The sequence below is a fragment of the Nycticebus coucang genome, chromosome Y (assembly GCF_027406575.1).
Source record: "Nycticebus coucang isolate mNycCou1 chromosome Y, mNycCou1.pri, whole genome shotgun sequence".
NCBI lineage: Eukaryota > Metazoa > Chordata > Mammalia > Primates > Lorisidae > Nycticebus > Nycticebus coucang.
The window spans coordinates 33,668,910-33,740,998 of record NC_069805.1 but is presented as its reverse complement, the minus strand read 5'-3'; the positions used below and the strand labels follow the sequence as shown (position 1 = coordinate 33,740,998).

At 34.8% G+C, this 72,089-nt stretch overlaps 1 long non-coding RNA gene across 1 annotated transcript; it reads left to right on the top strand.

Moving 5' to 3' along the window:
• The first annotated feature begins 30,831 nt into the window (after positions 1-30,831).
• On the top strand, positions 30,832-64,959 carry LOC128579134 (uncharacterized). The gene is made up of 3 exons (XR_008378056.1): positions 30,832-30,895; positions 50,343-50,556; positions 64,370-64,959. It is a non-coding gene; the product is annotated as an uncharacterized LOC128579134 (long non-coding RNA).
• Positions 64,960-72,089: the final 7,130 nt, after the last annotated feature.

The following is a 72,089-nucleotide window of genomic DNA, read 5'->3' as shown; positions in this document are numbered from 1 at the left end:
TATGCCCACACATGCGCAAACACACACACACCCTCTGATGTAAGCACTGGAGCAGTTACTCTAAGGCCAGAAGTAGCCAAGTGTAATGAACTTGCAGTCAGTGGGGCTGCCTTAGACAAGGAAGTGGAGTAGTGAGACACAACGCAGCATAGTACTGTTATCAACTTACATCCCTGGAAGAAAACTATTTCTCTGTGGGAGAGATGTCTGTGACATACTCTGTTCAGGGAGCCAAAAAATTCAAGTATATATGTTTAAGACTTATTTACTACAAAGCCTTCCCACCACCAGGTTGGAAAGAAACAGTAATTTCAGAGAGGACTTGGACTATCTAAGTCAAAATAGCAGTGCCAGATGGATTCATTATAGAAATGCTCGCTGGGAATTCTTTAGAGTGTTAGAGAATTTAAATAGCAATTGAGGGTGAAGGTTATTGAAATTTAAATTATATCATAGAGTAGTAAAATATCAACCTCATCCTCCTCCCGAAATCTTTTCTCCTCTGAACAGTCTGAAATGCGTAATATTACCGTTCCCGTAATCCTGTGTCTCTGAAATGTAAGTAGGCATTCTGCAATAAAGTACAGCGAGGTGAGAAGGGAAAGGTGAGGCAGAATCTGTCCAGTAATGAACACAACAGCAGTGCTCTCATTTTTCTGAACGAGCTCAGTATTTGCTATTATTCCAGGCACAGCAGTGATATTTCTATCTTTGGTGGTCTGCTTTCTGTGAGCTCACTCTTGAATCTGCATCTCCATCTTTATTATGATACCGTCATCCAATTAATAACTTTTTGCTTAAACTATCTACACAGGAATTAATTATTGGAAACTGATCCCTGATTAATGTATACAGGAAATTTGACTTCTTCACAATTTACAAGTCAAGGGAGAGGGAAAATCAGCTTATGTGTAGGGCACAGCTATCACAGTGAAGAGAGCATTCAAATAAATAACAAGAAATCAAATGAGGTATGGACACATTTACATAGGGAGTTTGCATATACAGACCAAATTCTTCAGTTTTCTGAATGGAATATTGTCCACAGCTATCTGGAGCATACAAGTATTTCTCCCAGCCTCACTTGGGCAAAGGCATTGAAATCCCCCTCATTCTGGGCTGGCACAGTGTGGTCTCTCCCTGGTATGAAACTCCTCAGTCTCCTTGACTTCAATGACACCTCCCCTCTCTCCATCAGATAGTTATGTCACAACCAGCTCTCATAACCTATCAAACACGTCAATTGAAATCCTAAAATTTCTCCCCCATATTTGTTTTTCACAATAGACTTTTAGATGAATTGAGCCTTTGACAACATTCTGGTTTAATTTTAGTTTTTTTTTTTTTTTTTTAATTTTTTTATTAAATCATAACTGTATACAATGATATGATTATGGGGCATCATACACTCACTTCATAAACCATTTGACACATTTTTTATCACAGTGGTTAACATAGCCTTTCCGGCATTATCTCAGTTACTGTGCCAAAACATTTACATTCTACATTTACCAAGTTTCGCAAATACCCCTGTAAGATGCACCACAGGTGTGATCCCACCGATTCCCCTCCCTCTACCCACAAACCCCCCTTTCCCACTTCCCCCTATTGTTAAGTTGTAGCTGGGTTATAGCTTTCATGTGAGAGTCCCAAATTAGTTTCATAGTAGGGCTGTGTACATTGGGTATTTTTTCTTCCATTCTTGGGATACTTTACTAAGAAGAATATGTTCCAGCTCCATCCATGTAAACATGAAAGAGGTAAAGTCTCCATCTTTCTTTAAGGCTGCATAGTATTCCATGGTATACATATACCACAATTTATTAATCCATTCGTGGATCGATGGGCACTTGGGCTTTTTCCATGACTTAGCTATTATGAATTGGGCTGCAATAAACATTCTGGTACAAATATCTTTGTTATGTTGTGATTTTTGGTCTTCTGGGTATATGCCCAGCAGAGGAATTACAGGATTGAATGGCAGATCTATTTTTAGATCTCTGAGTGTTCTCCATATATCTTTCCAAAAGGAATGTATTAATTTGCATTCCCACCAGCAGTGCAGAAGTGTTCCCTTTTCTCCGCATCCACGCCAACATCTCTGGTCTTGAGATTTTGTGATATAGGCTAGTCTCATTGGCGTTAGATGATATCTCAAAGTAGTTTTGATTTGCATTTCTCTGATGATTAAAGATGATGAGCATTTTTTCATATGTCTGAAGGCCGTGCGCCTGTCTTCTTCAGAGAAGTTTCTCTTCAAATCCCTTGCCCAGCCTGCGATGGGATCCTTTGTTTTTTTCTTGCTGATGCGTTTGAGTTCTCTGTGGATTCTGGTTATTAAACCTTTGTCAGAGTTGTACCCTGCAAATATCTTCTCCCATTCTGAGGGCTGTCTGCTTGCTCTGCTTACTGTGTTCTTAGCTGTGCAGAAGCTTTTTAGTTTGATCAAGTCCCAGTAGTGTATTTTTGAAGCTGCTTCAATTGCCCGGGGGGATCTCCTCATGAAATACTCACCCAGACCAATTTCTTCAAGGGTTTTCCCTGCATTCTCCTCTAGTATTTTTATAGTTTCATGTCTTAAGTTTAAATCTTTAATCCAATGAGAGTCTATCTTAGTTAATGGTGAAAGGTGTGGGTCCAATTTCAGTCTTCTGCAGGTTGCCAGCCAGTTCACCCAGCACCATTTGTTAAATAGGGAATCTTTTCCCCACTGGATGTTTTTAATTGGCTTGTCAAAAATCAAATAGCGGTAAGTAGCTGGATTCATCTCTTGGTTCTCTATTCTGTTCCAGATATCTACTTCTCTGTTTTTGTGCCAATACCATGCTGTTTTGATCACTATCGATTTGTAGTAAAGTCTGAGGTCTGGTAGTGTGATTCCTCCTGTTTTGTTTTTATTTCTGAGTAATGTCTTGGCTATTCGAGGTTTTTTCTGATTCCATATAAAACGAAGTAATGTTTTTTCAAGATCTTTAAAATATGACAGTGGAGCTTTAATAGGGAGTGCGTTGAAATTATATATTGCTTTGGGTAGTATGGACATTTTGATAATGTTGATTCTTCCTAGCCATGAGCATGGTATGTTTTTCCATTTCTTAACATTTTCAGCTATTTCTTTTCTTAGAGTTTCATAGTTCTCTTTATAGAGATCTTTCACGTCTTTTGTTAGGTAAATTCCCAAATATTTCATCTTCTTTGGCGCAACTGTGAATGGGATAGAGTCCTTAACTGCTTTTTCAATTTGACTGTTGTTGGTGTATATAAAGGCTACCGATTTATGAATGTTGATTTTGTAATCTGAGACACTGCTGTATTCCTTGATCACTTCTAGGAGTTTTGTAGTAGAGTCCCTAGTGTTTTCCAGATACACAATCATATCATCTGCGAAGAGCGAGAGTTTGATCTCTTCTGACCCTATATGGATACCCTTGATCGCCTTTTCTTCCCTAATTGCGGTTGCTAAAACTTCCATTACAATGTTGAAAAGCAATGGAGACAATGGGCAGCCTTGTCTGGTTCCTGATCTGAGTGGAAATGATTCCAATTTAACTCCATTCAATATGCTATTGGCTGTGGGTTTGCTGTAGATAGCCTCTATCAGTTTAAGAAAAGTCCCTTCTAGACCAATTTTCTTGAGTGTTCTGATCATGAAGGGATGCTGGATATTATCAAAAGCTTTTTCTGCATCAATTGAGAGAATCATATGGTCTTTGTTTTTTAATTTGTTTATGTGTTGAATTACATTTATAGATTTACGTATATTGAACCAGCCTTGAGACCCTGGGATAAAATCAACTTGGTCATGATGTATAATTTGTTTGATGTGTTGTTGGATTCTGTTTGTTAGGATCTTGTTGAATATTTTTGCATCTATATTCATTAGTGATATTGGTCTATAATTTTCTTTTCTTGTTGGGTCTTTTCCTGGTTTGGGGATCAGGGTGATATTTGCTTCATAGAACGTGTTGGGTAGTCTTCCTTCTTTTTCTACATTTTGGAACAGGTTGAGTAATATAGGTACTAATTCCTCTTTAAAGGTTTGGTAGAATTCTGACGTGAAACCATCTGGTCCCGGGCTTTTCTTTTTAGGGAGGTTTTGTATAGTTGATGCTATTTCTGAACTTGATATGGGTCTGTTCAACATTTCCACTTGATTCTGGTTAAGTCTTGGAAGGTGGCGTGCTTCCAAGTATCGGTCTATTTCCTTCAGATTTTCATATTTCTGAGAATAAAGTTTCTTGTAATATTCATTAAGGATTTTTTGAATTTCTGATGAGTCTGTGGTTATTTCGTCTTTGTTGTTTCTGATTGATGATATTAGAGATTTTACTCTTTTTTTCCTGATTAGGTTGGCCAGAGGTTTATCTATTTTATTAACCTTTTCAAAAAACGAGCTTTTTGATTTTTGATCTGTTGTATTATTCTTTTGTTTTCAATTTCATTTAATTCTGCTCTAATTTTGGTTATTTCTTTTCTTCTACTGGGTTTGGGGTTGGAATGTTCTTCCTTTTCCAGTTGCGTGAGATGTCCCATTAAGTTGTTAACTTCCTCTCTTTCCGTTCTCTTGAGGAAGGCTTGCAGTGCTATAAATTTCCCTCTTAGAACTGCCTTTGCAGTGTCCCAGAGGTTCTGATAGCTTGTGTCTTCATTGTCATTTTGTTCCAAAAAATTGGTGATTTCTTTCTTAATCTCATCTCTGACCCAGCTATCATTCAGCATAAGGTTATTTAACTTCCATGTTTTTGTATGGGTATGCAGATTCCTGTTGTTACTCAATTCAAGTTTTATTCCATGATGGTCCGAGAAGATGCATGGAATAATTTCTATTCCTTTAAATTTACTGAGGTTAGACTTGTGATCTAAGATGTGATCAATTTTGGAGTAAGTTCCTTGGGCTGATGAGAAGTATGTGTATTCAGTTTTGTTGGGATGAAATGTTCTGTAGATGTCTACTAAATCTAAATATTGGATGGTTAGGTTTAAATCTAAGATTTCTTTGCTCAGCTTCTTTCTGGAGGATCGATCCAACACTGCCAAGGGAATGTTGAAATCTCCAACGATTATGGAGCTGGAGGAAATCAAGTTACTCATGTCTGTTAGAGTTTCTCTTATAAATTGAGGTGCATTCTGGTTGGGTGCATAGATATTAATAATTGAGATCTCGTCATATTGAGTATTACCCTTAACAAATATGAAGTGACCATTCTTGTCCTTCCTTACTTTTGATGGTTTAAAGCCTACTGTATCTGCAAATAAAATTGCAACACCTGCTTTTTTCTGATTACCATTTGCCTGAAATATGGATGACCATCCTTTCACCCTGAGTCTGTATTTGTCTTTTAAGTTGAGATGTGACTCTTGTATGCAACAAATATCTGGCTTGAGTTTTTGTATCCAGTCAGCTAACCTATGCCTCTTTAGAGGACAGTTTAAGCCATTCACATTGATGGAGAGTATTGATAAGTCTGGTGGAATTTTAGGTATCGAGTTTTTCAAAGGTCCAGTGGACATTTTCAATCCTTTCACCAGTGTGGAAGTTGGAGTTTGATCCGAAGTTTCTGAGTGAGTTTACTTTTGTGGTATAGGATTGGGTTGGTCATTGTGGAGGATAGGTCTGAGAACATCCTGAAGAGCTGGTTTACTTATGGCAAATTTTTTCAACATATGAATGTCATTGAAGTATTTAATTTCTCCATCATAGATGAAACTCAGTTTAGCTGGATACAAGATCCTGGGTTGAAAGTTTTTTTGCTTTAGGAGATTAAAAGTTGATGACCAGCCTCTTCTTGCTTGAAAAGTTTCAGCAGAGAGATCTGCAGTTATTCTAATATTCTTACCTTTGTATGTTATAGTTTTCTTTCGCCGGGCTGCTTTGAGAATCTTCTCTTTCATGTTAACTTTAGTGAAGCTAATTATGATATGTCTGGGAGATGGCTTATTGGGATTGAATCGTGCTGGGGTTCTGAAGCTGTCTGCTATCTGAATTTCAGATTCTCTAGGCATGTCTGGAAAATTTTCTTTCATAATTTCATGTAGAAGGGCCTCTGTGTCCTTGGCAGCCACTTCATCATTCTCCGAAATTCCTATAACCCTTATGTTGTTTTTTTTCGAATTATCTGAGAGTTCTCTGAGTGAGTGATCCGTTTTTGCTCTCCATTTCTCTTCCTCTTTGAGAGATTGGGAGCGTTCGAAGACTTTATCTTCAATGTCAGAAATCCTTTCTTCTGCTTGCTCCATTCTGTTACTGAGGGATTCTACTGTATTTTTCATATCTTTGAGGGCTGTAAGTTCTTGTTTCAGTGTGTCTAAGTCTTTGGTGGTTTTGTCTTTAAATTCGTTAAACTCTTGAGACAATTTTTGAATTTCTCCTCGAATTCCTAATTCCATTTTATTAATCTTGTCTGCAAACCAAATTCTGAATTCGACTTCTGACATCTCAGCCAGTTGTTTATGAATGGGATCTTCAATCACATCTGCCGTATCTTTTCTTGGGGGGGTTGATCTATTCTGGTTATTCATGTTACCAGAGTTTTTCCGCTGATTCCGCCCCATGGTTTACTCCCTTTGGTTTTTCCCCTGGGGTTTTATCGAGGGCCCGTACAGTGTTGTGGCCTGAGAAACTGGGGCCCTGTCTGGTGTGGTGGAGCAAAGTGGTTCTGTCTTGTTTTCAGCTGGTTTCTGTTCGATCCTATTGCAACTTCTACTCTGGCTTGAAGTCTCAGCTGTGTGGAAAAATCAGCAATTAAGTCACCCCGCCTGCCCACCTCTGGCCCCAGTTGGAAAAGGAGAATCAAACCTTCCTACAATTGCACACCCAGGGCACCGCCTGAAGAGTCCTCAGTCTATTAGCCCAGTTCAAAAGGTCCGAATCAACTGTCTCAATCGGCACTTGTCTCGGGTGGAAGGGTTCAAGAGGTCTCTGGGAACTGGATCACAGGGGCCTGGTGACTCCTCTGTCACAGCTCACCCCAGTGCAGCGTGGAGTCAGGAGGAGCCACCCAGCAAACAGAGCAGTCTGGGAAGGTTGACGTCTCCTTCCCCACTTTGCCCCTCCATCGGACCCAGTCACTGGTATCTCTGCAGATGGCTAACCCAGTTGCCTGCAGTGAACAGACACTCCAGGGGTTTGCACCTGCCTGAATCGCAAGGAAGTCTGCCAGGCCCCCGCAGACTGCCGCTATCTAGCAGGAGGAGATGGGGCCTGACATCTTTGAGTGTTTGATGCAGGTGATGGGAAGGAGGTGTTCACTCAGGCTTAGCCCCGTCCCTGATGGATGCTGCTAACAGAACAGAACAGAACAGACAACTTTGTGAGGTTCTGTCTCTGTTCCTGTCGTCGCCTACAGGAGACGGGCTGTTTTAAGTTCAAACGTCTTTGCTGCTGGAGAATTGCGTCTGAACACCTCTCTGGGTCGGCCCCGCCCTGGAGGCTTCCGGGTTTGTGAGCCGTGTCACCGGTGGCCTCCTCTGGTTGCCCAGGAAGACAGGGGGTGTGGCCTCAGAATATCCAGAAGTGAGCGTTCTGCCGTTAAAGAAAAAACGGCTGTTGATCTACCTCCAGGGAACTGCTGCTCTGGTGTGGGCACTCAGGCGACCCTTTTCTCCTCTGTCCCGCGCCCCAGAGTCAGCACTGAGCGGCATTCTGGTTTAATTTTAGTTTTTTGTTTTTATTTTTCTTTTTTTAACCATTCCTCCTAAAATGTATAGGCTACTCTTCTTCCCTTTCCTCAACTTTCTCTTACTTTTTGGTGTGTATCAGATAATCAGCTGTTTTGACTGCTACATTTCCTGTAGGGAGGACATAATCTCTTTGTTCAGGAAAAACTGGCCAATGAAACATGGAAGGAGTATTCATTGCATCTTGACAATAATTTTATTAATCGACGATGTAGAACAATTAACTTTGAAACTCATCTGAGAAAATATTTTACGTATGTCATGGCCGAATATTACTATGGTCACCTTCAAAGTATTCCCTTTGTCGATTTTGTGACCATAGCGATAGTCTGCAATGAGTTATGTAGCACTTTTTCTAGGATGTGTTTGTCAACTTAATTTTCAGACCACGTATGATGACAGCTCTGAAGGGTGGACTAGGTGCTGGCATTGGTTCATTCAAATCACTCCAAGATGACCATAGTGATAATCAGCAATAATCAGCAATGATGTATATAGCACCTTTTCTAGGATGAGTTGCAAACTTAATTTTCCTGCCTTATCTGTGTGTATCTGACACTAAATACACTCCAATGATCCATTTTATTTTTTGCTATTCAAGAAAAGTCTATCAGTATTCACTCCTAAGAGAACATCTGTCTTTCTAGCTCCTTAAGAAGATAAAAAATATTATATGTGACCTTCTCTTTCTAAGTGAAAGTCGATACCACATATTAACTCCTACCTAAAACTAATTTTACATCAGAGTGCACATTTTATTCTTACTAATCTTCCAGGATCATCTTTCACTAATTACCACTTACCAATATTCTTATGTGTATTTTCAATTATTTGAATTATATTGGGTTTTCCTCCCTTAATATATTTGAACAAGTATAAACTCTAAAAAAAAAGAAAAAAGTGAGAAAAATGAAAGAATATTTGCTACTCTCAGCTTTCTAATAAGAAGATGGTCCTGGGGTGGCGCCAGTGGCTCACTGAGTAGGGCGCCGGCCCCATATGCCGAGGGTGGTGGGTTCAAACCCAGCCCCGGCCAAACTGCAACAACAACAACAACAACAACAACAACAAAAAAGAAGACAGTCCTGAAGGATTACTCTGTAAGTAGCCGACAGAGTGAATAAAAGAGCCCTGTCAGTGAGACTGCAAAGGTATTCAGGACTCCAGCAAGGGGGAGTTGAAATAGGAGCAAGAGTTGGACTGTGTGGAGAAGTGTGCATGGAAAAAAAAGAAAAAAACAAGAGTAATTAAAAAAAAAAAAGTACAGGACAGAGGCAGCCAGACAGTAGAATTACAGTGTCCAGAGGGACTTCATTTGATGCTATGTGGTTTAATATTTTGGAGGGAAAGAAAGTTAAAAAATTATTCAGAAATTCTGGTATTGTACTTGGGAGATAATTTCAGGACGCTTGAACACTCACATGAAGCCACAGTAATTATCTACATATATCTTTCCTATTGTAAATAATATTCCTTCAGCCTGGATATATGTTTTGGTAGACGTGAGTTTCAAATACATTATATTTAATATCAACACAAGGGGTTCTTACACAATAAAGTTTACAGAGACTGGGTTGATAACATTTTAGAAACTACACTAATTCTAACAATAGTAAGAGAAATTACTATTCCGATTAAATAAATAACACATTTCTATAAAAATAAGTAACAAACATTTAGAAATTACAAGTGTCATAATTTAGATGAGGATAAGAATATGGATGACAGATGCCTCTTTTCTAAACCACTTGATTATTAGATAGTATAGTTTTACATTAATTATCATAAAATTATTTAGGCAAAGCTGCTATATGCAGGTATCTGTTTTGTATCCCAATTTATCAATTATATTATTTATTAGTAAATCTATAAAACTCCAGAGTAGTAACAAGGCTGATCCTTAATAAAGTTTAATGTTCTAAAAAAAAAGTGGCATAATATATGTCATGAAACTGGAGCTATAGTGAGTAAGCCATTTTAATTGAAAGGACAATTTGCATAGTCAAATAGTAATTATTCAACATGAAAATTAGGTCAGTAAGGTCAGCTGAAAGTGCTGACCTTAATATATATTGAAAAACCAAAGTAGCAGCTGACTAATTTAATAGCCCAAATACATGCGGCATATGTAAATTAACATTTTGTATCAATAATGTGTGACAGATTAGGTATTTGGGTGACTCTATTTCTTAGAAAGTATCCCATTTTAAATATTACATAGGATTTCCTTGAGAACTTCACTGTTACTAAAAAATAAATCCTGGTAACAGGCATTGTTACAAAATCACTTTGATGAGATGAGATCTTGTGGAAATAGAAGAGATGGGAAGTAAAGGTGCAAAATTTCCTCTTGTTTATGTCTTGCTACATCAAGTAATGAAAATTATATTCCCTTGAAAGAAAGGATTAATATAGCATCTGAAAACTGATATTATCACGAGACATTGCAAAGCCTTAAAACTGTTTTATTTACTTATTTTTCTTTGTATAAAGTGATATCAATGAGATTAAAATGATTACACACACCAGGATTGGGTAAGGTAGAAGATAGGTTAATGGAGGTTAGACAGCAAAACTCAGATTTAATTTTATGCAAGTAAACAAAGGTTTTCTTCTTCTAAAGCCCTTTTACTTTAGAATAATGAACACAGCCGCGGAGATGGGTTATGAATGAAAATGTAATCAGCCTGCATTTGAGTTCAGGATATAATTATCTTACTTGTATAAACATGTTATGATGGTCCAATGTAAACCAGGCTCTGGCTGGACAGGTAGTTTATCCAAAAGGAAATTTGGGATGATAATGTCATAACAATTATAACAATTTTTATGAGAACTGACTTCTTGTAAAGAAAAATTTTCTAGAATATTATTTGAACTTATGATTGAATTCAAACATGGCATTTTGTTAAATTATTGATAATGAAAATGTATGTTCAATCTAAATGGGCTGCCTATAGCCATCTGGAATGGTACACCAGTAGAGTGCGGCAGCATCAATAAAAAAGTAATCTTCCGCCTTATACCTGTCATGAGTAGTACTTGTTTCAAGTCAGAGATAGAAAGTATCTATTTTATGCAAAATTTTAAGCATACTTGAAAGAAATAAATTTCTAGAAATGGTAATGTTAAAATGATTATTAATTGCTAATTAAGAACGTCTTCACCCTTTCATAAGTTATTGAGCAACCACTTTAAATCAATCCATGAGCTAATAGAAAGATACATAAGGTTAGGTAAAAGATTTAAGATTCAATCTCAAGGAATATATATTGTATAGTTTAGACAACTAAATCACAAATGAAAAATGCTTCCCTGAGTTAAAAACATCTGTAACACTAACGTGACTATTTTCACATCAAATCCTTTATTTTGATCATCTTCATTGTCAAGTAACATTTCTGCCCAGGACATATAATAAAATTTTAACATAAATTATTAAAATTTATAATTGAAACAATACACATATTCATGTGGCACTCTGTGATACTTCAGTGTATGTATATATTTGTATAATGATTAGATCAGGATAATTACCATATCCATAACTTTAAACATTTACCCTTTGTTGCTTGTAACATTCAAAATCATCTCTCCTTGCGATCTGGAAATATATACTACTTTGTTATTAGTTATGATAACCCTACTATGTAATAGAAGTCAAGAATTTATATTTTTTCCTGTTTAACTGTAACTTTGTACACATTTACCAACCTCTCCTGGAACCTCCTTCGTCTTATTCTGCCCAGCCTCTGGTAATCACTGTTTTACTATCTACTTCCATGAATCGACTTCTTTGATTCCATATGTGGGCAAGATTATGTGGTGTCTGTCTTTCCAGGCACAGCTTATTTAATTATTATATTCTCCTTAGCATTTCATTCAGTTTTATGGCCAAATGTATTGTGTATGTGTTTGTATAAAAGCATTTTCTTTATCCATTTATCTGTAAATGGGAATTTAGACTGATTCTTCACGTTGGCTATTGTGAGTAGTGCTTCAATAAACATGGAAGTGCAGACCTCTCTTCAATGTACTGATCATTGCCTTACTTGAGTTACTAGTCATATGATACTTTTTAATTTTTTGAGAAAATATCCTGCTATTTTCTATAATGGTTGTACTAATTTAAAATCCATCAACAATATGTAAGAGTTTCCCTTCCTTTTTCTACATCCCAATCAGCAATTGTTACTTTTTGTGGTTTTGAAAATGGCCAGACGAGGTTGAATTGATATTTCATTGGGGTTTTGATTTGTATTTACCTGATGATTAGTCTAGTTGAGCATGTTTTAATAACTATTTGCTCTTTGTACGTCTCCTTTCAAAATCTATCTACCTTGTGTCTATTGCCCATTTTCTAAAAAGTTTTTTGTTCTTTTTGACTATTGTTCTTTTTGACCATTCTGCATATTAATCCTTTATTTGATGCTTATTTTGCTAATACTTTCTCTCATTTTTCAGGTGGTATTTTTATTATACCAATTGTTTTCTGTGATGTACAGAAAGGTTTTGATTTTGATGTAATCTCATTTGTCTATTTTTGCCATTATTGCATTATTACTTTTGTCTTCTTCTTTTTATTTTTTTACTTCTCATTAAAAAATTCTTGCCTAACCCAGTGACCTGATGTGTTTCCCCTATGTTATCTTCAGTAGTTTTGCAGTTTCAGGTCTTATATTTACGTCTTTATTTCATTAAGAATCATTTTTAGTATGTGGTGAAGAGACACCATATTTTTAGTATGTGGTGAAGAGGCATGGGTCCACGTGTTTTTAAATTTTTTTCCTATAATATCTAGTTTTCCCTGCCCCATTTATTGAAGAGAATGTTCTTTCCCCAATACGCTTTTTTGCGTATCGAAAATCAGATGGGTATAAATGCATGGATTTATTTCTAAATTCTCTATTCTGTTTAATTTATGCATGTTATTTATTTTTATGCCAGTACCAAAGTATTAGGGTGATTATACATTTATACTATACTTTGAAGTCATAGAGTGTGATATCTCCAGCTTCTTTGTTTTCCTCAAGATAGATTTGGCTATCTGGGATTTTTTATCTTTACATATTTTTTTTTCTATTTCTGTGAAGAATGCTATTGGTATTTTGATAGGGATTGCATTAGATCTTACGTTGTTCAGAATACTAACATAGATATCCTAGAAATATTAATTATTCTAATCCACGAACACAACTTTCCATATATTTGTGTTCTCTTCAATTTCTTTGATCAATGCTTTCTAGTTGCATTGCAGAGATCTTTCACCCCCCAGATATTTATTCCTAGGTGTTTATTAACTATTATAAATGGAATTTCTTTCTTGACTTCTTTGTTTTAAATAGTTTGCAATTGTTATATACAAAGGTACTGATTTTTCTATGTTGACTTTTGTTTCCTACAGTTTTATTATATTTATTTATTAGTTCTCAGTTTATTTTTGATGGAGTCTTCAGACTTTTCTGTATATATGATCATGTTGTCTACAATCAAGAACAATTTGTATTCTCATTTCCATATGCATGTCCTTCTTTTCTTTTGTCTGATTGCTATAGCTAGAATGTCTAGAACTCTGTCAAATAAAAGTGGTTAAAGTCCACATACTTGTCCTATTCCAGATCTTAGAGGAGGTTAAAGCAAGAAGATGATTTTAACCCTCTAAGCAAACATAAAGCCAAGGAAAAGGAAAAGACAGGGTAAAGAGAAACTGAACAATGAATAAAAATATGTGCCTTCAGGCCGGGCGTGGTGGCTCACACCTGTAGTCCCAGCGCTGTGGGAGGCCGAGGCGGGTGGACTGCCTGAGCTCAGAGGTTCGAGACCTGTATGAACAGCAGTGAGCCAGAGTAAGACCCCGTCTCTACTAACATCAAGAACATCGCCAGAGGAAGACAAAAAAGAGTACTTCAAACGAAGAATGAACAAGGAAGTTGAAATAAAATATATATATATATATATATGTGCCTTCATAGAAGAAGCATATATTTTTCACACATCAGTAGGTTGAGCATAGTTCACAATAACTATTTGCACATTTTAAAATAGGTAGAAAATAATTAAAATTTCTCTAGTTGATAGAAAAGGCAAATATTGACGGTGATGAATATCTCAAGTACACTGATTTGATTTGTAAAAATTATGTGAATTCTTAAATTATAAATTCTGATGCCAAACTAGTACTATGTACTATTACATAACAATAAAAAAATTGGAAAACCAAAAGAGATGCACTAAAAATAATAGGAATTAAAGCATAGTACCCAAGAAAATTACGTAATCGCAAGGAAGATAATAAAGAGGAAATAAATGAAGAAAGAAGTTACAAAACAAATAGAAAACAAGCAACAGAATGGCAGCAGCAAGTCCTTGCCAATCAATCATATTATTGAATGGAAATGGACTAAATTCTCCAATTAAAAAATACATGCATAAACATTTATGTATGGCATACATAATAGATAATTATGTATTGTTGCTGCATAAATATAAAAAAAGACACATATGCTGCCTACAAGAAAGTCAGTTCATGTATAAAGACATGCATAGAATGAGTGTAAAGGAATGGGAAAAAATATTTTACAGAAATGGGCACTGAAAAAAGAACAGAAGTAGCTAGACTTACAAAGATAAAGCAGGCTTTTACTCAAAAGTGATTTTTAAAATTACAAATAAAATCAGTTTATAATAATAAGTGGTCAATAATCAACTATAAATACAGAGGCTGCACCAAAAATGTGTACACATTTTAAGGAAAGAAAAAACTGTCACATTTGACTTCTGCAAATATAAGAGGTGCTTTGTATGACTTGTATTAATCTTTTGTTATCAGTATATATTATTAGAATTTTAATACATTTTCTTCCTTTCTTAAAATATGTATGCATGTATGCATTTTTTAGCACCTTCTGTATATATATGAACCCAACATTGGAGCAGTAATACGTAAAGAAAGTATTAACAGACTTATGGGGAAAGATCAGTTGCCAGACAATAATAGTAGTAGACTTCAACACCACAATTTCTTTTTTTTTTTTTTTTTTTTTATTGTTGGGGATTCATTGAGGGTACAATAAGCCAGTTACACTGATTGCAATTGTTAGGTAAAGTCCCTCTTGCAATCATGTCTTGCCCCCATAAAGTGTGACACACACTAAGGCCCCACCCACCTCCCTCCATCCCTCTTTCTGCTCCCCCCCCATAACCTTAATTGTCATTAATTGTCCTCATATCAAGATTGAGTACATAGGATTCATGCTTCTCCATTGTTGTGATGCTTTACTAAGAATAATGTCTTCCACTTCCATCCAGGTTAATACGAAGGATGTAAAGTCTCCATTTTTTTTAATGGCTGAATAGTATTCCATGGTATACATGTACCACAGCTTGTTAATCCATTCCTGGGTTGGTGGACATTTAGGCTGTTTCCACATTTTGGCGATTGTAAATTGAGCTGCAATAAACAGTCTAGTACAAGTGTCCTTATGATAAAAGGATTTTTTTCCTTCTCGGTAGATGCCCAGTAATGGGATTGCAGGATTGAATGGGAGATCTAGGTTGAGTGCTTTCAGGTTTTTCCATACTTCCTTCCAGAAAGGTTGTAGTAGTTTGCAGTCCCACCAGCAGTGTAAAAGTGTTCCCTTCTCTCCACATCCACGCCAGCATCTGCAGTTTTGAGATTTTGTGATGTGGGCCATTCTCACTGGGGTTAGATGATATCTCAGGGATGTTTTGATTTGCATTTCTCTAATATATAGAGATGATGAACATTTTTTCATGTGTTTGTTAGCCATTCGTCTGTCATCTTTAGAGAAAGTTCTATTCATGTCTCTTGCCCATTGATATAAGGGATTGTTGGCTTTTTTCATGTGGATTAATTTGAGTTCTCTATAGATCCTGGTTATCAAACTTTTGTCTGATTGAAAATATGCAAATATCCTTTCCCATTGTGTAGGTTGTCTCTTTGCTTTGGTTATTGTGTCCTTAGCTGTACAGAAGCTTTTCAGTTTAATGAAGTCCCATTTGTTTATTTTTGTTGTTGTTGCCATTGTCATGGCAGCCTTCTTCATGAAGTCTTCCCCCAGGCCAATATCTTCCAGTGTTTTTCCTATGCTTTCTTTGAGTATTTTTATTGTTTCATGCCTTAAATTTAAGTCCTTTATCCATCTTGAATCAATTTTTGTGAGTGGGGAAAGGTGTGGGTCCAGTTTCAGTCTTTACATGTAGACATCCAGTTCTCCCAACACCATTTATTGAATAGGTAGTCTTTCCACCAAGGTAAGTTCTTGTTTGGTTTATCAAAGATTAGGTGGTTGTAAGATGTTAGTTTCATTTCTTGGTGTTCAATTCGATTCCAAATGTCTATGTCTCTGTTTTTGTGCCAGTACCATACTGTCTTGACCACTATGGCTTTGTAGTACAGACTAAAATCTGGTATGCTGATGCCCCCAGCTTTATTTTTGTTACAAAGAACTGCCTTAGCTATACGGGGTATTTTCCGGTTCCATACAAAACGCAGAATAATTTTTTCCAAATCTTGAAAGTACGATGTAGGTACTTTGATAGGAATGGCATTGAATAGGTAGATTGCTTTGGGAAGTATAGACATTTTCACAATGTTGATTCTTCCCATCCATGAGTGTGGTATGTTCTTCCATTTGTTAATATCCTCTGCTATTTCATTTCTGAGGAGTTCATAGTTTTCTTTATAGAGGTCCTTCACCTCCTTCGTTAGGTATATTCCTAGGTATTTCATTTTCTTTGAAACTATGGTGAAGGGAGTTGTGTCCTTAATTAGCTTCTCATCTTGACTCTTATTTGTATACAAAGGCTACTGACTTGTGGACATTGATTTTATATCCTGAAACATTACTGTATTTTTTGATGACTTCTAGGAGTCTTGTGGTTGAGTCTTTGGGGTTCTCTAAGTATAAGATCATGTCATCAGCAAAGATGGAGAGTTTGACCTCCTCTGCTCCCATTTGGATTCCCTTTATTTCCTTGTCTTGCCTAATTGTATTGGCTAGAACTTCCAGCACTATGTTGAATAGTAAAGGTGACAGAGGACAACCTTGTCTGGTTCCAGTTCTAAGAGGAAAAGCTTTCAGTTTTACTCCATTCAGTAAAATATTAGCTGTGGGTTTGTCATAGATAGCTTCAATGAGTTTTAGAAATGTGCCACCTATGCGTATACTCTTCAGTGTTCTAATTAGAAAAGGATGCTGGATTTTATCAAATGCTTTTTCTGCATCTATTGAGAGGATCATGTGATCTTTATTTTTGCCTCTGTTAATATGGTGGATAACGTTTATGGACTTGCGTATGTTAAACCAGCCTTGCATCCCTGGGATGAAGCCTACTTGATCATGATGAATGACTTTTTTGATGATAAGCTGTAATCTATTGGCTAGGATTTTGTTGAGAATTTTTCCATCTATATTCATGAGTGAGATTGGTCTGAAATTCTCCTTTTTGTTTGGGTCTCTTTTCCTGGTTTTGGTATCAGGGTGATGTTTGCTTCATAGAATGTGTTGGGGAAGATTCCTTCTTCCTCAGTTTTTTGGAATAATTTCTGCAGTACAGGAATAAGCTGTTCCTTGAAGGTTTGATAGAATTCTGGAGTGAAACCATCTGGACCAGGGCATTTTTTAGTTGGAAGCTTTTTTATTGTTTCTTTGATCTCAGTGCTTGAAATTGGTCTGTTCAGGGGGTCTATTTCTTCCTGGCTAAGTCTAGGGAGAGGGTGTGATTCCAAATATTGATCCATTTCCTTCACATTGTCAAATTTCTGGGCATACAGTTTCTGGTAGTAGTCAGAGATGATCTCTTGTATCTCTGTGGGATCAGTTGTTATTTCCCCTTTATCGTTTCTGATTGAGGTTACTAGAGATTTTACTTTTCTATTTCTAGTTAGTCTGGCCAATGGTTTATCTATTTTATTTATTTTTTCAAAAAACCAACTCCTTGTTTCATTAATTTTCTGAATGATTCTTTTGTTTTCAATTTCATTGATCTCTGATTTGATTTTGGATATTTCTTTTCTTCTACTGAGTTTAGGCTTAGATTGTTCTTCTTTTTCCAATTCCATAAGATCTCTTGTGAGATTGTTGATGTGCTCTCTTTCTGTTTTTCGAATGTAGGCATCTAAAGCGATGACTTTTCCTCTCAAAACTGCTTTTGCAGTATCCCACAGGTTTTGGTAGCTTGTGTCTTCATTGTTGTTATGCTCAAGGAAGTTAATGATTTCCTGTTTTATTTCTTCCTTCACCCATCTGTTATTCAACAGAAGATTGTTTAATTTCCATGCCTTTGGGTGGGGTTGAGCATTTTTGTTAGAGTTGAGTTCCACCTTTAGTGCCTTATGGTCTGAGAAGATACAAGGTAAAATTTCAATTCTTTTGATTCTGTTGATATTTGTTTTGTGTCCCAGGATATGATCAATTTTGGAGAATGTTCCATGGGGTGATGAGAAGAATGTATATTCTTTATCTTTGGGGTGGAGTATTCTATATGCGTCTATCAAGCATAGTTGTTCTAGGGTCTCATTTAAATCTCTTACATCTTTGTTTAATTTCTGTTTAGAGGATCTGTCCACCTCTGTAAGAGGTGTGTTAAAGTCCCCTGTTATGATGGTATTATCAGATATCATATTGCTCAGACTGAGTAAGGTGTGCTTCAAGAATCTGGAAGCATTTAAATTGGGTGCATAAATATTTAGAATTGAAATGTCTTCTTGTTGTAGTTTTCCCTTGACCAATATAAAGTGACCATCTTTGTCTCTTTTGACTTTAGTTGCTTTAAATCCACATGTCTGAAAATAATATTGCAGCTCCTCTTTTCTTCTGAATTCCATTTGCCTGAAAAATTGTCTTCCAACCCTTGACTCGGAGCTTTAATTTGTCTTTTGAAGCCAGGTGTGTTTCTTGCAGACAGCAAATGGATGGCTTGTGTTTTTTAATCCAGTCAGCCAATCTATGTCTCTTCAGTGGGGAATTCAAGCCATTAACATTTATGGAGATAATTGATAAGTGTGGTAGTATTCTATTCGTCTTATTTGGTGAGAGTCCATTGCTTAGTTTTATCTTTTGCATCAGTGTGGAGGTTAGGTTCTGTCCTTCAATTTCTGAGTTCTTACTTTGCTGCTGATCCATTGTGGTGGTCAGTGTGCAGAACAGGTTGAAGTATTTCCTGTAGAGCTGGTCTTGTTGTGGCGAATTTCCTTAATGTTTGTATATCCGTAAATGATTTGATTTCTCCGTCAATTTTTAAGCTTAGCTTAGCAGGGTACAGAATTCTGGGCTGAAAATTGTTCTGTTTAAGTAGATTAAAGGTAGATGACCATTGTCTTCTTGCTTGGAAAGTTTCATTAGAGAAGTCTGCGGTCACTCTGATGGATTTGCCCCTGTAGGTCAACTGGCGCTTACTCCTGGCAGCTTGCAGAATCTTTTCTTTTGTCTTGACTTTGGACAGGTTCATCACAATGTGTCTTGGAGAAGCTCGGTTAGAGTTGAGGCGACCCGGGGTCCGATATCCCTCTGAAAGCAGTGTGTCAGAATCTTTGGTGATGTTTGGGAAATTTTCTTTTATAATATTCTCTAGTATGGCTTCCATTCCTCTGGGGCATTCTTCTTCCCCTTCTGGAATTCCTATAACTCGTATGTTGGAACGCTTCATAAAGTCCCATAATTCTGACAGTGAATGTTCTGCTTTCTCTCTCTTCTTTTCTGCCTCTTTTACTGTCTGAGTTATCTCAAGAACTTTGTCTTCTACCTCTGAAATTCTTTCTTCTGCATGGTCTAACCTGTTGCTGATACTTTCCATTGCATCTTTATGTTCCCTAATTGACTGTTTTAGTTCCTTCAGGTCTGCTATATCCTTTTTATATTCTTCATATCGTTCATCTCTTATTTGATTCTGTTTTTGGATTTCCTTTTGGTTATTTTCCACTTTATTAGCAATTTCCTTCATTGTTTCCATCATTTCTTTCATTGTTTTCAACATGTGTATTCTAAATTCCCTTTCTGTCATTCCTAACATTTCTATACTGGTGGAATCCTCTGCAGTAGCTACCTCATGGTCCCTTGGTGGGGTTGTTCTAGACTGGTTCTTCATGTTGCCTGGAGTTTTCTGCTGATTCTTCCTCATGAGTCATTTCTTTTATCTGTTTCCTTGCCCTAATTTTCCTTTCACTTCCTCTTGCTCTTTAAGTTCTTGTGCCTGTGGGCTAAGCTTTACAGGACCAGAAGGGTGAGAAGGTTGGAGAGAAAAAAAAGGGGATGAAAGAAAGGAGGACCGAGTGATAAGAAAAAAAGAAAGATAGAGAAAGGAGAGGGGGTGGGTGTAAGGAATATTGACAAAAAGAAGAGAGGCACAGAAAGAGGGAGACAGGGCAATATAGGTGTACAGTAGGGTACTTTGACACAACCTTAAAAAACCCCACCTACTGGGGGTGCCCAGTTGCGTGGTTCCCTTGAGGTCAGCAGCTCTTTGCTAACCCGATCAGACACAGTACCCCACCTCCACCAAGTAGAGAGGAAAGACAAAAATGCTATGAATCAAACCAAAACAAGCAAACAGAAAACTACGGGGATAAAATTGGGTGAAAAACCAAATGATATCGGTAGAAACACTAGCAAAAATGAAGTTGAAGTTATTAAAAAAGGCAGCAATGGGAAATTATAATTAAACTAGGAAAATTGAGAAAGAAAAAGGGATCTGTGTGGAAAAGATTGAAATTGAAAAAACAAAAGAACATCAGCAACGTCAAAATAAACAAACAAAAAAAACAACCAAACAAAAAAAAAATACACAACCAAAAATAAAGCAGTTGTATATGTTATTGAATATTGTCTGGGCAACATGTGGTCTTCTGGGGTATGAGATGTTAGTCACAGTTCTGATACGACTGGGGGCTGCTGATTTCTCAAACCCCAGCAGGTAGACACCCTAAATCTCTCTTCAGCCTACTTAAAAGGCACTTTGAACTTGTAAACTTGCTGAGCAGAAGCTTTCCCAGCTTTCTCGCTGGAATCGCTGTTGAAGTGGCTATCCACTTACCCAGTGTGCCAAAACCGGTCTCACTCTGCCCCTGAGGGTTAGGGCTGCAAGGCGGCTCAGACCCCACCCTTAGGCTACTTGGTTGCTGGGTTACCAGCTCCCACCCTTTTCTAGCTCTGCAACCCTGAGGGCGGAGCTTGCCGGGGCAGATCACTGACAATGGATCCGGGTGACCTACCGCCAAACACTATTAGCTCCGTCTGGCTCAGCGGCTCAGACTGGGGCCCTAGACAACGGCCAAAGTTCTCCGCACTTCCACTCAGGCCCTCCCCAAGGCAGTTCAACTCAGTGCCAAGTCCAAGGACATCAAAACAGTTCACAGGTAAGGCCTTTCTTGTTTGCAGCCTCGTTGCTACTGAACTTAAAGTTGTGGGCGGGTTTAGACGGATTGAACACACGCGACCACTTGCCGGTTTTCCACTGTTTTAGTCCTCCTCTTGGGGTCCAGAAGTCTCTCGCTGACTCCCTGTATCCTCCTAGGAGTGATGATAGGCAGTTCCCACCAGCCAGAGATGCCTGGAATCCTATCTCCCCAGACTCACGGTGCCCAGATGCAAGGAAGCTGTTACTCGGCTGCCATCTTGCTCCGCCTCTCGCCTCAACACCACAATTTCAACAGTACTGACATCATCCATGTAGAAAATCAGCCAGGAAACATAGGAGTTAAAGCCATTCTAAACCAAATGGATCTGACATATACTTACAAAACAATCCATCTAACAACTGAAACATACACATTCTTCTCAACAACCCATGAAATGTTCAGCCTAAACTATATGTTAGGCTACAACATATCTTAATAAATATTAAAAACTTAAATTATACCAAGTATTTTTTTTCTGACCAAAAGGAAATGAAACTGAAACCAACAGAAGGAGCTTTGGAAATGGAAAAAGTACATGGAAAGTAAACCAGATCTCATGACCAACCAAATGATCTAATGAAGAAATTCGAAATATAAAATTTCTTGATGTAATTGAAAATGAAAACACAACATACAAAATCTAGGGGATACATCCAAAGTTATTTAGAGACCCATTTCTATCTATAAATGTCTACATAAAAAAAGTAAAGGTGTCTCAAATAAACAATCTAGTCTCAAGGAACAATCTAGCTCGAGAAACTAGAAAAACAAGAAGAGTTTAAATCTTCATTTAGTAGAAAACAAGAAATAATAAATATTAGAGTAGAAATAAAATAGTGATTAAAGAACAATAAAAAAGATAAATGAAAGAGCTTGGTTTTTTAAGCACCATTTTATTAAAACATCAAAACAACTTGTAAAAATAGTATTTAAATAATATTTTTGACAAAGGAGCTAAATGTCTGGGAAATGTCTGCATTATGAATCAGTAAGTGATACATTACAAAACAGAGATTTGACTCAGTTTTTGTTCAAGTGTTCCTTCTTCTATAGAATACTACACACTTGTTAAAATATTAATGAAGTCTTATTGAATTTCTATACTATCATCAAAATAAAAAATAATCTCACTTAAATATCAATTACTTATTTGCCCAAGATTAGGTATAGTTTAATGACTGAGGATCAAATCAATGATTTTGGATTAAGAAGGACATAGAGTAAGGCATTGTTTATTTATTTCTTTGTAATGTGATAAAGTCTCACTTAAACAGCCCTTTTATGAGAGTATATTTAAGGACTTTTTTTCATATTATGGAAATACTGACATAAAAATATCTTAGTTTGGGTGGATAGATGACTGAAATTCAAGTTCATATAGTTATACTATGGTCAAAAATAGATAGTTATTTTTATATTATTTAATATTTATCTCTAAATATGAGTTCTAATGACAAAAATTGAGATGGAATAATTCTGTTGTTACAGAATACAATATATTGTTGACGAACTCAAACAGTACCTTATATGTATTTGTACCCTTTGAATGGAAGCTATTTGTTTTACAGCATGTCAGAATGTTACAGATTCTTTTTCTCCTCTTCTTTATCAAGTCTATTTGATTTTTGTTAATTTTTAGGTTAATAAGAGGGTACATTAATATTATTTAATTTACTTTAAGTATAATCTTACTTAAAAGTGCTTGTTTTCTGTTCATAAAATTAGCTAAATCTAGTAGTTCACAAAATTATAAAGTTATGCAAGGATTATGAGGAAATAAATACATTTATTAGGGAACAATACAAAAGTTTCAACTCTTTTTCTTATGATATTTCAAGAAGGGATTTTTATTTTATTAATATATAAGTATTTAACAGTAATGCAAAGAGACTGGACTTGTTAAAAAGCTTAAAGTCAGATTCCAAATCCTATGCTTTCATTTGTGTAAATGTAAAAAGTGCTCAAGTATTCAAAAGTGCTTTGAATCAAATTATGATAAGATTAGGAAAAATTAAAATTCATATCCTTGGTAAATACAGCAATTCAAGTCTAACCTTGTAATTAGAATGCTGAATTATTAGAAGGAGATGAGATGAGTTTTTCTTGGGTGAATGAATATTCACTGTATATCCCAAGACACATTTCAATTTCATCAACATTCTAAACGTGCTCTTATCATTGTGCTCTCCTGATTTATAGTATTTTCCTCAATCACACTTCCTGTATTTTAACAAACTCTGTCTATCAGTGATGAATTAAGTTCATTTTTTTCTAGTTAATTTTAGTCCACACAACACCCCCTTGCTTCAACGACTGGGAAAAGAGTTGGTATCCGAATGTTTTAAATATATAAATATGTTCAGATGCTATTGAAATCACTATACGGTTACTTCCTTTCAAAATAGTTCAGAAGATTTACAACAAACTGTTCAGAATATTTAAACAGTAGAAGAGAATAATTTAACATAAAATTTAATTGAACAATACTATGATATAGTGAAAATATTTGGCAGATCTACACACTTGTGTATACATGCGATTAACACTTACTTAAAATCAAATAGATCTTATAATTTCCTAATTTCAAGTGGCAATATTGATTCATTTTAGTTTATGGATACTAAGCACCTTATGCAATTTAGACATCAATATTAGGAGAAAAGGAGAATATCTAGAAGGATCCAAAAAGAGGGCAATGTTTAAAACTTCCTTTTAAATTAGCAAGGTGACATCATTCTATTTTTTTATAATTTTACTGTAATCTCTATAAATATATATCCAGGCTAACTATAATTTCTGCTGTGTTTCTATGTTAGTGGTTTTTTGATGAATAAGTTGTAACATGAAATTGTCAGAATGCATAATTAATAATAAGGCATATCATACAGACTAGGTCAGGTAGCCTATATTGCAATCAACACTCACAGTTATATATGGACCTTGGTCAGGTCACTTAATGATTCTGTGCCACCATTATCTCACATGCTATAGAACAAGGATAATACTGGTAATTCTACTTCAGAAAGCTCTTGTGGGGATTCAGTAGGTCATCATGAAGAACTCAAAGCAGCACCTTATATATTTGTACCCTTCAAATGGAAGCTACTTGTTGTTTTACAGCATTTTGTGATTTTCAAATCATCCTTTTAAAGTTGTATATATTCCTGGAGGAGGAAATTTTTTTCCATTACTCTTTTATTGGGGAAGAATAAATGTTGGAAAAGCTTCCACTACACAAAGAAATAAATAATTTTAATCTCGGAAAAGATATTACTGGCACCTTCAGCAGGGGAGACTCAGAGCATGAGTTAAGTTCCACAGTGTTATATAGCAATGAAATTAATTCTAATACAATATTTTAAAATGTAAAATAAATATTAATGTTAAATATATCTAAAAGTAAAGAAATAAAAATGTTTATATCAGCTGGAGTCAATAATTTTGTACTACCGAAATATAGAAATATGTTGGTTGTAACAAAAAATTACACATAACTTTTTTTTTGACTAAACAAATATTTCATGGAATGGGTTTTATCACAAAGTCTGACTGATTTTTTTATATGTGAATTGAATTAGACATCACTTGCCCAACAAATGGATGTTCTAAGGGAAATTGGCAAACTTCCACAGACATAATTGGAAAAAATGCAAATAAGCATGCCTTTCTAGGGCGAAATTTGGAACAATGTATGCTTTTGAGAATCTATCAAGAGAAAATAAGAAATATCAAAAGTGTACTTAGGCAAAGCACTAATACAGAACAAGGAGCCAGCAATTCAATGCGGAAGGCCTCACTTTGGTCCCAGTACACATCAATTTCTAAGATTTAGTGGTTAAGTTACATAGCATCAATATCCTAATATGATTCAAATTTCAGCTTCCACAGTATATTATTTGAGCAGTTTCATGAAGTACAAACATTGCAGCCATCTTTTCAGTCCAAAATTCATTATGTAAAACCAGGTGTACATCATAATGAGCAAATATGTCACTTTTCTCAAAGTCTGCACATCTGTAATTCAGTTTATGCACAAAGAGTAATGCACATAGTTGTGTTATTTCCTTGCTCTCAGTAATAAACACAGGTGATGTTGAGTAAATAGTTGAGAAGAAAATGGTTAATAAAAGGGAAAGTGCACAAAGCAAAAAATAATAACCCTAGTAGTCAAATTTAAATCAAATATAAATGGAGTTATAGAAGAAATATATGACCATTTGTTCCTAGAATGTTAACATTGCTGCTGTCCAAGGGGTTATACATATGAAGGTAGAAAATATTATGAAGGCATCATTGCCATAATTACCAAAGAATTTATGGTAAAAAGAGATGATGATGTCTCAGAAGTGACTACAGGAAAAAAAAAAAAAAACCTTCACATTAAAACCACTCTTGGAAATATTACACAACCCTGAAACACAAAAATAAAATGATTCAAACTTAGGAAGAGTATGAAGGCATAGGCAAGGTGCTCATTCCGTACCTTACGAAATAGGAAGGCTAACATTGTTGAAATGATTCTTGAGCAGGTTTTTACAAAGAAATACAACAATTAGTTCTCAATTTGCTAATGATTTAAATAACAGTGTATAGAATGAATATTAGATTATCGTGTTTAAATTTCTCTCTGCATATAAAAGTAAAAATAAGAAAATTTAATGTTGTGATGAAAATGTTTGCAGGTAATAAAATAATCGTAATTTTTCTTTCTCATTATCAAGATCACTTTGCATGCTTTCAGCCTGCATGGCAATTTTACATTCCTGTAATATCTTGTAAAATGAGGTTCTTGTATTTAACACTGAGTATTTACAGCTTAGGGATTAATAAAAGTTTCATTTCTGGCAATGAACATACACTACTTTTATTAAATGTATGCACATTAATAAAATAATGGAAAGTACCTATATTAATATACATATGTAGATTGAGTTGTTTACTTTCCAGTTCAACTTTTCTGCCACCCACATACTCCCATCTCATTTATTTGGGGTGGGAAAGAGGTTGATGAATTATTTATAAATATTGTACAGTTTGAAAGAGAAAAACATAAATATGAACTTACTTGAGGATTTTATTATGAATTTTAGGTTACATAGAGTAATTAAAGTTTTTCTTTACTTTTTTTATAAACAAAGAAAATCATTCTGTCAGACACGATCTGAATTTACATTAAATAGAGTCTTTCCTGTTTCTCATTGATATCAATGATAAAAGTGTTAAGTCAATCTATACTTTTTAAATCATTAATACAAAGCAAACAAATGAGGCAAAATCTGATGGCAAAAACAATAAGCTAATGCATATCCAAAGAAAAGTTTCAATCATATCAGTGATTTATGAGAAAGTCAGATCCAAATACATCCCAATGATCATGCACCAAGTGTTGTTTCAAATCAGACATAAAATAGCCTTAAATTTATGTGATAATTTTCAATAATGTAGTTTCCTGTGACTCATTAAGGTTATGACAAATAACACGAAGAAATGTACATTTTTTTCTATTTCACTAAATGAATACTCCCCCATAGAATAAAAATAATAATAATTTAAAAAAACGCAGGTCAGCAAACTTTAGTACTACCACTGAAGAATTTTCCATATTATTTGCTGTTAGTTTACAGAAATAGAATTTATACTGATAAGATTTCAGGAAGACCACCATCTTGCTACATTTAGTTGTCAATTCTAATTCTTATTTGTAGATTCCTTAGGAATTTCCTAGTTAATAATTATGTTTTCTGCAAAGTGGGTAGGTTTACTTTTTCCCGTTTCAATCTGTATTCCTTTTTTTGTATGTTTTATTTCAGCAGTGACTTGAAATGAAGCAGACCTTTGTATTGTTTTGAACTTCACATATTTTATGAATTTACTTCTTTAATAGATGAGGGTTTTAATTTTAACACAATTTTACAGAAAATGTATGCATATTTTTCTCTACTCAGTCCCAAGGAGAGAGAGATAGGTTTATTTCTTATCTTCTTCCATGCAACTAGATTAATTTACCCTTACATTGAATGTGTATTCTCAGGATTTCTAGGGTTTTGCAGTATTGTCTTAGTTTCTAGGGCGTGAGCATCTCGAGCTTTTATCCCCTTTCCAATATATCATTTAACAGAAGCCTAATACAACCGAAGTTCAGTGAAGAGCCTCAGGCTGATAATCAGCTTTGGAATCTGTGTTTGCCTTCTAGGATTGCCATTTTCATTTCATTTGAGGGCAAGGTATGTTTATTGCTTTTATGCTAATTCTTTGATGTATTTAAAAAAGTTTAAAATCCCCTCTACACTGTACTATATACAGTTATAATGGTGAACCAGAGTTTTAATATGTACCCATAATAATTGACAGTTTAAGTAACATCCAAACAAAACGAAAAACCAAAGAAACACAAGTGGCTAAAAAAAAAAACAAAACTTACTTTTTAAAAAATTGGGGAAGCATAATTGAACAGGTAAATATATTAAGAACAATATCTTGGACATAAAAAATTAAATATTGTTTTCTCATAATTTAGAATTTAGACATAGCATGGTATTACAGATAATTCATGCTAGAGAGAACTCCCATGCATGAACATAAAAGGATAATAGACAATACATTAATTGAATAAACCCATCTTATCAGAGAAGATATTTGCTAGAATATTTTCTTCTATGAAGCTAAATGAAAACATGGTATTTGAATAATGTGAATTTTAATAGTGGATAAAAATGAGAAGAAATACACATCATCAAGGAAGCTGAGTCAAGAGCTTCAGTAAATTGAGTGATGAGGGAACCCCCATATTCCCTGAGTGCTTAGTATGTGCAGAACACAGCTTTATGAGCTCCTAAAAAATTTTATGTAATCTGAAAGCTAATCCTGAATATAAGAGTTGATATAAATATTGTTAGATGAGGTCTAACCTATCTATAGTTAGGAATAATTAAATGTCCAAACTAAAATAGCTTATAGAGAGTGAAGCTGTATTTTGAAATGAAGGGTTTTTTTTTTAATTAATAATCACAGTGTTTTATCATTTTAACACAAAATGAAGTGTGATAAATTCAGTGTGTTTTTTTTTTTAAGCCAGGTGGGATCAATAACACATCTATTATGTTACTAATTTTTTACTATTTTATTAATTTAATAAAAATAAAGTGTTCATTGTTATATCAAAGCAGTCTCATGTTTTCATGTACTAACTGGGCAATTGTCAACTAGGTTAAATGGTTAAAACTAAGGTAGTTGTCACAAATAATTAAAATTGTATAAAATCATATAACTACATTAAAAAGTGCACGTGATTCATAAACATGCTTTTTTTTAATATAGACAAATGGCAAAAAATATGCGAAAAAATACTCAACATCTCCAATAATCAAGGAAATGCAAGTAAACTCCTAATCAACTACCACCTTGTCCCTGACAGGACGACCATTAGTAATAAGGCAAAAAATGGTGGATGCTGGTGTGATAGCAGAGAGAAGGGAGTTCTTATACATTGTAAGTGGGACTATAAATTTGTACAGCCTCTATGAAAAACAGTATAGCAATTTCTCAAAGAAATAAATGTAGACTTACCATTTGACCCAGCAATCCCACTCCTGTGTATCTACACACGTACACACACACACACACACACAAAGTTATTTTATCAGTAAGAACCCTCCACTTGCGTATTTATTGCAGTGCAAGTCATACTATCTAAGATGTGGAATGAACCTAAGTGTGCATCATTTCATGAGTGGATTAACAAATATGGTATATATATTATGGGGATAGATAGATAGACGGATGGATGGATAGACAGATAATAGATACATAGGCTACTACAGAAATTTTGAGAGAAACTGTTATGATCCATCATTTCACTTCCAAGAAACACAGTTGGCAGTGCCCTTTCAAACCGTGCAAGTTTCAACCTCCTCGACTTATTTGTGCTGCTGACAGGGCTTCATTTGTTTTTGTGTGGATTTTACATTTCTTGATTTTTGTATATCTCAAAGCCTTGTAACGACCCATGTGTGTGTGTATATATATCCACCATGCATGCTGTTCATCCAGAAGAAGAAATAATTAATGTCCTTTGCAGCACTTTGTATGGAAATGGAAACCATTTTTCTAAGTGAAGTGTCCCAGGAAGGGAAAGACAAACATCAGGTGTGCTCTCCAATAATTTGGAAATGATCGCCGGACACACACAGGCATGGAGAGAAGTAAAAGTCCTTGGAACTCAAAAAGGGGGTAGGAGAGGGAAGGAGGGGTAAAATCTTATGTATCAGGTACAATCAACACTATTTGAGTGATAGGAACAGTAATAGTCCCAACTTCAGATTCCATTAACAAATGCTATCCATGTATAGAAGCATTCATACCCCTTAATTATTTGAAGGGAAAAAAATAATAATTACCTATTGTTTTAGTGCATATTATTCTGGTGATAGTTACTTAAAGCCCCGACTTCAGCATTATATAATTCATCCATGTAAGAAAAACACTTTTACTCTCTAAATCAATTGAAATTAAATTAATTAATCAATTACTTTTTAAAACTAATTATAATAACATTGACCATTGTTCATATACTTTACATCATATACTAATAATTCTCACAAAATCCATATGTATTGAAGTAATCATTTTAAATTAGATGAATTTGTGGCACACAAAGGTTAAAGTAAAAATTACTGGGGTAATTTAATTACTGGGGTCCAAGATATAAAGAGACTTTTTTTTCATTCAGTTTATATGTGCATCTACTTCTATGTCTATATCCATATTTATGTCTATGTATTTTTAGGAGAAGGGTCTTTGCCTGTAGTCCTAATTATTCTTCTATGGCTAATATCCAGAATCTATAAAGAACTCAAACAAGAAAAATAACCCTCAATAAAAAGTGGATAAAAGACATAAACAACTTTTCAAAATAAGATAGACAAATGGCCAAAAATCACATGAAAAAATGCTCAAAGTCACTAATCATCAAGAAAGTGCAAAGTAAAATCACAATGAGATATCACTTTTCTCAATGACCTTTAAAGTCCAAAACAAGATTCTTACCTGGCTGCAGAGAGAAAGGACTGCTTATACACTGTTGGTGGGACTGCAAAATAGTACAAACCATACGGAGACTCCTCAAAGAACTACAAGTAAACTACCATTTGATCCATCAATCCCACTACTGGATATCTACTCCAGGCACAGACTGACAAATATTGAATGATCTCCCTTATGCTTGGTATCTAAAAAAAAGTGGAATTCAGGGAAGCAGAGAACAGAGTGGTGTTTGCCTGGACTGAGGAATGAGGGATTAAGGAAATGTGGCTCAAAAAGTACTGTTTCAAATAAATAGAATTAATAAATTTGAGAGATGTATTGTACAGCATGGTGACTATAGTTAATAACCCTATATACTTGAGAATTGCTAAGAGAATACACTTTAAATGCTCTCAGCAGAAAAAAAAATAAGCATGTTTGTTGATGGATGATGTTTGCTAAACATATGTACAGCAATCATAAGGTTTTAGTCTCTTTGTGGGTTGCTATTAATGAATACCTGAAGCTGGGCATCTGGAAAGAAAAGAGGTTTGTTTCGATTTTTGAAGAGACGGGGGAGCGGAGGGCTCGTCTCATCCAGGGGCCCTGAACCAAGGAGCACGGAGTTTGAAAAGCCAGCAGCTCGGGGTTCGGTGGCACCCGCCCCATCGGCCGAAGTTGGGGGGGGTGGGGCGCCAAGCGCGCGGGGTGGGGGAGGTCCTGGTCTTTGGCTTCTCTACTCCGTCCTGTTTTAACAGCGAACATGTCGCGGCCTGTCAGGTCAGTGCGGAGTCCGAGGCCTGGAGCGGGTTGGAGGGGGTTGGGGGGTGAGCGGTGGGGGACAGAAGCCTAGAGTAGGCCCTCCTGAGTGCCACGCGCGGCCTCCTCCCTTTCCGGGCCCGGCGCGCCCTTGAGCGTGGGGGGCCTTGCTGGCGCGCGGGGGTGGCGGCTGCGCGCCCGTGCGCGCTTCCCTCCCCGCCCCGAGCTGCTGCAGGCTCCGGTCAGTTCTGCTGCCTCCCCCACCCGCCTCACTTGGAGCGGGCGGGGTGTCCCTGAACACCCTGGTCGCCGGAGGGGGAGGGGTGTGAAGTCAGCTCCCCCAAGCAGGCCCAACCTCCTCGGGGCCGGCCCTCGGAGCCCACAGGAGAGAGGCCGACTGCTGCTCCCCACCTTCCGCGGGGAGGGGCGGCAGCATTCGTACTGCCCGTTCCCCCGCGACTTGCGTGGCGGTGGGAGAACTCAGCCGTCTTTCTCGGGCCCATCGCGGTGTTACATGCGAGGGGGGAGGGCGGTTTTGCCACCCGGCCCCGCCTCTATCCTCCCGGGTCGCTGCAGGCCCCGGCTCCGGATCGGGCCGGGCGTGGGCGGGACCCGTTCTTTTCCCCTTGGGCTAAAGTGAGAGTTCGGGCTGGATCCTGGAAAATTAAGGACTGCTGCCTCTCCCTTACCTCGGAGTTTTGAGAGAATTAACCCCAAAGTTCGCTTTTTCTCTCCTGACTAGAAAATGTCCTTCTTCGGGGAAATGCCCGTACTCAGGGAGGCGCGGGTTAACAGCATGGCCCAAATCCCGTGTAGTCCTCCTTCCACTCTTACCGTGTACAGGTTTCGGGATATTTTTGTAACCCTCTCCTTCCCAAGTGACTTTAATAATAAAGAGACTAGGTTCTGTTGTTAAAAAAAAAAAGAAAGAAAGAAAGAAAAGAAGTTTGTTTCATTCCTTGTTCTCCAAGCTATTTAAGAGGCATGGAGCCAGCACCTGCTTTTGGTAAGGGCTTCAGATTTCGTCCACTCATGGCAGAAAATGATGGGGAGCTGGAGTATGCAGATATCACACGGAAAGACAGGAGGGAAGAGAGTGATGGTGCCAGACTCTGTTCATAAGCAGATGTCATGGGAGCCACTATGGTGAGAACTCCCTACTGGAGAGAATGGCACCCGGCCATTCATGAGAAATCTGTCCCTATGACCCAAATACCACCCTTGCAGCCCCACCTTCTACACTGAGAATCAAATTTCGACATGAGATTTGGAGTGTCAAATATCCAAACCATAGCAATTGTACAATATAAAGGATAAAATTATTTGTAAATTATGTCTCCACTCAATAGTAGGCTAAGTTAGGAAGTATATCTTCAAAAGTCAGATGGGAAAGGAGGTAATTGGGAAGAAAGTTTAAGTCTTGCTAAAAATCTATACTTTCTCATGCAATGATTATTAGGTGTTGAGAGATTTTTATTACATGAAAGAGTAATTGGATGCGTGTATATGTTATGAAAAGAATTTTCATTGTGGAGAACAAAGTATAGAAGAAAATATTTAAAGTCAGGGAATTTGATGACAAATACATCCTAGTAGTTTAAACCAGAGCCTTAAGAGACTGAATTTGGTGGTACTGTGAAGATTGAGAAAGACCAAAAAATTGGAAATATTTCAGAGATAAGATAGAGAAGATGTGAAAATTTATTAAATAAAGGAAAGAAGAGTTACAATCTGGAATATAAATTTTACAAATAAAGATGTCTCCACTTAAATACAATAATCAATACAGTGCATCTCAAAGTAACTGCAGTTATTTCCCAAGTATTAGGAAAATAAGTCAAAATAACTACAAAAGGACAGGTTGCAATAGCGTATGAATAAAATGAAAGAGTGCCCTGATTCCTATTGGCTTCGATTAGGTCCTTGTTCTTGGTGTAGTTGATAAAGTTACAGAAAAAAATACATTGACCCAGGAATTTTATTAATGACATAGTACTGAGCACAGCATAGCATTATCCATTCTATAGATTAAATGAATGGAACAGGGCCTATAAATCTATGTCACCTTAAAATCCTGGGCCTGCTCTGATGTACAACTATGTCATCATGTACAATTCAATAGATGTCATTTGAGAGGATTTTGTTCATCTGGGATATGGAATTAGCTGGGAGAAAAATTTTTGTTGAAACTTTTTCAGTTGCTTTGGTCAGTCTCTTTGACAGTTTATTGAAAAATGTAGGTGTTATTGTCTAAATGTTGCTGTGAATATATGTTGTTGACATGATTAGCATTTATAATCATCTTGCTTTAAATAAAATAGATTACCCTTCACAGTGTGGGTGAGCTTCATCCAATCAGTTGAAGGCCTTAAAGAGCAAAAATTAAAGTTTACTAGAGCAGAAGGAATTCTGCTCCTGTCTCAGACAGGCTGCTGTCTGCCTGCCATTATTGGACTTGCCTATAGCTTCCACAATCCTATGAGCCAGTACTTTAAAATTAAGCAATCTCTCTCTCTCCCGCCCACCCCCCACACACATACACGCACAGTTTGTTGTGGCTCTGTGGAGAATGCTGATATAATCATATGAAGATACTTTCTATATAAAATCTGTATGCAAAATAATATTATGTAACTTTCCTTGATAGGACAAATAATACTAATAAATAAATACAAAAAGATTTAAAAATATAAATATGGATTATTAAACTTTTTGTATCTGACATAAAATGATCATACCCTTTTTAATGTATTTTCTCATTTACATGGTTTAATATAATAAATTGATATAAGCAATAAGCTCATTTCTTTTCTTCATTCTTTTCTGTAAAGTTACAGGGACACCCAACGGAAATAACAGTAGCTCTATGGCTTTTAAATATAATTCATCATTTAAGCACTATGTTCTTTTCATCTTTAAAATGAGAGAGTGTATACTGGATGAGTCCTACTTTCTGTTAATTTTTCACTTATTCATATTGAGCTCTGCCACTGAAGTTGAATATATATGAATTCTTACTTCATGTATACCTGAAAAAATGTATTTAATTCCCCAGAGAAATAACTTTCATAGAGTAAGCAATTAAATTTTACTTTGAAGTCAAGGTAGAAATATTTTAAAAATAATATATGAATATCAATTCATAAATCTCCAGTAACATGTTTCCCTTTATTCCATTTTCATTACTTGAATGAAATGAGTTTCATTTCTTGAATGGAAACCATGGGAAGTTATTTAAGAAATCTTCATTCATACTTATTCTGTATCAAGAAAGATAAATTCAATAAAAGTAGCCAGAATTAATTTTTAATTTTGTTTCTAATTGAGAATCAAATATCAATGCTATGTTCTTTAAATGTAAAATTTTTTCTTTTTTGTTTTATTTTAAGCAACATTATTAAACCTTTCATCTCTAAGTGCTATATATGTTTAGAATAAAAGATCCTAAAATATTAATAAGATAAAAATTAAAATGATAATCCATTTACGTTATCAAAGATTCACATAGTTTTATTACAAGTTACTAATTGGAGAAAACAGTACTGCGTGTTAAAAGAAGCATTATATTTTGAATCTGCTTTTAATGGCCATTATACCAATGGTCTATCATATTTTCATTATAAACCCAATAAGTGACATGCGTATGATTGATTTTAACCATCTCCTTTGAAGCTGATTAAACCGGTAAAAAGCTATCACCAGATGCATGCAAAATCTTTTCTTCCCCTTCAGGAACATTAGTTGAAGACCAAAAAAAAAAAAAAAAAACGAAAAAAAAATATTCACTATTATGAGTTAGTGATTTTCTAGAGATTTAAAAATAAAAATAGAAAATGTTCTTAAAAGCATGACTTTCCTGATGTTTGTTAAGTTCGGTGACCTCGTTATAAAATGCCATTGAGAATAAACTGTGCCCGGTTCCAGAAAGGTTCTCTCTGTACAGACTTTGTCCTGTAGACAGGTCACAAACAGAAGACTGTGCTTCTCTGTCTTGAGAAGTTATAGAATCATTGAAACTATGCAATTATATTGTCAGTCAAAAAATAAATAAATAAACATTCAAAACTCTAACTGTAAAAGGCATAATAAAGACTGTTGTTTTGATAGAAGTGTTATTTAAGAAAAAGGAGAAAAACTTGAAAAATATTCTAAAGTCTTGTACTTTGAAATAAAAGTCTCTTTTAAGGAAGGTATATATTTATTTTCATAGATTCTATTTTTTAAAAAGTAACTATGTGCTGCACTAGATCTTCAAATATACTGAATATTGAAGTCTCCTTTTATAAATTATCATAAATTATATAGCATTTATGATTATTATTTTATTTAATATAAATTATTCTGAAGTCAATAGTACAAAACATGAAAAATATCAGCTATTAAGGAATGGCAGTGAAATATTTATAATGTCAAGTCCAAGTGAATACTCAGGGAGATTGAATTCACTAAAAATTATCTTCTGCATACTTATTAGGGATTGTCATATTTTTAAGTAACCTGTTTGAGTTATTTTCCACCAATAGATGAAGTAGAATTTTAGTCTATTATTTTCTATGTAAAGTATCATTAATATTTTCATCAAATAAATAATTATATGATGACAGTGATGGATCTAACAAGTGAAGTTTCAAACCAAGAGGCTCAAGAAACATTAAGAAGGACAGCCACACTGAACGGGTGCATAGTACACATTGAGAACCACACCTTTGTTGAGACTTTTGTAAGAGACAAAAGACGGGGCAACTCAAATGAGACTCTATTTCTTTAAATTATAGTTTTACCATTTATTGGATATTTGACATTGGGAAATTACAAAATTTTTGAAATAGTAATATTTTCACCAGCAGTGAATTTGCTAAATACACTATTATAATTAGAGGGTAATGAAATAATTCTGTTATCAAATTTTAGTTCCATTCTGGAAACTTAATACATATTCAGTAAACGCTAGCTGTAATTAAAACTCGTGAAATTTTTAAACGTCCATTCTTTGCATTTGTAGTGCTAACATTTGTCCCATTTTATAGATGTGAACAAGGAGAGGATAAGTAATTTGTAGGAAATCATGACGTAGGAGAGCTTTTAGGAATCTGATCAGGAATGGGAGAAATGTTTTAAAAGAGAACAATAGAATGTCAAACATCTTATAAGCCAGAAACATATAACTACAAAATATAAAACAATCTGACTTACAATCATTTTTGGGTGATACTTAAGCCAAGAAACAAATGGCAATAACCTTAACACAGTTTTGTAAGGTCAACATAAAAGGGACACAACATTTAACTACATGAAAATAAATAATTGGATTTTGTTCTACAATATGAACTAGATTATGTTTAAAAACTTGAAAAAACACAATAAAAATATGAATGAGAAAATTAAATAATCACTTCTTTCATCAAAGATTAAAACTACTAATATCTTCTTATACATACCAATCCTGTGTTTGCTTTATTTTTCCTTTTTTTGCTAAATAATGTATTACAAACATTGCTGGACAATGATTTTCTTATTTCTCGGACCACATTCTAAGAAGCTTAGTATTATTATAAATATTTTAAAACTCACAACAATAACAATCATATAGCAAAGGAATTATACTTAATGTTAATGATTCTATGGGTTAAATGGAATTATACTTAATGTCAATGATTCCATGGGTTAAATGGTAGCTCATTGTTATTTAATCTAATTTTGTGCTTCTTAGATTATTAGCAAGACTGGACATTTTTCTTATTTATTAGCCATTGATGTCCCTTATCTTGTGGATAGCCTGTCCAGATGTTTTAGTTCCAATGAAATTCAAATAATTACCTGTTACACTCTCAATTTCCAAGGAAATAAATATAGCTATATGTTTGAACAAACTTAATTTAAAATGGGTTGCATTTTCTTATTATAAAAATAACTGATTTTCTCTGTAGAAATTAAAAGATATAAAACAGAGTAAAAGACAGTAAAAAAAAGAGACATATCATCTATCATTGTATGGTTTTGATAAAGTAAAAGATGTATAATGGTTAAAATGTTGTTATAAACACCTTTTTTGTGTTTTACATATACACATATAAATGCACATTTCTGTTTCTCTGAGAAAAAAGTACACCAACAGATTAAAGAAATACAAATAATCTCTTATACATTCCACACACAAATTCTTCAAAGCAAACTTTTAAAATTAGGTTATAGTACTTAATCTATTAAACTCTTCCAAATGTTGAATTAACCTCCTGTATGGTCATACCACGTTTTGTTTATTACATACATGTTAATGGAAAATTGGTCCTGACTTTTGAAATCTATAATTTCAATTTTGAAATGTATCTTAAGAAAAATAATAGATATGGAGATAAAGTTTTGTAAGTACAGGCATCGAAAAGACTTTTAACAGGTTTCTATTGTCTACTGTGTGCCAAGGGCTGTTAGCCACTAAATTGCAACAGTTAATGACACTGACAAAATTTCTAACTCTACCAAGACTACCCTCTAGTGGGAATGACCATCAATAACAACAAAAAAATGTAAACATACACACATATATGCATATATACTTACGTTGATTACTGCTTTGCACATGACATCTATATTACATATGCAAATATATAAATATGTTCTCTAAGTTACAATGAATCAATAACGTGGATGAATCTCAAGATTATTATGCCAAGTGAAGAAAGCCTTGAAAGAAAAGCCTGAAATGAAAATGTTCAGTATGGTACCATTCTTGTAAAATTATGCACAATATAATTTAATTTATAGAGATACAGAATAAATTTTAAGTTGCCTTCAGCTGGAAGCAAAAGAATAGACGAATTTCTAAGTTATACAAGGAAACTCTACAATTGTTGTTTCCCAGTACAGTAATGGACACCTTCTGGGTAATTTTCATTATTTTAATTTTTGTTTCTAATGGCTATTGATGAGACAGAAAATATTGTCTGTTTTTTGCGCATTATCCATAAGTTATCTTTTACCACTTGTTTTTTCATTTTTTCCAGTAGAGTGTTTTCTTTTCCTTATTGATTTGTAAAGACATCCTCGGATTAAAAAATATATATACTACACATACACATATATATCTGTAAAGTATATTATAAATATTTTCTAAATTATTTTTTACTGTTTAATTATTTTAAGTCTTATTAATATAAAGATATTTTACATTTATAAGTAATTCAATTTAATTTATTCATACTTTCAGTAAATTATTTATGAAATACTTGTTAATACTGAATGAATACATCATTACATTTATTTTAGAATATGAATTTCAAATGTGATTACTTAGACACTTAGAAAAGAACAGTGATTCTAATTATAGGATATGTTCTATTTTTGTTCTTTTTTTTATACACAAAATTTCTATAGTGTTATATTTGAGGGGTATTAGAAAAAAACATGAAGTTTATCATACATTTCAAATTTCAAGCACTGAAATTAATCACAGTAGTTGTCAATCATTTTATAATTTTTAAACAAGCATTTTTATTATTGCACCTTTTGTTAAAGTAACAGTTGTAATCATCCTATTGTCTTGCCTAAGAATTTTCACATTTATCTTTAAAATTGCACTAAGACTTTTATAAACCATGAAAATATATAATGGAATCCTAGCAGTCAGTAGCTTCAGAGACCATTTTGAATTTTTTTGGAAATGTCAGAGTGTACCCAGAATTGTGAGTAGTTGCATTGCCTTTGGAATGCTCACTTGCCTATGAATGAGAAAATTTGTAAGTAATTGAACGATCATCTCTCCCTAAATTACCACCATGTTCCACCAGCTGAGTTACCAGGCACAATCAATTTGTAGCTGAGATATTGTTCTTGGATTTCCAGCAAATACAGATGGCAATGTTTGAACAAATTCACCAAATTATAAAGAGAACATCTTATAATTTCATTCACCGCTTGTCAATCAATGGCAATTATATACTCATTCAAATTTCAAATTTTATCATTATTTTATGATGTTAAAAGAAAACAAATGAATTGCAGTTTAGGATGTTAAGTCAAAGATAGGAAGAATGAGGTCAAGTTTGGCTAGATGTCAAATTAGACACCATTGCAAATGAGAGCTAGATGCAAAAATACCATGGGCACAATAATCAATAATGGCCCAGTCTAAAATAATTAATGTGAATCAGTTGTGCCTTCTTGATTAACTCTCATTATTTTTCTTTTTATAGCTTAAAAAATGTGTTCACTTTTCCATATCTATAAATTATTGTAGCATGTGGTACTAAACTGTTACAGGTATAAATAACCTTCAATTTGAAAAAAACATACTTTTTATTCAAACATGAAGCTATATTTTCTTGTGTAACAGGTTAATTCTACAACTTACTCCCCATGGTACATTCCACCTATTTAGCTTTTTTTCTGAAGACATTATCATGTACTTCCCAACACACACACACATGCACACACACAAAAACATAGAAAATGTTAGTGGAGAATGTTGTTTCCATCTATTAAAAATGATGAGTTAACTTATGGACAGAGTCAGATCTATAATCGATAAGAAGCTATTTTTATATGGACACTTTGGTGAAGGATTGACAGATGGAGCATCGAAAATCAGATGAGGTAAAATTGTTATTCCTCATAAAATATTGGTATCAATAGCTTACATAAAAGTACACAAATATAGATTCTAATTTTATTTATTTATTTATTTTTTGGTTTTTGGCTGGGGCTGGGTTTGAACCTGCCACCTCCGGTATATGGGACTGGCGCCCTACTTCTTGAGCCACAGGCACCGCTGATTCTAATTTTATTAAATGACAGACATGTTTTAAAAAGTTGTATATTCATTTATTCATTCAGAACATGTATTTTTAAAATCTGGTTGCTCTTAACGTGTTAGCTCATATGTCTGCACTTTACAGTATATGACAGCTGCTAGCCACATGAGGAAGCATTTAAAATACACCCCAAACACAGTTATATTTAATTTCAAGTAATTATTTAAATGATTATAATATTTTATTGGAAAGCTTATAAGTATGTTTGTGATACCATGAGTATATAAGTCTAATTTTTGAATTAAATTTTGCGAAGTCTAAATGAAGGTCAATTGTTCCTTTATGAGAATTTAACATCTTTATTGAGATGTGCTGTTAAGTGTAAAATGCACACTGTATCTCAAAGATTAAGTTCAAAAAATAATGAAAACATTTCAATAATAATTTTATAATGATTATGTACTATGTATTAAATCATAATTTAGATTTAAAGTTTAGCATGCTTAAAATTAGTTTTCTTGTTTTCCTTTTGCATTTTAATATAGATATGAAAAATTGTAAAAGTAAGGTATTAAGAGTTAATGTTGGTAAAGTACTAACAATTCCAATCGTATAGTTAAATCATTAATATTCATGAATTTCATAAGTATCCATTATTCTGACCTAACCTGGGGTCTGGATTTATTTTTTATAAAGCCTTTAAATAAGAGCAAGAATCTTTTATCAAAATGTATATCCAGAACTAACATAGTGGTGTTTGGAAACTCAGTTAAGGGAGTGGTGCTAAGTGTATTTCATGCATTGTTTTACTCAATTCTTACAACTCCATGAGCTGTATGTCATTACTGTACTTTAATACTCAGAGAAAGCAATTATCGTGTCCAAGAGGCACAGGTGTAGGCATTCAACAAATATCTTTTAAGTATCTCCCTTGTGCTTGGGCTGTCAAAAGCACATAAAAATTGCCAATGAACAAATATCACGAAGGTCTCTATCCTTCTGAAGTTTTATTTTACAGATAAGAATTAAGAATCTAAAGCTAGTTGTGACTTATAATTTTCTGCCTTCCCTGAATAATGCTACTCATGATAGTTTTGTGTTTGGGGATTAGTTATTTAATCTCCATGACCTTTATCAACTTAACCTCTAAATAAGGATTAAGAACAAACGTAATATTGAAACCAATATATTAATGCAGAATTTGGATTTGGAGTAAAATAGCACATGTAAACATTGCTTTATTAGCCTATCACTCACATGTTTACATTTTTAAGTATTCATGTTATTTGAGAACAATTGCCAAAGCATAGTTTATTATATACTGACATTCAACTAGTCTGATATTATTTTACTACAAAGCATATTATATGGTGTTGTTAAGTTAGTTCAATAAGTTTCTTTGAATGGATTCTCTTTCATTTTGTAACTTTGACATTAAGTATTGTTTTAATTTTGTCCCAAATGTATTTGTTCAAGGCGCAGAGCTCTTGAGGCCTTTCACTTAAGACATAAAATTTTCCTAAATAAAATTTTATGGTATTGCAGGATGTCAGAATTAGACCACCATGAACAGTATATAAATAATGCTACAAAGTAATATTCATTTAATTTAAAACTTTTAAAGTAAAAATTCAACAAATTTATTCAAATTATATTTTAATTTTTTACATTATTTTACAATTTGAAAATTGTAAACATTACCAAAGTTTGATGTATTTAAACACTTATTCCAGTGTATAAGGATAGTCGCATCAAAACAGATGGACTTGTAAGAACACTTCCATAATATAAACCGTCAAGTTTTCATTTTGTGAAGTGTGAGGATACAGAACAAACCATAAATTTTTCCTATGAAAAATAATATGAAAAGTAGCATAAATTTTAATGGCTTAATGTATGAAAATTTTATCAGAAATGTCTAAGATTTTTTATTTTCATTAGGCACGTCAAAAGTATTTTAATTGATTTGCTCTCACATATAATGAATGCAAAAAAGTCCTTTGGATTTCTACTAAATCAGACATCAAACAAAAGTATGTTGATATCTTCAAAAGCCTGAGGCAGTCTAATTAATTTTTAAAATCTGCTTCATTTTTAAAAATATACATTTGTCCTACTCAAATACATGCATATTCAAAGTTATAAAATTGAATTTTCTGCCTTTAGCCCTATTTTAAGAAGTAATAATACTCATGAATACCAAGAACAAATATTCTTAGGGAATTTTAAATTAATAATACTTAGAATAACTGTTTAATAAAATGATTGTATTCTTCCAAAGGACTTCATGTTTTTTTGTTTGTTTGTTTGCAGTTTTTGGCTGAGGCTGGATTTGAACCCATCACCTCCTGCATATGGGGCCTGCACCCTACTCCTTTGAGCTACAGGCACTGCCCCAAGACTTCATGTTTTTAACCAAACAGCTCATAATGGGCTTAACATTAAGTATAAAATGACTTCTCAGGAAGTTCACAACTAAAAACTAATAACGGCATTTAAATTTGGAAAATCAACTCGACATTTAAAAAACAAATTTTTGAAGAACTTGCCAACATAATTTGAATATGTGATGAATGTTTTCTTAATTAAAAAAATTAGTTATGGCCTACTTATTTATTTAAACATTATGTAATGATGAGAATTCAGCTATTCTAATGAAGTAGAAAATAAACTTGGGTAAATGGATTCATAAAACCTTCCATAAATGATATTATAAAAGAAACAATTCAAAAGCTAAAGACATTTGTTTTTCTATTAATTGAGTTCCCTCTTTGATTTAGCCTAATGCTATTTGACCAAAAGAAACAAATGAGTGTTTGGTTGTGGGGAATTGAAGTTAGGGGCTACTGAGAAATCTTATCACTTCAGAAATGACATGTGATAACTTTATTAAATATGAAGAAATAAGTCAAAAAGAATGTCTTTAAGGGCTTTGATATTTTATTGAAACTGATGGTTTTTCTTAAGAAAAAAATGGGTTATAGCAGTGAGTCACTGAAAATTGTTGCACATTATTTTTTATTTTAACTTCCATAAAGGCTTATTTTTCATAAAATTTTGTCCTGATATTGAAAAATTTTGTTAACATATTCATAATTTTTTTAATACAATAATATTATGTGTCTATAAGCTTCTTTTTATATATTGCTGTGAGGTGTACTCTGGGTATTCATGCAGTTCATTGTATGTACTAAGCCTTAGTACACAAGCTAATATGATAAATAAAATATTGAAAAGGCTAAGGAAAAAAAGAATAAAAGGAAAACTTTCTTGTGTTCTAGAGCGAGTCATTTGCTTTCATTCAAAACATATCAGAAACAACTACCTATAAAATTCACATGATTGTATTACAAATGAAAGCTGATTTTCTTAGAAGAAAATTGATTGTCTTAGTAGCTCCTAAAATCAGTGTCTAACTCTGATAAACGCATACTGAATGGTGAAAATAGGCATTTGAGGGTAGCATGCTCACATAATTTCTACAACAACTGGATTAATTTTTATGAGTTTAAATATTATTCCTTTAAAGTTTTCCCTTATGACAAAGACAAAACATAAGTGGAGATACTCATTTGTTGACCAGAATGATGTTAAATTGTAGCCAAAATTCTCTGAGATATGATATTAAATTGCCTTTCTTTGTGTAAAGATAAATATTCAATGAATCACAGAATTAGAGATGTTTCACAAAGAGTTCTGAATTATTCCCAGTCCATATAGAAAAATCATTAAAACAAACCATAGCATGACCCTGTGTGCATCTCTGATAGATGCTATAATTAATAATAAAAATGTAATAATATTCGTATTATATGGATTATATGAATGGATTCCAGGAAAAATGAAATAAAAAGCAAAACATTGTATTCGTGAATATTTGGGTAGGCATGAGACAAAAAAAACTGAGAACAGAAGAAAAAATAATAAAAAAAAAAATAAAAAAATAAAAAGTAGTTGATTTTTAGAATCCATATTATTCTTGTCAAAAAATAATATTTAGAAATATTTAATACTTAGTCATCTTTCTCTACCTAATAAAGAATAAAACTAATCAACTTTTGATGTTAAAGGGGAAGTACTACAAAGTCCATGATCAATATCACTTTCATATTTAGCATTTTTTAATTGTCTTTTTTCTTTGTTTTTGCTTTTCTTTTAAAATTTTTCTGTTTGTAGCCCTTTTCTAATGTCCCGACTTGTCAATTTGATTACATAATTTTAAAAAATTAAACCTTCTCTTATGTTTTTTAAAAAAAAAAAAAAAAAAAGAAAAAATAATAAGAATTAAATGCAACATAAATTCCAAGCGATAATGAGATGTTTATTAGGATTCAAAAGTTTACTTACAAATGGACCACATTGGTATGCAAGAAAATTAAAGGGGGTCACCGGTAATATGATCACTTCTAAATGAGGAAGAAGCCTAGGGGTTAAATGAGTTGCAGAGCTGACTATCCATGAGTCTGAGTCGGGGAGCAGCACGGACAGAAGTAACCAGTCTTTCCTCATCAAGCACTAGCATGTTAACAGGAAGAGACCTTAACATCCTTCCTGTTAGCATGCCAGTACTTGAGTCTAGAGGGTACTCTAGATGCTGTAAAGATCTCTTAAAGCTTTGAGCTTCCTTTGCCTGGTGAGAATACTGAGGAAGTGTTTTGACCCATAGAGCCTGTGAAACTTTTGCTTCATAAAATAGAATATACCATATGTTACAGTGTTGTTATTTAGCAATAGAGCCCTAGGCATGACCATACAACATACTGCATTCAGGCTGTGTCTGAAGGAAGCAAGCAAATAAGTAAATAAATCAGTTATCAGGTTTCTGCTTTTATTTTATTTAACCAAAATTTTTTAAAGCTTTCTTTTTCTTTTCTTTTTTTTTCTATTTTAGTGGAGGATGAGTTGGCCAAACATAGTGCCTCATGTCTGTTATCCTAGAGCTCTGGGAGTCAGAGGCAGTGGATTGCTTGAGCTCAGGAGTGCAAGACCAGCCTGAGCAAGAGCAAGATCCCTAAAAATAGCCACGCATTGTTGTGGGCACCTGTAGTCCCAGCTACTCAGGCAGTTGAGGCAAGAGGATCACTTGAGCCCAAGAGTTGGAGGTTGCCGTGAGCTATGATGTCATGCACTGTACACTCTACCCAGGGCAACAGAGTGAGACTTCATCCCCAAAACATAACAAAACAAAACAAAATAAAATAAGTAATAAGACTTTACTTATCTATTCATAGTCAACCTAAAACTTATGTTAGTTTTAAAAGGGGAACAAATAAAGATACCTAGGAGGTGAAGTCTTATTTATCATTCCAGATCCATTTAAAATCTTTGTAATTTAAGAAAAAAATGGATTACAGTATATATGAAAATTGAAAAAAGGTCTTAAATTTTTTAGTTAATATTATTAGGAAATAAACTCATCAACTTTCAGCTAAATGAAATTTTTTAATTTCAATTCTTTGTGTTGATAAAAGGAAAACAATGTATTCAAAACCGACAAGGAAAGAAAAAGGCACTCTGATTTAGAGTTACTACATTATGAGTATAATTCAGAAATTGATCAGAAATCATGTACTTAAAAATGGATAAAATAGGTCTGATAAAGCTTATAGACAATGCCTTTTTTTAAGGAGCTGAATAACTGAATTTGAGTATGTTCCCCCCAAATTCTTCAAAGCAAACTCTTAAGATTAGGTTTTATTACTTAATCTATTTAAACTCTTGCAAATGTTATGTAAACCTCCTGTATGGGGGTAAGGGTCACAGTGTATGGCACAGCTCTTGAGGGAGAGACACAATTATAAGTGGAACTTTATAATCAGTGTAATCTTTTTTGTACCCTTGATGAATCACAAACAATAAAACACAAATATGAAAAAAAAATGATTGAGTACTAAATTCTAATAAACAATAAAATAAAAGTTGACTTGTAATTGAAAGTTGACCATAAAAAGAATTTATCTTTACAGTTTCCAGAACCATCTTTGAAATGTAAACATTAATATCATTAATACATAATGGTCTTTAGTAACCGTTTCTTTGTTCTGGAAGAATTTATAGAAAAACATTTAATGTATTCTATCCAAAACCTTGAACTGTCGAGAAGTATGGTCTCCAATATGTCATACTTGGTCTGAAATCTTTGAGCCTATTTTTCTTTGTTATTTGCTTCTTTTTATATATATTTGTGTGCTTCTTCTTTAGGAGTATTTTATTTTACCTTATTCCTAATATTTTTCCATCCTACATATTGCTAGCAAAAGATAAACAATAGCATTTATAGTAATGATAATTAGAAAGTCCAGGATCAAAATATTGGTTAAAAAATATAATTCTATCAAAAGATATAACCGTTTCCTCTGCACCAAGAAACAAAGTAATTTCTGTGTTGAAAATAGAAATATTAAATATTTTGAGTATTTGAGTATTAAATATTTTGAATATTGACTATTTGAATATTTTGAGCCTTTTCAATTTTACCTACTTTTGTTGACATCTTGTTAATACCTATTAAATAGAAACTACTTTAAGTATAGAACATATTTCTTAATACCCTTTACATTACTATTGCTGATGACAATATAATTTATTGCCTCTGGGAATCAACAGTATTTGAAAATGCCAAATGTAAAATGGGTTTTGACTGCCCCTCTCTGGTTATTGTCTCTTCTGTCATTTCTAAATCAAGATCTATCTGTTAGTTTGCATTTAATATGCATTAGAATTCAGGTTGGCATTTGGGACCTTCCTGGAAGCACTGACTGTTCTCTCTCTTCATTCTATCTTATGTCTTTACAGCTAAGATGTTTACTGATTTGGAGGCACCCTAGGTTCAATAAAAATGTTATGAATTTCTCTTTCACTGTCATTGAATCAAATTACTTCCTGTACCTTAGATGTTTGAGATATATTTTTGAGAATAAAAATTCTCACTTTCCTATACAGTGAACAGCACTGTAATTTTAAAGGGAGCAATTTCTTTTCTTACAGTTTCATAGTTCTCTTTATAGATATCTTTCACGTCCTTTGTTAGGTAAATTCCCAAATATTTCATCTTCTTTGGCACTACTGTGAATGGGATAGAGTCCTTAACTGCTTTTTCAACTTGACTGTTGTTGGTGTCAAATGGTCTATGAAGTGAGTGTATGATGCCCCATGATCATATCAATGTATACAGTTATGATTTAATAAAAAAATAAATAAATAAAAAATAAAGGGAGCAAGAACAAAGATAAAATGCTCAGATAAATATTAAATAGGCAATTAATTTTAATATTAATTATTTAATATAAATAAAAAGCTTTTTTAAAACTTTATCAGAATGCCTTCTCTACAGTGGTGATGATATAGTGTCAAAAACAGTAATCCTAACCAGAAAAAGTTAATTCTGTCATGGATGTAGACATAAAAAATTATCACAGAGTAAAGTAAATTTTACTTTAGAGATCGAGTGTGTAATTGGTAATGGGAAATTCAAAGAAGAAATTCCTAATTTGATCTGAACAGGTTAGAGAAAACTTCCCAGAAAGGGTGACACCTGGGCCTCTGAACTAGGAGTATGAGTTTGACTGGAATACAATATATTGGAGGTTAGAAATGCCAAGTAGAATTTCATTGTCATTTCCAAGATTAGGTGGTATAAAAATGCATAGTTTGTTTATAAGTATAAGCGACTCCACTCAATTTGATTATCACCTCTTTTGTGTAGCCTTTCCTGCTCAGCTCAGCCACAATACATGTTTCCTCTGAGGACCCATTGTCAAATGTTTCATGTCCTACAGTTAGATTTCTGCCTCATGATTGTCTAGGAAATGTGTCTTTTGAAGATATAGATTAAGGTAACTGAGTTAGAACTTGTAAATTTATAAAGCAGTCATTTATTTTGATTTGCAAAAAACAATGGAAAAAAAAGAATCTTTTAAGGCTGGTGACTGCTCATATTCTTAATGCAAAGTAAGAATATAATACCATGTGATATTCTTAATGTACACAATGAATAAACTACAATTTTTATTATTGTGAAAAGTCACATAAAACGTTTTACATATTTTTTTCTAAATCTTCTCATATGTTGTAATTTTCTTTTTTTAATATTAATTTATTTATTTTTATTAAACCATAGCTGTGTACATTAGTATGATTGTGGGGCACCATACACTTCATTCATAGATCGTTTGACACATTTTCATCACATTAGTTAACATAGCTTTTGTAGCATTTTCTTAGTTATTTTGCTAAGACCTTTACATTTCACATTTACTAGGATTCACATATACCCTTGTAAGATGCACCACAGGTGTAATCCTATTGATCCCCCTCCTTCCCCCTCCCTCCCCCCTCCCTCCCCCCTCCCTCCCCTCCCTTTCCCCTTTCTCCCTATTCTTAGGTTGTAACTGGGTTGTAGCTTTCATGTGAAGGTCCTACATTAGTTTCAAAATAAGGGCAAGTACATTGTGTACTTTTTCTTCCATTCTTGAGACACTTTACTAAGAAGAATATGTTCCAGCTCCATCCATATAAACATGAAAGAGGTAAAGTCTCCATCTTTCTTTAAGGCTGCATAATATTCCATGCTGTACATATACCACAATTTATTAATCCATTCGTGGATCGATGGGCGCTTGGGCTTTTTCCATGACTTAGCAATTATGAATAGGGCTGCAATAAATATTCTGATACAAATATCTTTGTTATGGTGTGATTTTTGGTCTTCTGGGTACATGCCCAATAGGGGGATTACAGGATTGAATGGCAGATCTATTTTTAGATCTCTAAATGTTCTCCATATCTCTTTCCAAAAGGAATGTATTAATTTGCATTCCCACCAGCAGTGCAAAAGTGTTCCCTTTTCTCCACATCCACGCCAACATCTCTGGTCTTGAGATTTTGTGATATAGGCTAGTCTCACCGGAGTTAGATGATATCTCAAAGTAGTTTTGATTTGCATTTCTCTGATGATTAAAGATGATGAGCATTTTTTCATATGTCTGAAGGCCATGCGCCTGTCTTCTTCAGAGAAGTTTCTCTTCAAGTCCCTTGCCCAGCCTGCGATGGGATCCCTTGTTCTTTTCTTGCTAATGCATTTGAGTTCTCTGTGGATTCTGGTTATGAAACCTTTGTCGGAGACATAACCTGCAAATATCTTCTCCCATTCTGAGGGCTGTTTGCTTGCTTTACTTACTGTGTTCTTGGCTGTGCAGAAGCTTTTTAGTTTGATCAAGTCCCAATAGTGTATTTTTGAAGCAGCTTCAATTGCCCGGGGGGTCCTTCTCATAAAAAACTCACCCAACCCAATTTCTTCAAGGATTTTCCCTACACTCTCTTCTAGTATTTTTATAGTTTCATGTCTTAGGTTTAAATCTTTAATCCAGTGAGAGTCTATCTTGGTTAATGATGAGAGCTGTGGGTCCAGTTTCAGTCTTCTACAGGTTGCCAGCCAGTTCACCCAGCACCATTTGTTAAATAGGGAATCTTTTCCCCACTGAATGTTTTTAATTGGCTTGTCAAAGATTAAATAACGGTAAGTAGCTGGATTCATCTCTTGGTTCTCTATTCTGTTCCAAACATCTACTTCTCTGTTTTTGTGCCAATACCATTCTGTTTTGATCACTATTGATTTGTACTATAGTCTGAGGTCTGGTAGTGTAATTCCTCCTGCTTTGTTTTTATTTCTGAGTAATGTCTTGGCTATTCAAGGTTTTTTCTGATTCCATATAAAACGAATTATTGTTTTTTCAAGATCTTTAAAGTATGACAGTGGAGCTTTAATAGGGATTGCATTGAAATTATATATTGCTTAGCCGGGCATTGTGGCAGGCGCCTGTCGTCCCAGATACTCGGGAGGCTGAGGCAAGATAATCACTTAAGCCCAGGAGTTGGAGGTTGCTGTGAGCTGTGTGAGGCCATGGCACTATACTGAGGGCCATAAAGTGAGACCCTGTCTCTACAAAAAAAAAAAGAAAAAGAAATTATATATTGCTTTAGGTAGTATAGACATTTTAACAATATTGATTCTTCCCAGCCATGAGCATGGTATGTTTTTCCATTTGTTAACATTTTCAGCTATTTCTTTCCTTAGAGTTTCATAGTTCTCTTTATAGAGATCTGTCACGTCCTTTGTTAGATAAATTCCCAAATATTTCATCTTCTTTGGCACTACTGTGAATGGGATAGAGTCCTTAACTGTTTTTTCAACTTGACTGTTGTTGGTATATATAAAGGCTACCGATTTATGAGTGTTGATTTTGTAACCTGAGACGCTGCTGTATTCCTTGATCACTTCTAAAAGTTTTGAAGTAGAGTCCCTAGTGTTTTCCAGGTATACTATCATATCATCCGCAAAGAGCGAATGTTTGATCTCTTCTGACCCTTTATGGATACCCTTGATCGCCTTTTCTTCCCTAATTGCGGTGGCTAAAACTTCCATTACAATGTTAAAAAGCAATGGAGACAATGGGCAGCCTTGTCTGGTTCCTGATCTGAGTGGAAATGATTCCAATTTAACTCCGTTCAATATGATATTGGCTGTGGGTTTGCTGTAGATGGCCTCTATCGGTTTAAGAAATGTCCCTTCTATACCAATTTTTTTAAGTGTTCTGATCATGAAGGGATGCTGGATATTATCAAAAGCGTTTTCTGCATTGATTGAGAGAATCATATGGTCTTTGTTTTTTAATTTGTCTATGTGCTGGATTACATTTATATATTTACGTATGTTGAACCAGCCTTGAGATTCTGGGATAAAACCGACATTCCGGGGAGGAGACAACATGGCTGATTGAAGCCAGCTTTCCACAGAGGCTCCTGTCCAGAAGGAGACTTAAAGGACAAAAATTCAGCAAGTAACCTGGTGGATTTGAGCTGCACTAAGAGAGAAGGTTGTAGAACGCACGTCAACCCCGCTGAGGTGAGCTGCGACCACAAGGATACAAACAAAAGGTACAAAATCCATCACCAAGTGGACGGGAGTCCCCTCCCCCATGAGAACGGCTCAGAATGCCCCATAAACAACCGGGCAGAGTTCAAAAGTCCTCCCACTACACTCTATGGGAGAGACCCTCTAAAAACTGGACCTATCTCCCCTACTAGGGTGCCATGGCATCCTCCTGCCAGGCATAAAACTGTATAAACTGTATATAGTCTCTACCTGGAATTCTGAGCTCCCAGCGCTCCCCTTCGCTCACACTGGGGTCTGGAGGCCAGTCCCAGTCGGTAGGCGGAGAGGGGACTGCACTGGAGTGGCAGTTCCCTGAAGCACAGTGCAACAGCCGTCTTTTGGTGACAGTACGGCCAAGCATAAAACTGTATAAAGCTCTGTGTGTTCTCTGCCCACAACTCCAGGCTCCCAGCGCTCCCCTGCACTCCCCTCTGCTCTCGCTCCAAGGTCTGGAGGCCTGTCCCCCAGGGGTCCAGACTCTTGGGTGATTGCTTGAGGGGTGTAGACAGTGCTGGGCTGCAGCCTGTCTGTGCAGACTCTGGGGTACAGGAGCAGAGAGAGGACCGTTGGAGGGGAGCTATACCAGAGCAGCCGTTGCCTGAGCCATAAATCAGCAGCCCTCTTTTGCTAGCAATACGGCTCACTACCGAATATTCTGAAGCCACACCACCTGTCTCCCTGGGCAACCAGAGACTCTGAGTTTGCCTGAGGCAACTCCAACTTGCAAACCAGGGAAACTCCCAGGGCGGGGCTGACCCAGAGGTCCGCTTTACTAAACCTAAGACGCACCTGGCCCTCAGGGGATCGTCAGCCTATAGACAGTACAAGAGCAAAGACAAGCTGATTTGGAGCTCAATTCAGCTTCTCTTCTGCAAGGGAACCGCAGACTTGTTCTGTTCTGTTTTGTCAGTAACATTAATCAGGGGCGAGACTGGACCTGAGTGAAAACCCCTCAACCTTCATCAAGTGCCCGAGGTTTTGTTTTTTTTTTTTTAATTAACAAAAGGATAAGGGAGAAATAGCTTAAAGATATTTACCTTCAAAATGGGTGTCTTTTCATTATTGGATTATTTTGCATTGATAATGCCATTTATTTTACTCTAATTGCTGGTGAAAGATAATCTTCATTCAGGATCCAGTGCGTTCATCATATACTACTAGATTATTTTGAAATAACTAGAGCTCCAGAGCATGTTTAAAACATTGTGAATAGGGCGGCGCCTGTGGCTCAGTGAGTGGGGCGCCGGCCCCATATGCCGAGGGTGGCGGGTTCAAACCCAGCCCCGGCCAAACTGCAACAAAAAAATAGCCGGGCGTTGTGGCGGGCGCCTGTAGTCCCAGCTGCTCGGGAGGCTGAGGCAAGAGATTCACGTAAGCCCAAGAGTGAGAGGTTGCTGTGAGCCGTGTGACGCCACGGCACTCTACCCGAGGGCGGTACAGTGAGACTCTGTCTCTACAAAAAAAAAAAAAAAAAAAAAAAAAAATTGTGAATATAGTTTTATTGCTTTAGTTTATCTAGCCTGCTTAGTACATTCTTTTCATTATAGAAATGTTTTGTACAATAATTTTTTTTAATTTTTAATTAAAATCATAACTGTATACATTTATGGGGAACAATGTGTGATGATTTGATATGCAATGTAGAAGGCTTAAATCAGACTGATTAACCAAGGAGAAGGGAGGGGAGGGCAGGGAGTAGGATGGGCGGAGGGAGAGTGATTGGTGGGATTACACCTGCGGTGCATCTTACAAGGGTACATGTGAAACTTACTTAAATGTAGAATATAAATGTCTGAACACAATAACTAATGCCAGGAAGGCTATGTTAACCAGTGTGATGAAAATATGTCAAATAGTATATAAAACCAGTATATGGTGCCCCATGATTGCATTAATGTACACAGCTATGGTTTAATTAAAAAAAAGAAAGAAAAAAAGAAAGAAAACCCCTTTGACCCCCCCAAAAAAAATCACCATTACTTCACTCACTTATTTTTTGTGTTAAGAAGTTTTAAATTTTGTACAGTAAATTTTTATTAGAAATTATACTTCTGAAATTTTGTAGTTATAAAATTTTATATGCATGTTAAATTCTAATGAAGTCAATTTTTCTATGATTATAAGGGATGATCCATTATTACAGAATTTTGAAAGCTTAAAAAGAAACCCGTATTTGTAAGCTTGCCAGCAAAATCTAAAATTATAGTTTTTTAGTCATTTATCAAATTTTACATATGCTGGTATACATTTTGATGTGCAAAAAAAGATCATGTAAGTGTGTTATATTTATTTAATTATACTCCTGTTGTAGATTATTTTACTTTTTTCACTATGATTACTCAGCAACAAGCATATTTCTTCTTATAAACTCACTCCCCATACCCACCATATTTTTAACTATTTACTTGGAAATGATTCTTTGAGGTAAATTTTGATGGGTGTTGCTATATGGGAAGATATAATTGCAACATTGAAGAAGAGGCTGTCAGTTATTATTACCTATTAATCATGATCCTATGTATTGATACAGCTGTGAGGACATTTGATTTATTATATTTTTTTCTATTTATCCATTTATCTTGCCTATCTCATTGTTCTTATCAAGCACAATTTCTGAAATGTAGCAGATTCTCAATTACTTTAATAGTGTCACAGAAGTCAACCAATCTTTACAGTTTTTGTCTGATAAGTGAAAAATGGCTATTTGTGATTATAGAACAAATTGGCTATTGTTAAATATCCCTTAAACTTAATAATTGTTCATTTGAATAAAATTCATGAGTCAATTTAATTTTTAAAAGTACTTTAAAGTCTATGTATCTGGGGTCATAGTAAGGAGGTAGAGACGAAACTGTTCCTACCATAGGCAATTTCCATTACATTTCTTCAAATAAATTGTCACATTCCATTTTTATTAAAATAAATAGCTTTATATGTAGTGTTGCTTATGAGTTGAATTCTATTCCCTTAAAAGAAATATTGAAGTTCCAATTTTTGGTACTTCATGATGTGAACTTATTTGGAAATAGAGTCATTACACATAGATAACTCCTTCAGAGTGGGTTAGACTAAAGTGATGTGCTTACAAGAGGTGAGATCAAGGTAAGCATGCAGGTTCTGGGCACCATGTCACAACAAGGGCAGAGACTGAAATGCTGCAGTTAACAGTCAGGCGATGCCTACCGTACCTTGCAAAACCCAGAAGCTAGAAAGGGAAAACATTGGAGATTTCAAAGGGAGCATGGTGCTATTGACGCCTCTATTGTAGACGTCTAGCCTCCAAAACTGTGAAACAATAAATTTCTGTTGTTTTAAGACACCAGTCTGCAATAATTTGTTATGGTACCCCTAGGAAAATAAATTAACAAAGACTACAAAATCTTGCAGATTGTAAGTACTGGCAAGATGTTATAGGGAATATTGATGTGTAGCAGATGAATAATGTGAGAAGCTAAAAACGTGCTTTATTCTCCTTCCCGACTCTCTCTCCACATCCCTTTAAGGATTAATGAACAATAATTCAAATTCTTACCTGTCATGTTACAAAGCACCTAGCACAGATATGAAAGTAATGTGAGCCAAAGGACTCACCAGCAACAGTAAGATTCTTTACTTTGATTTTATATTTTTGAAATGATTTTTTTTAATTCAAGTTATCATCGGATAACAATTTAAACATCTTGCATTTACATTTAGATGGCGTGGTTGATGTTAGGCACGATGATTGGCCTTGGAAGCATTTACTCCCGCGGGAGCGTGTATAACAACAAGCTGACACAGATCATTTAGCCTGGTGACGGTATTTGTAAAAGCAGCATCTTATGTGTGATGCTTTTTGCCATGCATACGTCTGATGCAGTTGAGGAGCGCGTGAACATGACTCATGAGCTGGCCAAGTCGCTTGTGTTTACAGAGTAGTGAAGCGTGACAATCCACGTGCTATCTTAGCCTTTTTCTGTTATCTTTAATGACAGCATCACGCAGCTTGTCTAGGTTCAACCGTTCCCCTGAAGAAGGGCTGAGTGGTCATGATGCCTTTCCAAGTTTCCACCAACCAATTCTTTGGTAACGTGAGTTTACTTTTATTAATCTAAAGGTTTCTCCATTTGTTTAATTCTCCCAAACTGTGTCCAACTTTCTGAATTCAGCAAAATTGATGGAATGCTGTCCTGTACATAGTACAACACACTTTGTAAGATATCCTTAAAAGCTTCTTCACCACTTAAGGAAAATCAATACTGCTTGATGTGGTTTTGTGGTTTTCAGTCTTTTAAACAATAAATTTAACTTGATCCATTGCTATCAGTAGTTTAGAGTTGTGGTTCAGCCATCTAACTTGGTCCATCACCTGTCATAAATTCACCCACATCGACAAGGTGAATGTGTTTTAAATTTATATAGTTCTTTTACAAATAAATAATAGATATCCAAAACAATGTTCCATTTTATGTAGCCATGATATTACAAGGTGGAAAGCTAGTGTATTTATTAATAAAGCCTGCATTATAAGAGTTTTCAGAAGACACATGAAGGGGTTTGGGATCACCAGATAAGGAGGTCTTGGTGCCAGAAATGCAGAGGCTTGCCACAAAGTCTATGTCCAGAGACTGAGGAACTCTGGGGGGAGCCTTCCCAAGCTAGCTAAACTTGGGTTGTATTTATTACCATAAGTAGGAAAAAATAGTTATAAGGTACTTATCAGACATCAGCATTAAAAAGGGGGAACATGGAAAATGTAGAAAAGAATGTCTCCAATTTGTTTTTGCAAAATCTCAGACCTTAAGCAAGACCATGCCTCTATCCTCAAGAAAACTTGGAATCTAGAGCGTCTTTACCATAACCGATAGGCCTGCTATTGCCACACCTCGCATGTACATTCTCCCTTGGAGGCCAGTGTTCTGATCTGCATGCACACAACTCACATGCCATTCTCATGCTTCTCCAGGTCTCTCAAGCAGGAAGCGAGTCTCATGCTAAAAGTCAGGGCTCAGTTTCCCCTACAGAAACATAACCAATAGGATGTGTATATATGGAGATAAAGATTTACTTGTAAAGAATTTGTTCACCCTGTAGCCCAAGTTCCAATCCCGATTGAAGAGCAGTCAGGTGCAGAACCCGTGAGAGCCTATGCTGCAGAGGCAGCCCAGATGCAGTCTGTGGAGGCTTCTCCTTTACTCTGGGATGCTCATTCTCTTTCTTCTACTCCGACTTTCAACTGACTGGATGAAGCCCGCCCACATGATGGAGGACACTCTTCTTTATTCAAAGTCCACTGATTTAGATATTAGTCCTTTACAAAAGCAACCTCACCTAAACACCCCTAATAAAGTGTTGCCAAATATCTGAGGACTCTGTGGTTCAGCCAACTTTACACAGAAAGTTAACCATGGCTGAGACCATCTATGGGGAATCAAAATTAACACACATAGTTAATTGTGGCTTGGGCCTGGTCACTAGTGAAATGTTTACAATGTAGACTCTCATGAAAGGGAAATCACCTTGCGTCTCTGATGCTCCAGACATTTGTAGACATACACTCTGTGACTCAGGCTAGGAAAGTCAACTGGCAAGAAACCAACAGGCTGTCTGATTATGCAAAAAATAAAACATTTATTCAAAGTGATAAAAAATTAAAGACCATTGCTATAATTCACAAATAACCCCTTAATATTTTGTATGAGAAAGAATAAGGCTTCTGAGTAGAATGAGCTGGATATACTCCTTCGTTGAGTGAAAGGTTTATTTTTAGGAAACTATGGCACAAAAATACAGTCTCATCTAATGTTCTCAACGCTGTAAAAGATTGAAGTAAAGAACTGATATCTCAGTAGCATTGCTGGGGATAAAGACATTGAAATCCACTAAAATAATTTCTCACACAGGGATTTCTGAAAGGTGGACTGGCGGAGCCCAGAGACGACACCTGCAGTGGAGATGTTTGGGTGAGGTTTATTGAAAAGGACTTCCACTGGCTGCCTGGGCAGGGCAAAGATGGCATCTGTCCCTGGGGGCAGTCAGAGACCTCTTTTATATGGGGCACAAGGGGTGGGAAAATTCCACAGCTTGCTCTGATGGCTTTGGTGGGTTAAGGTCCTTTAGTGCGAACTTTGAGGTGAGGCTAGGTAGGTCCTTATGTTCTATGTCTTAGGAGAAGAGGAGGAGGAAGAGAGGGAGGGGTTTGTGTGGGCCACATTAGGCCAGCAACATATTCTTTAAAAGGAAAAATTCTGTCTAGACTTCTCATGATTAAGAAACTATAAGTTTACTGAAAACATCACTGCTTTGGGCTCTTTTTAGCTGAGACTTACATGAAGGCAATAACAATATTCTTTCCAAGTTGATCACTAAGTCTCCGTGAGAGCCCAGGGTCCAGTTCTCAGTGCGGAATGGATAGATAGGCAGAGGTAGGCAGAATGGCAGTGGAACTTGCCTGGAGAACATTTGTTCATCAACTACAGGATGCAGCAGGATTGAACTCATTAATGATTGCATCTTACCTTTGGGTATGTTACTCAAACACTCAAATCTAAAGCATGGACACATATAATAAAGTACTAAAATTTTAATTATGTATTAATATAATGGAATACTTTATAACTACTAACATGCAACAAAATATATGTACATATTTATATATGACATGAAACCATCTCCAAGACATATTGGTTACCTGAGTAAAAATGGAGAAGTGAATATCAATCTGATCCCACCTATATTCAAAAAGTCAAAGACTACTAAAGTCTGGGGAAATTCAAGTTATACATTAAAGCTAGTTTATGTACTTTGACTCTCAGTTTTTAGCTAACTATATTATATTTGGAGCTTGGAAGAAAAGTAGTATATGGACAAACCTAAAAATTATAAAGACAGAAATGATAATAATTTAAAATGTATGTTTTGGCTTGAGGAATTACAATTATAAAATCCTAAAGAAGACATGATTCAAAATCATTTTGATACAAATTTTATGAGATATAATCTTGCAGAAACAAATATATAAACAATTAGTGCTACATGATTTAGGTTTTGAAAGGCAGATTTCAAAATATTTAGCACATCAAGATACCATTAATTAATTAATTAATCTGCTGGACAGTTTTATTTTATCAAAATAAGAAGTAAATACACTTTACTTAAACAGTTCATGAACACTTGATAGATTTATGAATAAACAGATATAAAAGTTTAATTTCTAAAACTTTTGTAGGTATTTCTAAATTTAAAACATCTACTTTTAATAGGTTGAACTTTCATTTAGAAATTTAATATGAATTATGTTAAAATTTTTAGACATAGAGAACATTAAATAACACTTACTATTTACTCAAGTTTACACAGTCATTTCTATCAATTCCCAGATATGCACAATATGCCCTTAATCTTCATTATTGAACTCATGGAATAGAACATAGAATCTGTATTTTTAAGCTTTTGTGTTTCTTATGATGTGTATAACTGAGTATCTTGCCTAGCTGCTTTAACTGCCAATCAACTAATCTTTAAAAATAAGAAAAATATCTTTCGTGTGTATCTCTGGATTTTGTACTTTAAATAATGAAAGTGAAAGGGTTTGAGATAATTGTGAAGAGTTACAGCAATAAAAACCTTTCTTCTTAGTAAGAACTGAAAATTAAAAAAGTTTGTGGACTCTAATATGCATTATATACTATAATGCGTTATATGCATTATGAACTACACATATACACACACAGAGAAAGAGAGAGAGAGACAGAGAAACATTTCTTAACTGCCGTTCTGTGCCAAGCTTTAGATCTATCAACTCATTTAATCCTCCCAAGAATCTCATTTTGTAAATATAATTATTCTTTCAGATTATAGATTAGAAAACTAACCTGAAACAGGATGCAGAATAAACAAATGCCTAGTCTATTACTTTGAAGAAACAGTGACACCAAGATTCAATTACACTTATTTCACAAAAGTCCGTGAAGGAGGACTTCTCAGTAGCACCCTTTTAAATATATAACTTGGAAATACTCTAAAGACATTTTGGGAGTTTATTTCTTTAACCAATTCTTAAATTATATGAGAACTACTGTTGTTTAAGAAGATGTAATTTTTAAATATGTTTACTGAAAACCCACTAGGAAGACACGATGGAAGATATGAGATAAATGGTTTATAATTTCCACTTACAAAAGTTCCTGCTTTACAACTTCTAATCATTACTTTCACTAAAGGCAGTTGTTACCATCTCAAAATCCTTAGAGTAAGCTTTATACTTGCTTATATTATTATTTTGTTATTGTTTTGGAGGTTTTATTAGAAAAGTACTTATCTAATCTTTTTAAGCAATATTCTTAATTTAATTTTACCATGTATTTGTTATATAGTATCTTACTTATCAGAAAGTCCCAGGTAAAAATAATTATGATTCTCTTTTAATTATTTAAAACACTTTCTCTAAAACATAATACATGGGAGCATTAATAAATACGTTATTTTGAAAAAGTAATACTACTTGAGTCATAAACATAAATATAAGAAAAATTAACACAAATATGAGGATATCTTTTTGTCTTCACTCTTTTAAGTTAGGTACAAGAATGAATATCAACTTGTATTTCTTCATGTGCCCCAGTTTTGATGCATTAAAAAAAGAAACTGAAGAAAAAATGGAAAGGACATAAGCAATGGTTGTTTCATTTATAAGGTTGATTGAGATCCCTCAGGATATTGATCAATATTAGGCAATCTGTATTTTAATCCAGGACTACAAAGCATCATCAAATCCAGAATATTTTGTCCCTATGTATATTTGTTTTCTTTATACAAATATGGTTTTCTGTTTAATAAATTATTTTCAGATTTGTGTATTCACTTAATCTGATCATCTATATAGCTATTGTAGAAATTTCAAGGTGTCACTTTGCTTGTTGTTATGAGAAATAACATAACAGTGTTACTGAGCAAGGGAAGGAGGACACAGCACATAACACTGTGCTCAGTGTCTGCCTCGCTGTACTGGTGCGTTACTGTAGTTACTGTGTTACAGCACTTTATTCTCTGTACTCTCCAATTTTTCTTAACTTACCATTTTCTTAATTCCCTTTTTGACACACCTCTCTTTCTACCTTCATATTAATGTATATCCTATGAGTCTATTTGGTTTGACTACTGCTTCACATAGTCTATATAATATTGATAATCCCTACAAGTACAGATTTAAAGAATCTAATATTTATTTTATTGCTTAAATATAAATCAAAGTTATCTTCTCCTTATAAGTATACTATTTTAAATCTTAATCTTTATCCATAAATGCCACTGTTTGGTTTATGCTAATCAGAGAAGGACAGATCAATGTATTCAAATAAATCTTACAACATGGTGACATACTTTGAGAAAAACTCTTCATTAACAAGACCACAATAATTAAACAATATGTTTTCAACTTAGATATTTAATATTACCATATTGAAGAAATTTTATTCATTTTATTGTTAGGCCTTATACAGTAATACAGAATCGCATTGATGAATGTATTCTCACATTTTGGTAAACATGTATATTTTTACTGATCCATAAATTTAAGAATGAAAATAAAGCAGAAGAATATAGATCGAAAATAACTACAAAACAGTAGGAAAGTTTGTTAGTAATCAGCTCACTTATCCTCTATACAAATGTCCATAACTACTGTGATGGCAATAGTCAAGAATGACTTGTCTGAGGAAGAATGACAGTGTTTTCCATTCATCCCCTAAACTTGGAAAGCAAATTAAGTCAAATATTCACAGGTGCCAACTTCAAAGCAAATTTTCCATGGTAACTGTACCTCAAAAGCCCATGCTTGCAGATTTTTGCCAATTAGCAACTCCAAAGGGTGCTATTAGTTCCCTCAAAAACATAAGGGACGTGGTTTTCATCTGTGGTTGCTATTCCTTTTTTTTTCTTTTTTTATTTATTTATTTTTTTATTAAATCATAACTGTATACATTGATATGATCATGGGGCATCACACACTCGCTTCATAAACCATTTGACACATTTTTTCCTTTTTTTATAGCATGCTGTGACAAAAGATGGAATACACAGCAGAATAGCATTTAGTTCTTGTTCATAATCGAATAAGTTCATATAAAGAACAACACATATTATGTAGGAGTATTTTTCTGTAAAGAATAATTGCCCCTGTTAAATCATTAGCCCCAACGCAGAAGATTCTGCTCTACCAACATCCAAAACCTAAATCACAGTTAGCTTCTAGTTTATGCACTTACAGCGTCTATCATCTAGGCTGTGAGCTAAGAATAACTGACACATTCATAAAGGAATTCTTTACTACAATGACCATGGCAACTTGGGATAGTATAAAAATTATTCTTCACAATTAAACATTGAATGTATATTTAGATTGCAATTACATGAATATTCAATTTACATTTTTAAATTTCTTTTACTTTCTGAGAAATCTCTGAGACACTCTCTCCTACCAATGTTGTCCTATATTGTTTAGAAAGCCAGCTGGAATTATAAAAGTATTATTATCTTAATGTCTTAGCTGAAGATTTTATGAAGCTACATCAAACAATAAAAATCAATTTGTTCTTCTATGATTAGAAAAAAAATAGTCCAATCCAGTCAAATTAGAAAAAAGTGACACTGATACAGGGATAGCAATTGTTCATTTCTGAATATACTTTGAGTGGTTTGGACAAGTTTAGCTCAACAGCAACTAAGTATAGAGAATATTATTGTTATTAGAATGATGGCTCATATGATGCAGTTCTAAAACTGAGGAGTAAATAATTCTCATGCAATACTACCTACTGTAGTGATTTCTCCAAAATCACTCCAGGAGAAAAAAAATCCCCAAATAAGACTGTTTAAAATCTCTTTCAAAAAGTGGACCACTAATCCTTAATAAAAAGTATTTCTCTGCTTCAAAAAATAACAATTCTGCTAAACTGCTTCAAAAAATAACATTAACACTAATTATGAGGGAGCTCTCAACATGAGATTGCAACCCAATAAAATGTCACACATAAAAAACTTGGGTAAGCCTGTGAGTTTTCAAGTTCCACTTTAATTAATAAAAAAGAAGAATTTTAATCACATACAAGATCAATGAAATTCAGGAGTGGCTTTAAAAAAAATGTTGCCACTTTTAAAATTTAGAATTAATTCTGTTACCAGGATAGCATTTATATTGCTCCAGTCAGGGTTATCCATGTGCCCATCACCAAAATAGTGTTCACTGTACCCAAACAGCTAGGTTTTTACCACTCCTCTCCTTAATTTCCGATCATGTTTACATCTCTTTGTGTCCATAATGTCCATCAATTAGTTCTCAACTATGACAGAGTTCATGTGATGTTTATTATCTTAGCATTTTGTACTATAATGGATGCATATAAATATGGAGTACTGATCATTTCTATTTTCTAAGTATTATATACTTCCAAGTATGTAATCATATAAATTGCTCTTAAAATTTTTCTTAGATTACTGCTCCATTACATGTGTAACAGAGGTCTGTCAAGAAAAAATAAAAGATACCAAAAGATAAGAGAAAAATCTGTAAAAAATAAAATTTCTTATTTTTTTTATTAAATCATAACTGTATACATTGATATGATCATGGGGCATCATACACTCACTTCATAGACCATTTGACACATTTTTATCACAGTGGTTAACATAGCCTTTCCGGCATTATCTGTTACTGTGCCAAAACCTTTACATTCTACATTTACCAAGTTTCGCAAATACCCCTGTAAGATGCACCACAGGTGTGATCCCACCGATCCCCCTCCCTGTACTCACCCCCCCTTTCCCACTTCCCCCTATTGTTAAGTTGTAACTGGGTTATAGCTTTCATGTGAGAGCCCCAAATTAGTTTCATAGTAGGGCTGAGTACATTGGGTACTTTTTCTTCCATTCTTGAGATACTTTACTAAGAAGAATATGTTGTTGGCGTGGATGCGGAGAAAAGGAAACACTTCTGCACTGCTGGTGGGAATGCAAATTAATACATTCCTTTTGGAAAGATATATGGAGAACACTCAGAGATCTTAAAATAGATCTGCCATTCAATCCTGTAATTCCTCTGCTGGGCATATACCCAGAAGACCAAAAATCACAACATAACAAAGATATTTGTACCAGAATGTTTATTGCAGCCCAATTCATAATAGCTAAGTCATGGAAAAAGCCCAAGTGCCCATCGATCAACGAATGGATTAATAAATTGTGGTATATGTATACCATGGAATACTATGCAGCCTTAAAGAAAGATGGAGACTTTACCTCTTTCATGTTTACATGGATGGAGCTGGAACATATTCTTCTTAGTAAAAAATAAAATTTCTAAGAAATATTACATGTCAAAAGTAAAACTGAATAATGGTTGTTGAAGCTGTAAAATACAAAATATGCTATTTTGTTTTTTTAAAAATAGTTTATTTAATTAATTTTGATCATTTAAAATTTTTCTTTGCTTTATCTAACAATTTTCAAGGGAAAGAACATAGTTTTTATTATATTGACAAGTAAAAAGTGTATATGTTTGAGGCAAAAAAATGATACTGAAATATATACACACACACACACATACACATATTGCGGAATGGTTAAATCAATATATCTAACACACATACTACCACATACACCTATTTTTTGACAGCATTTAAAATCTAGTCTATTAGCCATTATACATTATATTGTTCTTAACTGTAGCTCCCGTTATGTACACTAGATCTCTTCAACTTGTTCCTCTGATATAACTAAAATTTTATGTCCTTTGACCAACGTCTCATCAATCTTGAAAGAGCACGGTTTTAAGAAGAGTGCCTCCCTACAAAGATGATAAAATTTTGTATGGATTACAAAATGTATAGCAACGTACCCCTAGGAGATCCATGTCTACTTGACTTTAAAAAGAAAAAGAAATATATTTTTATAGCCGGGCGTTGTGGCGGGCGCCTGTAGTCCCAGCTACTCGGGAGGCTGAGGCGTGAGAATCGCTTAAGCCCAGGAGTTGGAGGTTGCTGTGAGCTGTGTGAGGCCACGGCACTCTACCGAGGGCCATAAAGTGAGACACTGTCTCTACAAAAAAAAAAAAAAGAAAAGAAGAAATATATTTTCAGTGATGGGCCTTATTCGTGCCAAATATTTGGATTGTTTGGTACATTGATCTCCACCAATCATAAAAATATTCAGATCAAATCTCATATCTTATTAGATTTACTTCTGTTATGTTATTTCTAGTGGCATTTCCTGCTAAAAAGAGATTTTTTTACAAAAAGGAAACAGTAAATTTTGGAAGAAATACGTTTTGTCCGGTTAAAATAAAGGGAATAAAAATTTAAAAACCTCATTTGAAAACTTATTGGAAATATTAGCTAACCAAAAACATTATTTTATTTTCAAAAAGTCCTGGTTTTTTAATGAAAGTTTCCTTTACTCTTATGTCATTTAACTTAGCCTTTCAAATACGGTAAATTTATTTGTCTTCGTCTTCCTCAGTCTCCAGTCACCATACAATGAATATTTAGAACTCACTTATTTATTTAATTTCCCCCATATGTCCTTCCTACTTTAAAATGTTTAAAAATATTTTATTTTGCAAATATAATCTTAAGAACCTCTGGCTGAAAAATAATGTAGAAAACCTCCAAGGGGAAAACCCCACCGACACTTCTGCGGCTGTTTTATTTTCCCTTTTCTGGTTATGACTAAATGTTTTCCTTGATACTGTGTAGTAGTAATAATTTTTTTTTTCCTTGTTATTAATGACAATGGTGATAAAATTGAATTTGATGATAATTGGCCATTTTATTTACTTTACAGACAATTGTGTATACCCGGAGTCTGCTAAAGACTACGCCAGATGCTTGAGACACGGCTCGGGACTTGACAGATGTGATCATGCTCCTTGTGGAATTATCAAGGCAAAGAACAAGATTTAAACACGTAATTGCAAGTATTAAAAAGGAAGTGCAGAACATCGTAAGAGCATTTAGAGATAGAAGTTAAACAAACCTGCTGGGTCAGGGAAGGTCTCTCTTAGGCAAAGATGTTTCAGTTAAACCTAGAAGGAAAAAGAGAATTTAGCATAAAGTACAAGGAAAGGGAATATTGGCAGAAAGAAAAGCAGTTGACCTTTAGGTGGCCGAGAAGAGATCTTGTTGCCAGTCGATTCCTCAAAACAAGGATAGATGTACGGTTATTTCCGGGGCACTGAGTAATGAAGGAATTAATGGGGTAAGAGTAGAAGTAGATTGCCAATCACATGGGAACTTACAAGTCAGGAAAAGTTTTCAGAATTAATCCTAAGCCTAATGGTAATAAAAGAAATAATAGGAAAAATCACTTCAGTGTCCATTTTACTACCGTGTCCAGAATGACCAGGTAAGTGTGAGTGGAAGGCACCAATTCAAACAGACAATCCATTTAGGTGAATATTAGCATCAATTAGGTGGTGGTGTCTCAGTAAGGAACCACCATACTTTTGACTAAATACGTGACATTATGGAAGGAGATAAAGTGATAAATGTGAGAGAGGTTTATGTGATGGTTAATTTTAAGTGTCAAATTGACTGGGAGATATTTCTGAGTTTTTTTGGAGGTGTTTCCATAAAAAACAAACAAATAAACAAACAAAAAACCTAGCCTTTGCGTCAGTAGACTGAAGACCTATCATTTCCATTATGAGAAGGTATCATCCACTCCATGAGCCAGGATAGAGCAAAAAGGCAGAAGAAACAATCTGTTCTCTCCAATCTTACGATGAAATATATACCTTCTCATGCCTTTTGACATTGAAGCTCCTGTTTCTTGGACCTCCAGACTGTGGGACATAAACCAGTGGGGCCCCTCTACTAGTCCCTGAGCCTTCAAACTCAGATGGAATAAAGCCAGCTGATTCCCTGGTTCTCCAGCTCGCAAAGAGCTGATGGTGGGACTTCTCAGCCCCCATGATCTTGGCAACCAATTCTCATAATAAATATACATATACAAACATACATGTATATGTCTGTATAAATAAATATATACATGTGTACATACGTATATGCATTTATTAATCTGATTGATTTGGTTTCTCTGGAGAATTTTAAAACAGTCTGTGAATTAGATACAATAGAATTGAATATTAATTAAATTAGGAGGTAAAAATGAGAGGACAAGCCAATTGTATGATCCTAGTTACCTATCAATTAAAAGTAGGTGGTTCTGCTATTTACTATGATAAACATTTGCAGAGATCAGGGAATGAAGGAAAAAAAGAAATTTTTGTTTGCACCCACTGAATTTAAGTTTCTTATGAGTCATCCCAATGGAAATATAAATCACAATCAAAACATAAATTTGGAATTTTTGTGTGACTTATGAGCTGGGTGTGAGTTGAGCTGGAAGTACATTTTGCTAATAAAGCGAATGGAAGATATTATTTTGTGAAGAAAGTTTCTTTTTTGTTGTTATTGTTGCAGTTTGGCCTGGGCCCGGTTTGAACCTGCTACACTTGGTATATGGGGCCGGCGCCCTACTCACTGAGAGTGAAGAAAGTTTCTACAGAAGATGCATAAAATCGTGTTAATAAGCCAACAAAACTGTTCTTACTGAAACTAGTCCCTCTGATTAAGTAACAGAGAATATGTTGTAGATCATTTCTCAGTCAAGTTAGCAAAAGCCATAATGAAATACGATGAGGCATAAATAATGAAAATGGAATAAAGATATTGCCAATAACTGTAAGGGAACTTGGAATATGCATGTATTTTGGCCTTTGTTTGCTTTGTTGTAACAAGTGGAAACCTATAATGCCTGGTACAACATTCATAAACCTTGGACACGGTATGTCAATGAAAGAAGCTGCACGCACCAAGAAACTCATATGCATGATTCCATTCACATGAAATGTCCAGAGGAGGGAACTCTAGAGTGACCAAGATAGCTTGGTTATTATGCGCGGCTGGGGCAAAGGTACTGAATGGGAGTGATGCAACTGGGTAAAGACATTTTCTGGGATGAGGAAAATATTGTAAATTTAGCTTGTGGTGATGGTGGTGCAATTCTGAATGTACTAAACAATTGATTTAGGCCCTTTAAATGAGTAATTTTTATGGCATATGCATAGTATCACAATATAAATGTCTTAAAATGTGAATAAATTAGAAAAGGAGGAACAGAAAAGGGAAGATGAGGCAGGAGTTTAGGACAGACCAGTAGAGTAGGCTCTGATCTATTTTGTACATTGAGCAAGTTTATTTACTTTCCTCTGATACTCTTTTGAAAAAATTAAGACAATAGTATATATTTCGTAGTGCCCCCCGCAAGAATTGAGAGCACTTTCTACTGCTTTTAATGTACAGTAACTGATAAACATTTTTATTGGAATCACAGATCAACCTCTCAAAACATTGACTCTCAAGTCTTCTTTCTTATTTCCTCATGTGAACCCCAGGAATAATATCTGACTAATTGAACTGTTAGCAGGTTAATTAAATTCAATCTCAAATTCATTTTGAAGTGGGCAAAATATGAGTCCACTACCACACCCATTCAGGGAATCATACTCAAATTTATTAAAAGTTTAGGAGATGCAGGTATCTGTGTTAAATACTTCACAAGGGATCATCACCCAGGTTTATAGGCAGAATACTGTTAGCTACCATGAAAGATGCATGCTTCTGGAGAAACAAAGATTAAACAAAAAAAAACACTAACTTTTTATTTTTTATTTTTATTTATTTATTTATTTTTTATTAAATCATAACTGTATACATTTTTAGTCACATGAATAATCATATGTGGGCGGATGTAAGGAGTCAAAAACACTAGAGGAAAACATTTTCTTTTACCCAGAAAAATCATTCATAAATTACAACTAACTTACCACTAAAAATGATTTAGGAATATGTGTTGAAAGTAGCCCAGGATTTAAAGACAAAATTCTGAATTCATGTTCTCCTTTTATCTCTTGGTGAAGTTATTCTTTGAGCTTTAGTTAGCTCATTTCTAAACTGAATCTGATAATAAGAATATTGACCATATTAAATGATGGTTATGAAACTTTAATGAAATTATGTATATGACTACTCTGCATCTGACAAGTCACTGTCTATGATAGTTGTATTATAGTAGTTCTTTTGTACTAACATGGTAGTGACAGATATAGTTTACATAAGTCTTGAAATAGAAATGTAAAATAAACTCCAAACCTATACAACTCTAAAGATAATGAAATAAAAGCTAATATTAGATTTAGTTATTAGTTTAGTTTAGTTTAGTCCCTGGTAACCACATTAAAAAACAACAACAACAACATTTCATTCTCAATAATAGCACTCAATACAGGAAAGTATTTTCAGACACTAGACTCGGTGTTTTTTGTGGGTTTTTAAACTGGAGGTAATAATAATGCAACATAAAAAACTATGTCTTCAACTATAGTTTTTCAAAAGATGCCAAAGTCTAATGAATTAATAAAAATACATGTCTAAACATGAAAATGCAGCTTCATGAAACCATTTCTCTGGGACTAAACTACTGAGATTTAAGAATGTACTCTTCTGGTGATGAAACTTAACTTTGTTTTACTGAGCTCCTCTGGTGCATGAGAATTGGGGTCAGGAGCTGCATGCATTATCTCTAATCTTCACGATAGCTTGCAAGTAGATTTATTATTCCCTTTACTAAAGTTAGTAGATGCAATGAAAAAATCACATCCTTTTCATTGAACCAATCTCTAACTTGATACACGGATTAGCTTTACATGAGTGACCATGATGATCCTTAGCCTGTTTTTAAATATCTTTGATTTTAATCAGCCTTGGGAGAAAAGTTACAGAAAAGAAAATGTGATGTTCAGCATCCTGGTGAGAATCCAAGGCTTAGATACTCTCCTCTAATTGAAAAGAAATTCTACAGCTTCTTTTTATCTTCAGTCTTACTTAACTTTTTCATAGCCTGAGAAGACCCTATACTTGGTCTGATGTTCTGCTATTGTTGTCTTAACATTCTCAATTTTTGAACAAAAGGTCTCTCATTTCCATTTTTCTCTTGGATTTGCTGATGCTAAACTCTAAAATATTAAAAACTACTGTACAGTTCTACATATGGAGCAAATCAAGATATCAACTGAGAGTTAGCAGTATTGAAAGTTTCCTTTTTAACTCAGTTGATATTAGAGAAAATGAAGAGTTCGAAACAGAAAGTACCCATAGAGAGAAAGTTAAACCACAGACCTAAACATCAAACCATGCATAGTGTCCTGTCAGGCTATAAGCCTAGGCAGGAAGACCCACTGTCTTTCGTAGACCGTGTTTCCTAAAAGCAGACTGTGAGACTGGGAATCAGATTCAAATGATTTAATAGGAGAGTTGGTCCTTGGGGAAAGGTGTTTGAGGGAAACAATGTGGTCTCATTTGAATTCTACATTCTAACTGATCTCATGCGGAAAGACTTGCATCACAAATAACGTATTTTCAGAGTTGCTCACATTTTGGAGAAAGAAAGCCAGACTTCTAGCCACATGTACCTGATTATGAGTATTATTCAGAAAAGGGAGTAACACTCACATCAGCTGAGGATAGGGTGGACAAGTTGGTAAATGGGATCTGGGGCAACATCTTTCACTCGAGTCCCTCCCTCTAATTCCACGGTACTCACAAGTCTGCTCTATCAGCGTGTCTCCAGCAGAATAAAGCACGGTGCAGCAAGAAATGTCATACCATCTTCTAGTGGGACTAGTCTAGGTCAGAGTTTTTCAGCCTTTTTTGTCTCACATCACGCTTAAACCTGTTGTTTTAACCTGTAGTTAAATAACCACAGCAAACTTACACACACAAGCAAAGAATAAAAAAAAAAAAAAGAAAGAATATACTTATTGTGCTTTGAACTTCTTTTGAAAATAATTTAATTAATGATCTTCAATCATTTTTTGGCACACCTAAGATCCTCCAGGTGCTCACCCCAATTCATTTTATTGTAGAGTAGTTTTAAAAATTGTGTCTCCCAATTCTTCCTCTTCTTTCCTAGCAATTCTCTCTGGAATTCAAATGATTTAAACTCTTCAGTAAATTAACAAGTTTGCATTTGACTTTTTGTTTGATTATAAAACACCTGAATCTAAAGATAGATTGGTGTTATCTATCATGCTTTATCAAAGTGAGACTCATCGCAGTCTGCTGGTATTTCTGAAATCACATATTGCTTCTGAGAATCCATCTCCTCTCTGCACATTAGCTTTATTATAGGATTACAGCCCTTGTTTTAAGGTAAATTGCCTCTAATTCAAGCGTGGGCTTTTAAGCAGCCATTGTGGCAGTTGTGTGCTGTAAAAGGATTCATTGAAATTTCAGAAGGACATATAAATATGGAGTAGATATGAGTATCAATCCATCAGAGTGTGAAGAATGTAGCTCTTGTTACCTTCCAAAGATGAAATGTGGTTTCTATTTGCAGCTCCAGTTCCGTTGAATGGCCATAATAATTTTAGTCAATTCAAGATAACTTCTGTCAAAGAAGCCTTCTCTTCCTCAACCAACTCTCCTGACAAGGAGGGGAGAAGACAAGTGACTTTTGCTTAATTTGTGTCTACATGATCAACTAATGAGAAATCCTTGCTTATAGAAAATCTCAACAACCAGTTTCAAGTAAATCATGTTCCAGGCACCTCTTCTCAAAGACAAAACTTCATGCAGACAACAACTACATTATACGTCTCCAGCTCCACTTTTCTCCAAACTCCATTTTAGCACATATGCCCACACCACATTGTTTTGACCTGCACTTGTCTGATTACAAACAAGATATGCATCTTCCAACTTCCCTTCCAATTTCTGACTGTAAACATTTAGCCCCTCCTCTCTTCCTTCTCCACTAACCTGTCTTGGCCATTTCCCAAAGCCCTGAGCTTGCACAACCCAAGAGACAGAAATCCATGCACACTTAATTTTCCAGGGGGCAATAATCGAGAAATTATTATTAAAGAAGTAATATCTGTAATTAAGCAAGTGTCGGTGTATAAATGACACAGTCTCTCACCTTTCAGAAGGGCAATTCTGAGGTGCATTCTACACGATTTCTCAGGGCTTTTCTAGCTCTCAGTGCCAAAGTCATAACCAAATCAGTAATGCAGCCTTTATTATTTTTTCTACTTACCCTCTCTCACTCTTTCCACTAACTCGCCCCTGCTTCTTAGAATCTCTTCCCAAAGAAGATGCTTATAGTCAAGTCTTTGTCTCAGGCTTTACTTTAGGGAAACCCAGATAAAGACAGTTTCTACCAGGAATGGCTCTAGAAAACAGACCCCTCAGAAGGGGATACTCTTACCGGAAAACTCATTTGATGTTACGAGGACCCTGCTGCTGAGGGCAAGGCAGGGAAGAAGTGAAATAATATGTGGGATGCCAACATGTGGTTAAACTGTCTTGAGCCCTCCAGCCAGGGTGAGGTTAAAGTAGCCTTTACTCTTCTAAAGAAGGCTATGCTTTGCTAGAGTTCATGCTGAAGTGCCAACAGTGTCAAATGCATTGCAAAATAAGATGGCATCTCCTATTATTGGCTCCAAAGATAACTTAGATCAGTGGCACAGTTCAAGCAGAAAATTGTGGTCTCTGATTTTATTTAAAAAAAAAAAAGAACTAATAATAATAATGCAGTAGAACCTCCATAGTTGACCACCTCCTTAAACTGACCTAATTTCATAGATTGGACGTGCACCACATGCACGTATCAGTACACAAGTCCTAGTTCCTTATGTTGACGGGTTTCTTACAGTCCCTCGGGTGGTCAACTTACAGAGGTTCTACTGTATTTTCTTTACTAAAAGGATGCCAGAATGTGGCCCACATTCTGTACATTTTTCCAGTAGGGAAAACATAATCATCAAAGGATCTTAAAGATGTAGAATAAATAGAGAACAGTACAGCAGAGAATGTTATTTGCTTAGAAGCATTATTTCACAGGTTAGTATTACACATTCTAAAAATCCTATCAATGCCACTTATCAGTGGGCCCAAAGATGATGCTCTTTATCGTCATGGGATGAGTTCTTGAAGATTGGACAAGAGGATGGCTGCAGCTTGGTAGACAGCTTCTGTGCATGCTGCCTGTATATCACCTCCAGTACTCCCGTCTCTAGCATTTTTCTATTTCAGGTGTTTTTTTGTTTGTTTGTTTTATTTTTTGCCATGTGAACTGACTCACACCAGGCAACGTTAAGCATCTAATGTGTCTAAATGTGAGTGAATTTCTGCAACTAGGGCCAATACTTGACTAATATGAGAAGATTCATAGGTGCCTAAATGTTCCCTTTTCCTACATTTCTATTTCCTGAAGCACATTATGCAGGGTTTTCAGAGAGCTCTACCCTCACATAGAACATCTAATTCACCAACAAAACTTTCCTAGCTTTACCTCATTTCCTTTTCAGTTTTTCTTTGGGCTATGATTATTCAAAGAAGCAATCTTTGCTCAGGTCCTTGAATTTGGTTCTGCATTGGTAGAAATTAAATAGCTCAGAAATATTATATACCTCAATGTAAGTGATCTTTACAAAAGCAAT